Source organism: Berghia stephanieae, chromosome 4 (genome assembly GCF_034508935.2).
Source record: "Berghia stephanieae isolate SIO BIC M18660-M18661 chromosome 4, UCSD_Bste_1.3, whole genome shotgun sequence".
Classification (NCBI taxonomy): Eukaryota; Metazoa; Mollusca; class Gastropoda; order Nudibranchia; family Aeolidiidae; genus Berghia; species Berghia stephanieae.
In genome coordinates, this window is record NC_088363.1 from 76,554,975 (window position 1) to 76,612,474 (window position 57,500).

Here is a 57,500-nt window from a genome sequence, read left to right on the forward strand (position 1 = left end):
TCTTCTTCTTCTTCTTCTTCTCTTCTTCCTTCTTCTCTTCTTCTTCTTCTCTTCTTCTTCTTCTTCCTTCTCTTCTTCTTCTTCTTCTTCTCTTCTTCTTCTTCTTCTTCTTCTTTCTTCTTCTCTTCTCTCTTCCCTTCTTTCTTCTTCTTCTTTTCTTCTTCTTCTCTTCTCTTCTCTCTTCTCTTCTTCTTCTCTTCTCTTCTTTTTCTCTTCTTCTTTCTTTTCTTCTCTTCTTCCTCTCTTCTTCTTCTTCTTCTCTTTCTTCTTCTTCTTCTTCTTCTCTTCTCTTCTTTCTTCTCTTTCTTCTTCTTCCTTTCTTCTTCTCTTCTTCTTCCTTCTTCTTCTCTCTTCTCTCTCTCTCTCTTCTCTTCCTCCTTCTCTCCTCTCCTCCCTCCTCCTCTCCTCCTTCCCTCTCTCTCTTCTTTCTCTTCTCTTCTTCTTCTTCTTCTTCTTCTTCTTCTTCTTCTTCTTCTTCTTCTTCTTCTTCTTCTTTGTGATCAAGACTTGAAAAAAAAATCACACTTTGTATCAATAACACGCGTGCCCATCATTGGAATTCAACACGTGAAGGATATGGGTCTTCAACGAATTTTTGTATTTTTTATTGTTTCCTGGTCAATATCGTTCCATTCTTTGATGCTATTAATTTATTGATTTTTCTTCATTTCAGAGCGTGGGTTGTTCATAATCACTCAAACATATTCTACGTTGATTCTCATGAGCTAACAAATGAGAAAAACAGTAAGTCGTTGGAAGATTTTTTTTTTTAATTTAGAACTCCTCCATTCATTTCCAAAATAATAAGGGGGGGGGGGGGGGAGTGTGATGTCAAAAAAAAAAAAAACTTGGTTCCAATTTCATTGGAAGTATAAAACCACTCTTCCGGAAGAATTTGGATGCATACCTTGTGTAATTTATCATCTGGTTTCAGAGTGATGGCATCTTACTTTCTAAATCTAAATATATGCTGGTCGTCAGTAAAGATCATCCACCTCTGTCTTTTACGTTCCACATTCTTAAGAATCTGCCTGTATACCCTGCTACTAAACTAGTTATGCCACCCTATGATTCAATATGAAACCTATTCATATTAGTTATTAGTCTTCCAAATTACTGGTGACATACGCACTTCCAATGAGTTTGGAAGGGGAAGGGTAGAAGGTGTGACATCACGACTTTTCTGTCCAATGGAGTCAAAATATTAGATTTTGACTGCAGCTTTTAAAACTCATTTCATTTTCGCATGGTTAACACTTACACCAGCATTGTTTATTCCATTTCTGAACCAGTTAAATCCGTACTCTGGAAAGAAATGTATTTAATAATTTGGCCAAAAAAATCGTCCTTCAAATTATCAATCGATTTGAATGACCCTCATATTTGCAAACACTCTCAAACCTGAGACTTTGCGAATCCAAGGTTTGAGAATGTTTGCCAATAGGAGGGTCATTCAAATCGATCGATATTTGAAGGACGAGTTTTCTGGCCAAATTTTTAAATACGGTTTGTTTGGGAGGTTTTTTTTTCAGACTATGGCAGTTAACTGGTTGAAGTAGACAAACATATTTTGGGAAGATGGGAACGTAACTATGTAATACCCAGCGCAAAAATTCAATGTGCGTATTGTATCGTTGCAATTTTTTTTATCCCATTCACCTCTTGCATTTTATGTTTCTTATCTCAATAATTTAATAGTTAAATAGCATCAATCGATAAGTTTAACGCATGTCTCGTAACAAAAAAAAAACCCCGGACTTAATCGAGACAGATTGTTGAAGTCCATTTGTCATAAACAGATTTTAATGGTTTTACCCGACCTGAAGATATTGTCAGGTCTGATCACCCAGATTGTTATGGTCTCATTGTTGTAATGGAAATGCTCATAAACCAACGCAAAATACGTAGTGTGCATTGCAACACTGTTAAAACGGGCCCATTATTGCGTCTTAATATTAGACCTGAGGTTCACTTCGGTTTTAACAGACGTGCACACATTTACCAATTGTTTCCTCATAATGTGATTCGTTTCATGATTAATGGTTAATATTGCATTTATCTTAAACGATTTTATCAGTTCAATTATTTATTTACCAATAATAAATAGATTTATTTTGTACATAGATATAGTTTGTAGCTACATATCAAATAAGTCATTTTACTTTTATTGCGTTTACACGTACATCCAATTTGAATATAAATATAACCTTAATATGATGACATAATATTTGAATGTGAGATTATTATGATTTAAAACATTAACGTGATACTAGCTATATCAACACTGCCAACACTTTGAAATATTTTACAATTATAAGATCGTTTACTTTCGTATTTTACAGGTGATGAAGCCCTGGATCTGATCGCGATGTATCAAGCTCTTTTGCATGACACTCAAGCCAACATGGCACAGTTTGAGAACGCATTCACACAGAGGGGAAACATGGGATACCAGATGGACCTAGACGATCCTTTCTCTCCCTTCAACCACCCACCCACCCTTGAGGACTTACTACCAATGAATAGTGACAATGTCATTGGAGGTGGCGGATTTGGTTCTCCGGTTGTTGATAACGGCGCAATTAATTCTGGAATTTTAGATTTTCGTCAGAATAGTATAGGTGGTGAAGGCAAGCGGGTGGGAGATGGCGGTGCAATGAGCAGCTCTGGGAAACTGAGGTCTGATATTGGTGCTTCAAATGGTGGTAGTGAGGAAGATTCCCAGCTAATAAGTATAGGGGAATGGATGAAGTCTAGAGGAGCGGTGGATAGAAATGGTGCAACACAAGGTGGCAATAGAGTATCGAAAGATGATCACATTCTTGTAAATAATCTACTGCTGGTTGGTATTGGTGGAAATCAACAAAATCTGATCAACACAAACGATAAAACGGATAATTTGAATAGCAATGACGACGGTGCTGGAAAAACAAAAATGAGTGCCAATGTGAATAATAATACATTGCCCGAATTAATTGTAGATAGTCAACCCGAAGTTATGGGTGCTAATGGTGGCAGTGATATTATTACTTCAAAAGCTGTGGGTACAAACGCATCAACGCAAAACGTGATCGACAATGCGCATGGTAATTTAGTTGATTCAGGAGTCAATAGCGGGATTAAAGACAAATTACAAAAATCAACGAAAACGATGGGCAATGAAAACAAAAATGGTGATAACTTAATTGCACCACCAGATGAAGATGCTATTAAAATCAGGAAACCAATTGTAGAAAAGGCTGTAGTTGAGCCTGACACAACAAATCCTGGGGTTGTTGATAAGAAGGAAATGGAATTATTGAAAAGCAATTCAGATGGTTCGATGTCTAAGATGGCTTTTGACGATATTGAATCAAAGCCTCGATACCTTCAAAAAAGATCTCTAGCAGACGAAAATCGATTTCAGATTCAAGCAATGGAATCCTCAACAAACTCTCGAGATGTACTTGATATTTTCGGTTCTTCATCATCTTCATCTTCATCATCATCGTCACGATCATCGAATCAACCACCTGCTTGGGCTATGCCGCCACAGATGTCCCAACCTGCCAATCCCAATCAAATGCGACCTCCAAACAGCGCTGCAGGCAACGCACGAAATCCAATGATGAATTCACGGGGAGTTCCAGGCGCTCCAAACAGTCCATTTATGCAACAGGGAAGTAGGAATGCACCAGGAATGCCACCACGGGGAATTAATGGAATGCCAATGAATCCATCAGCAATGCAGCAACAGAGGCCTCCTTTTGGACAACCATCACAGCAAATGCCCTTTTCAAACCAGGGCAGGCAAATGCAGCAGCCGGGTAGTTCATCGATGCGGTTTCCCATGCCAAACCAAAATGGTCAACCAAATCCAATGATGATGGGTTCTTCTCAGCCTTTTCCTATGGGCCCACAAGCTGGTCAAGGGCCCTTTGGATCAAATGGTCCCATGCGAATGCAATTAGGAGATGACGATGGTGATAGTAATCCTTTTGGAGCTGCACCTATGAATCCTTTTCAGAGAATGAACCCTAGTGTTGGCGGCCAGTTCCCTCAACAGCCACCGGGATTTGGAGGAAATCCACAAATGCCAGGAATGATGGGCCCTTCAATGGGCGGATCTATGGGGCCAATGATGGGCAACCAAAATCCCATGATGAGCCAGATGATGAACGGCATGGGAGGCCAGTCTGGATTTCCTGGTTCTCAAATGGGAATGATGCCAGGCGCAGGTGGAGGTATGAACTCACCATATGCCCAGGCGTCCATGGGAATGAATGGTCCGCCTGGATTTTCCTCAAATCCGTTCAGTTCAATGGCAATGTCTTCTATGATGGGTAGAGGTGGAATGAACGGTCAGAATTCTTCTCCTTTTGGATTTGCAAATGCAGCTTCTATGATGGGTGGGGGGATGGGAAATTTTAGGTCCTCATCGGGGCCTTCAGGTATGATGAATCCGTTTATGAACTCTCCCATGGGGATGCAGGGATCGAGTAGGGGTGGTTTCCCTGGCATGATGCCTCCATCCATGCAAGGGATGGGTGGAATGTCAAGGCTGGCTTCAATGTACGGTCCGTCTGGAATGTCTTCGATGGCAAGAATGTCCAGTTTGATGTCAAGGCGCGGAATGGGCGGTTTTGGGGCGCTGTCAGGGATGGGCGGAATGTTTCAAAGGAGTGGAGGCATGCCTGGAATGATGCCAGGAATGATGCCTGGGATGATGTCAGGGTTCATGGGTTCGCGGGGATCAAGGTCAGGTTAGAAATTGGTGATTTAAAAAAAAGATTATAGAGAGGAAGCGGTGGTGAAAGGGTAAGCAAACAGATGTACCAGTATCTGCCATACAAAATACAGTGTATTTAGGAGACTAAAATTAGGTAATTATTAATACGAAAAGAAGCTGAAAAACGTAGGCCTATATAAAATTGTATTTTTATTCCTGATGACATTTTCCAATAAATTGATTGAAATGATTCAATGATTAAGATTCTTTGAGAATTTATATTTATATTAGGGAGTTACTTCGTTATTGGTTGTGTGTTTGTTTTTTAAATTACCAACATTATTCTCCGTTGTGCAGAAACTTAGTGCATTTTGCTAAATAAAACAGTACTTAGAATGCCTAGTTCGAGAAGAGCCTTCTCCGAGAATTGCGATAGTAATTTTTTGGTACATCTCAATGTAAAATTACACAGTTACTAAGAAACGATTTTTTTTTTGGTTCAAACCACTAAAACAATGTTCTAGATTATAAATGCTCTCATAAATAGACCCACTTAATGCTCGTGAGACGTAAATACGAATCTTGTGAACGAGTGCAACGAGACATTCAAGAGTAAAGGATCTACGTCAATTTCTGCAAGTGGATTATTTTTTCCCTTCATAAACGTAACAATAAAACAAGATAGTCTACTCGAGATTTTAAAAAGAAATGGGGATGCCCGAACCATTTTCGCAAATTAACTGCCGCCGCCTGAAAAAAGATCGCGATGTCCCAGGTTTGAGAGTTTTTTGTCAAGATGAGGGTCATTTAAATCGATCGATGTTTGAAGGACGAGTTTTCTGGCCAAATTTTTAAACACATGTTTTTCCAGAGTACGGTAGTTAACTGGTTAATAATAATAAATACTGAGTTTGCGCGACAGGGCGCCAACGGGTCCCGTTAGAGATAGACGACGATTGGGATTGTTTGGAAGCTTTAACCCTTTGCCCACTAGTCATTATGACATCCGAAATGCTATCGCCTTCTACATCTACGCCAGAATAGAAATAGAGGGTGGAGCCTACCATGATATAACATTTTATGGATCCCTAATTTCATCATATCAGTTCTGTCCACTGACAGGTGGGTGGATATCGCTTTCAAGAACTTATGTCCTTATATGAAATCCTGAGTTTTTGACCAATCAACGGATTGCTCTTTTGATAGCTCGCCTGTCAACATGAGTCAGCTCAGCCCTTGATTTATGTAAAGGCATCACAGGCGGTATATGTTGTGTAACTTCAAAGACCACGGTTGACCGAAAGCAATGAATGGAAGCCCTACTGTGGCGTGGAGAACGAGGTCTTGTATGTATAGTTACGTCATATCTCAACGCTCGTGAATTCTTAGTACGGCTGGACTCACAATCAAAACTCGAAATCTGTGTTTTAAACTCTTGAATCAATCGAATTACATCAGTGCGTTCGTCTCATTGAGAAATGAAAAACGATATATAAATCAAGAACATCGACCGGAAAATAAGGAAATTATCATAAAATTATAAAATTTGAGAAAGCTATTTTCAAAATCAAATATATTACAAAAAAGGTTATTTCTCGACCGATTTTTATGAGACAAAGACACTTTTTCTCCACTTTTCAAGCTGATTCCAACAATGAGGTTTTCAAATTTATCGCGATAAGATTATTTGTCATTATTTTTTTTAATACCCAATTGACTGCTCAGGAAATGAATACGTAATCCTTGGCGGCTAGCGAGTAGGTGTTAAACTTTTTCTTACCCTTTCCCACGCAGACGCACACACACACACACACACACACACACAGACTGAACACACAATGTATGTCTTTCACTTCTGGCCAAAGTTGCCTTATTACAACTTAGACTCGAATGATAACAGCGAGTAGGGTGTCAGATTAAACTTCAGTTTTAAAGGTCTAATTCAATTCACACCGTAATAAATCATAATAATGATCATTCTTGATATATTAGAGCATTAAAATATTTAATTCACATTACTATAAATATATTTTAAATATATGTATTTTGTAATTATTTTAGCGACGATACGAACCCCTTTTAATCGTCGAGCCGAACGATAGGATGCTAGACGACGATAAGTCTGTGTGTGTGTGTGTGTGTGTGTGTGTGTGCGTGTGTGTGTGTGTGTGTGCGTCTATTTGGGAAAGGGTAAGCAAAATTTAACACCTACTCGCTAGCCGCCAAGGATTACGTATTCATTTCCTGAGCAGTCAATTGGGTATTAAAAAAAAATAATGACAAATAATCTTATCGCGATAAATTTGAAAACCTCATTGTTGGAATCAGCTTGGAAAATGGAGAAAAATTGTCTTTGTCTCATAAAAATCGGTCTAGAAATAACCTTTTTTGTAATAGATTTGATTTTGAAAACAGCTTTCTCAAATTTTATAATTTTATGATAATTTCCTTGTTTCCCGGTCGATGTTCTTGATTTATATATCGTTTTCATTTCTCAATGAGACGAACGCACTGATGTAACTCGATTGATTCAAGAGTTTAAAACACATATTTCATGTTTTGATTGTGAGTCCAGCCGTACTAAGAATTCACGAGCGTTGAGATATGACGTAACTATACATACAAGACCTCGTTCTCCACGCCACAGTAGGGCTTCCATTCATCGCTTTCCGTCAACCGTGGTCTTTGAAGTTACACAACATATACCCCCTGTGATGCCTGTACATAAATCAAGGGTTGAGCTGACTCATTTTGACAAGCGAGCTATCAAAAGAGCAATCGTTGATTGGTCAAAAACTCAGAATTTCATATAAGGACACAAGTTCTGGAAAGCGATATCTACCCACCTGTCAGTGGACAGAACTGATATGACGAAATTAGGGCTCCATAAAATGTTATATCATGGTAGGCTCCACCCTCTATTTCTGTTCTGGCGTAGATGTCGAAGGCGATAGCATTTCGGATGTCATAATGACTAGTGGGCAAAGGGTTAAAGCTTCCAAACAATCCCAATCGTCGTCTATCTCTAATCGGCCCCGTTAGAGCCCCGATGCGCAATCTGTCTAATATTACTCTCAAACATCTTTGTCAGTGCCTGTGATTCTACGCTTTATATCGTTTCAATGCACCAGTAGAACTTGGTAGAACTCAGCATTGACATAAGTCGATACAAAACGAACACTGTATAAGTAAAGATATCAAATACTGAAGAATGGAGTCACTAGCCTTGTGATGAAAATCCACTGTTTAATTCGGCAACGTTGTAGGGAATAGGAGGAACGGAATTTACGTCAATCAGCTCTTTGTTATTATATTTAGTTAGCATATTAGCGATAAGTTCTCAGTAAATTATGACACTCAAGACTATAAACGTGCAAGGTTACACACAGTTTTGAGATTGTGTAACTATGTTTAATTTGGCTGGTGGATGTTGTGAGTATTTTACCTAATCACAAAACATCAATACATTTTTCAGATTTGTATACGGAATTGTAATATACATTATTTTGTTTTCCATTATTGCATTTCAGTTTTCTCACATTTCTTCTATTATTATGATGCTACTAGCTACTATTTTCCAACCTATGATAAACAGTCAACAGAGCTATTGCTAAGAGTATTTTTTTAAAATTAAAAAAAAAAAAAAAAAGAAAAGAAAAAAATAACACAAAATGATTTTTTTATCGTTGTCAACATTATATTATCAATACTACTTTTGCTATTATAACTACTGCTGCTGCTGGTGGTGGTTGTGGTGTCGTTGTTGCTACCGCTATAAGTACTACCAATATTGTTTGGAGGGGGGTGTTTGTTTGTTTGTTTGTTTTTGGGGGGGGGGGTTGTTTTTTGTTCAGACATGATAGCAAATTTTAAAAAGTTAATACTTGGTTGTCGTTTCTCAGTATTAGTACTTCTACGACAGAGAACGATAAAAACTTACGATCAGCAGCTTGTACTAATGGGCAAACGACAGGTCCTTAGTTGCAGGTCTGATATGTGGTCTAGTGGTATGACACTCGCTTTCGGATCGGAAGTTCCTGGGTTCGAGCCTCGCTCGGTGCATAGTTATGTCCGGTGTAAAATGAGCACCTGGCCGTTAACATCGTTGTCGCTGTCGGAAAAAAAATTTAAGATCGCCTAACAGGTGTCGTGTTTCGTTGCGTTCTATATGTTACTTGTTGCTGTTGGTCAGGGACCCCTTGTAAAGCGCTTTATAAAATCTCGTAATTAAAGATTTGGCTAGGAAACTCGTCCTTCAAATATTGATCGATTGAAATGACCCTCATCTTGGCTAATACTCTCAAACCTGGGACCTCGCCTATGAGGAGGAGGAGGAGGAGGAGGAGGTGATGGTGGTGGCGCGGACTAGGAGTGGGAGAAGAAGAAAAGAAGAAGATGATGAAACAAACAAAAATGTGAGCTTTCGTATAGGGCAATATCATAGCGACTTACTAAGGGTTCCTAACCTGCAACAACACTTATCTACGCGGAGGACGAGACATTACCCCTGTAACTGTAATGGTGATGTTAAAATTGTTTTTTTCGGTAGAGACAGCGCTGTTATTGGCCAGGTACTCATTTTACACTTGAGTACAGTGATAGTAAGTATGTGAGTAAAGATCATTTTCAACTTTGCGCTGCCTGAAGCGAAACTTGAATCAGGTACCTACCAATCCAATAGTTTGACTTAGTCCTCTTCGCTACTTGTGGAACATATCTACTTTGGCCATCTTTCTTTTTTTTTTTTTTAAACCTCAGGAATGAGAACATCTAATCTTCACTTTGCCAGTTTAGTTTTATATTCTTCTTATACATAGATTACACTAAACCTCGTCATAGGCCATCTTTTTGGTAGCCTCCCCGGTGAGGCCTGTCATTTTCATTTCTTCTGACAGTGAGCGCCTCCATGTCTGTTTTGAGGGTTCCACTCAAGGGATTGGCGGGTGACATTGCTCCCTGGTCTTCTTAGTGTATGACCGACCGACCCATCCCCATTTCCTCCTCCTGCTTTGCGGTCCAATATCACAAAGGAGGAGGAGGAGGAGGGGGGCGTGGAGGATAAGAAGGAGGTGGAGGGGGAGAAGGAGGAGGAGGTGGAGGAGGTTTGTTTGTTTTTAAGGGTTTTACGGCACTTGCGATACATTAAGTTCATTTCAGCGCCAGTAAAAAGGAAGAAAATGGGATATTAAAAAATTCTAGATTACAATTAAAGAAATGTAAGACAAAGGGGAATAGTACAAATAGGGAACGGATTTAGATTCCAAGAGCATACCACCAATTTGCTTAGTTTGAGACCACATAAAAGTCTCATCCAGACAAAAGGACAAGATCCGATTAAGATTACGTGGAGCACGTTCCATTTGAAATGCTTACATTATACATTCAAACCTACAAATATAACAATACGTAACAAAGAGATGATTTACAAGGGAAAAAATATCATCTCCAAAATCTAACACTATGCATTTGACTGTTTCCCTCTCAGCCAAGGACTCTGGCCAGAACCAGGACAATACCAAGTAATCCCTTTCCAAGACAAAGACAGAAAACAACTGGGGAAACAGATATAGGGGATAGAAAATACAGCGTGACCTCCTGCCCACTATGGGAGGCCAAAGACCCCACCCAGGGAGAAGGAAGAGGAAAAGGAGTAGGAGGAGGAGGAGGAAGAACTGAAGAAGAAGAAGAAGAAGAAGAAGAAGAAGAAGAAGAAGAAGAAGAAGAAGAAGAAGAAGAAGAAGAAGGAGAAGAAGAAGAATCTCAAAAAATATTATTTCCCCATGTAAAAGATTGACAAAATTAAATTAAGACCGTACGTATAATATCATAAAGAACAGTCACTCAGACTTTCAACATTGAAGATATGGGGGATAACAATAGAAGACACAGTAAGTGACTCCCTGACTACTATGGGAAACCGCGAGTGAAATTTCAACAAAATTACCAAAATTATCAATTTAAAAACAAACAAAAAATACACATTGATATGAATTAATCAATGTATAACAATTCATTTTTTAATAGTTTTTCAATAAAAATATTATTTTTGATAAGTTGTGTTTAAACACTTTTCTTCACATTAAAAATAAATTCCGGATACATTTTCCCATTTTTCTCAGTATGAATTTCTCATAATTTTCCCCCTTCATAAATACATAAAACTCCGTGATGGCCCAACCTATTTCTGTAAAATTTCACAAGCTAGTAAATATATTGAAAAATACAGGCGTTGGTTGTTTTTTTTTTTTTGTGGGGGGGGGGGGGGGGGGTCTTCTTTTTGGGGATATATGGTATCCATTAAAAGCTTGTATAGATAGTTCGAAGATGACGTCATTCAGGTCTTTGTTATTGTTTTTTGCCATCCGCGTTTATGAGTAATGCTCACTGAACTGTATTAACCCGACTATAAACGTCCATGGATACACACAGTTTTGTGTGTTGGTCTGTTATACTTCCGGATGGCAATGTTATGAGCTTCTTAGCCAAGCCCAAGCGCATACTATCTATAATTATAGGAAAACATAACACTAAATATCATCTTAACTCAAACAAACAAAAACAAAAAAGTAAAATTAATCTTTCTTAATACAAATAAATTTTAAAAAAACAAAATTTAAAAAAAATATATATATATATAGTTTTTTTTTAATTAATAAATTTAAAAAAAAATTTTTTTAAATAATAATAATAATAATAAAAGTGCCTATTCAACTGTATGAAAAAAATAAACTACAAGAAGATCATTTAGAAGTATATAAAGCATTTGACCGCAATGTAAATTGAAGATAAAAATACAATAAAATATTTAGAGAAAACATTTGTTCATTTGACCTTTGACTATGAGTCTATGACATGAAATATAGTTTGAGATTGTTATCCCTACCAAAACCATCAGATCCTTGTTCATATAGTTTCATATATATATACATTGAATAAAAAAATGTTATCATTTCTTAAATTGTCTAGGTCATAAATTTAAAAAAAAAAACAACAACAAACAAAAAAAACTTGAGATTTTATATAGCACAATATCCACTAAACGTGCTCAAAGCGCTTTAAAAGGGGTCCAGAGTAAACAGCAATACTTAACATGTAGGAAGAGACATGACACCTGTTAGGCGATATTGCAATATTTTATCAGACAGATAAAATGCTGTCAATTGCCAGGTACTTATTTTACACCTGTGTACAGTGAGAATGTGAGTAAAGATCCTTTTCCAAGGACTCAAATATGCGCTGCTCAGGACTTGAACCCAGGACCTCCAATCTGAAGGTGAGTGTCATACAACTAGACCACATAGCCGCACAAAAAAATGAATGGTAATGATAATTATGTATACAATGAAGTAAAATAATTTGCATGTCTACCTTTTTTTTTTTCGGAGTCTTCAAAATGAAGTCAAAAACAAAAACACAAGCAAATAAAAAATGGTAAAAATCAAGAGTATCAAAAATTCAGATATGACCAGCATGCACAATTCACTTCTGACTGATTCTTTCACCAAAATAAACCACAACAGAAACGCAAAAATCAATTCAAAATAAATGTATAATAACAGTTGAATCTCATTTACCAAATTAAAAAATCTAAAATGTGAATAATATTTCATAATAATAGATATTATGTTGCTGAGTAAAGCTCAAACCAAAACCGTAATTGCAGGGTAAACTATGTCATAAAAAATTTAACATTATTAATGTGTTCATGAACAATATTTTAAGCACAATTTCACGAGTATTTGACAACTGCAAGAGCAAAATATTGATCCCATTGCAAACCAAGTGACAAGTCACAATATCAAAAGTAAAAATTTAGATGGTGAGTTGATGTTAGGAAAAAATATAAATACAAGAAAAAAATCACATACAGCATGAGCTAAATGGATGAGAATGATGGAATATTTAATCCTATTGATGTTAAGGCATACAGTAACTTCAGACATTTACTTTCATCTATATTAATACGGTTATTTGCCAGAACTCCTTTTCACAAACTTCCCTTGCTTCTTCCAAATCATCAAAGTAGAAACCAAAGAAACCAAAGAGATTCTCTAATGGAGACTGGCAGACATTCAACACATGAAGACTGAGATAAACACTTTTGCTCACTCATTTCTAACCAACTATGACAAAAACACAAGCGTTGAAATATCATGGAGTTGTATAGGAATAGGAATATCATCCATAATAAGGGATAACATCCCAATTGTATCACACAATGTAGACTGCTAAGTTTTTGGGGGGGGGTTTTTAAGTGATGGTTAAAGTTGCATACTTACGGATGTATAATTTTGAACACACTGGAGACTATTATTATTATTATAATTTATGGACAGATTGTTTCTTCATAATAAATAACGGTACCCCATTCATGAAAAAAATAAATGTAATCAGAGCAGCCCAGTAGTAACTGACTATATTACTGCATCAGAGCTGCAAATTCAAATTTCAATTTACAGATGTAGGTTTGGGGGGGGGGGGGGGGGGGGTATTTTGTGCTCTTTTTTTTCTTTTTCTTTATTTGGGGGGGGGGGGGCGGGGGGAATTGAGTTTATTTATGTATATATACACTTACCCAAGAGAGTAGTACCAGTTAGAATTAGTGCCGCGCTGAAGATCGGTCTGGACCGCGGTCCGACGGTCTTTTAGCTGTGAACCGAAGACCGGTCCCAGAGGGGAAGACCGGCGACGGTCCTCACTTCTTATCACCTTTCAACTAGTGCGGGGCGGTCCTTGCAAGGACCACGGTCCTACGGTCTCGCGCCATAGCCTACTACTTCCCCAGCGATTCGTTGCTTCGGTTGCCTATCTTCCACCAATCACCACCCATCCCACTTAATTAATCGCACCCACCCCCCTTTGCCATACACTAAACGACACAGACGACCATACAGGCAGACGACCACCAACCTCCACTCCGCAAACCGCCCTTTCGTGTGTGAGATGGGGGGAACAGGAGGCGCACGCCTTGGACGATTCCATTATACGGGGTAAATTTCAAAATTTACTACACCATAATGATCGCAATGACAATGATCTATGGTGAAGGCATGACCCCTCTTCTCTAATGGGTTATTGTTTGAAATGTATGTGACTACAAAAGATGTGTGTGTTTGTGTGTGGGTGTGTGTGTCGAACCTAGCAAGTAGCAAATCCGATTTTTTGTTTTCTTTTGTCCATCTCTTGTCACCACTCCTTTCTATCGCAGTGTTGTCATTTAAAATAATACAATAATATTAAAATTTCGTTTGGTGTTTTTACTAATCAAATAATATGAGTTTCATTAGTTTCTTCCTTCCAAAAAACCCAGTTATAACGTCTGAATTTTAAAAAAGTCCAATAGAATATTTGGGGACCCCGATAGCTCAGTTGATAGAGCACTCTCTTTATACGCAAAGGGCCAGAGATCGATCCCGGGTGCAGTCGATTTTTTTCTGAATCCCTGTCTACTCAGCAATGAATGGGTAGCTGAGTTTGTTAGATCTGGCGAAAAGTCACCATCGACCCCTCTTATCACCTCATCCACCCCCTCTTATTATAACTTCACGTCTCTCTCTTACTCTTCAATGCTCGCTGCCCTCTAATGTTGTGTGTGTGTGGGGGGGAGGGGGGGGGGGGAGGGGGGGGGTAGGAGTTGCGTGTGTGTATCAACGCCACGAACAACTCGATCAACGCCTTGGGCGATGCCATTATCTCCGTTAATGGGGATAAATTTCAAATTTTATTAAATTATCGAAGTAACAATGAAGTACGGTGAGCAAATAAAGAAGGCATCACCCCTCTTCTCTAATTAGGTTACAATTTGAAATGAGTGTGACTACTCCGTGTGTTTTACTCCTGTAGGCCACGGTTTTCATCGTGTAGCGGTCTTTAACGGTTCAAGAATGAACGATCCCACGCTCTCAAAGGTCAAACCGGTTCGAATTTCCAACAGTCTCTCAGGAATGTTCAATGTCGAAAAGGACCGGTCCTACTAGGACCGGTCCTTGCGGTCTTCATTTCCCAAGGACCGTAGGACCGTGGTCCTTAAGCTTGCCAAGGACCGCCCCGCACTAGTTAGAATGTGGTAAGTGTTATTGCTTTAAGTTTTTAAGGGTTTTATAGTGCTTGCAACACAATTAGGTCATATCAGCGCCAGTAAAAAGAAGAAAATGGAAAAGTCAAAATATTCTAGATTTACAATCAGAGCACCCGATGGGGAATCGGTTCAAATAGGGAATAGATGTAGATACCAAGAGCATACCATCAATGTACTTGGTTTGAGAGCATCTACAAGTCTCATCCAGACACAGGAGCAGGTCCCCACTAAGAAGAATACACTCAAATATTTACAAATCATATATAATATGTAAACAATACATAATAAAATGCATAACAGAGAGATGATATACAAGACAAAAAATATCATCTCCAAAAACTCTAACTATACATTCGACTGTTTCTCTCCCAGCTAGGGCATCCTGCCTGGGCCAGGACAAAACCAAGCAATCTGATCCCAAGACAAAGACAGAAAGCATCTTGGAAAACAGATATAGGGGGATAGAAGACACAGTAAGTGCCTCCCTGCCCACTATGGGAGGTCAGGAACCCCACCCAGTGTCTTTGCTTAACTACCTTCATAATAATAATAATAATAATAATAATAACAATAATAATAATATATAATAATAATAATAATAATAATAATAATAATAATAATAATAATAATAATAATAATAATAACAAAAATAATAATAATAATAATAATAATAATAATAATAATAATAATAATATAATAATAATAATAATAATAATAATAATAATAATTGAGCTTTTATATAGCGCAATATCCACTAAACATGCTCAAAGCACTGTACAAGGGGTCCCTGGACAACAGCAACTCTTAACATACAGGACGGGACATGATGCCTGTTAGGCAATATTACAATTTTTTCAGACAGAGACAACGCTGTTTACGGCCAGGTACTCATTTCACACCTGAGTACAGTGAGAGAATGTGAGTAAAGAGCCTTTTCCAAGGACTCAACTATGCCCTGAGCGAGGCTCGAACCCAGGACCTTCCGATCCGAAAGTGAGTGCCATACCACTAGACCACATAGCCGCACAATAATAATAATAATAATAATAATAATAATAATAATAATAATAATAATAATAATAACAATAACAATTATATTGCTGAAATATTATATAGCACTGTAACTCTGAGACTTTATGTGCTTAAATCATAAATTACATACATGGGCTTAAACACCCACACCACAAACAAGACACCTATCTTGCTTCTCATACCTCCTACTAAAATCAAACAGATAGGTTTTAAGTGAACACTTAAAAATAGACAAGATTCATTTTCATGAATGCTCTGTGGTAAGGCATTCCATGCAGAAGGCCCAAACTGAGAAAAGGATCTCATTCCAGCTTTTGAGCGTAATTGAGGGACAACTAGTTTGATGGAATCAATGGCCGAACAAAAGGGATGGGGTTTTGAATATCTATCAATCAGTTCCGAAAGGAAGGGAGGGGCAGCATCTTCAAGGCCAATATAAACATATATGCAAGCTTTGAATTTAATCCTTTTCTCTTTCTCCCGAAGGATCTCCTTGCTTAATACAGTAAATATCTTTAATGACTATTAAGTGGAATGAATAAGTTATCAACACAACAAATTTAATCACACTTGCAATTAATGCAATATAAAAAGTCAGCATAATAGTAAAATCCGATTTTACAAGAGAGCTGAAAAATTGATCATCATCACTGACAGTATATGTGGGTCACACTAGTCGCTTGTTTTGCTTTGTTTTTGGTGTTTTTTTCCCTGATAAATAGTAATCATTATTGCCTTTGTATTTTCGGTTATTAAAAAATTCTACCATGGTAGTTGATGAGTTCTATGTATGAATGTAGGCATGGTGATAATAAATAAATATACAGGGTCACACTTTAGAAAACACAGTGTTTGGTTTTAAGGTATCATTCTGATGACAAATATTTGAATATCTCAATTTGACCCAATATTAATTATGCTCGGATCTCTCATTGTAAGGCAGACAAATTAAGATCAGGATTTTGAACTGGCAATATTTGGTCTTAACTTGTGATCAGGAGATGAAATATTTCGGAGTCCCCATATGATAACGGTGATCGTCAAAGTTCCCTTCACCTTGAAAAAATCTTCCAAATCTGAGAGGGGAAACAATATAAATAGAATGATCAATTTAATAAAGTCTGTCCAATTAGTAAGAGATTACATTTCCAATTCTAATATCTTCTTCATTCACACTTTATTACAATGGAAATTTAAGACTGCTATTTTTAATCTTCTGACAAGAAATGAAGTGGGTAGGAAAGCGCCAGAAGACAATAGAGAATTAAAATTTTGCAGCGGCAATGTGGGTTCGAACCTGCAACCTTACTGGTACAACAACTCCGCCTGGCTGGGGAGCGCGTGACTCTACCGTATGAGCTATCCACGATCATGAGAAATCATTTGACCACCATGCCCCCCGATTGTGGAACTCCATCAGTATTGAAACTGAAAATCCACTTATTTTTGAAAAGGAAGTGGTTATTCAGTATCTGATACTGAATAGTGCTTTGCCACTATTCAGTATCCACAAGGAACTCTTTTTTATAGAGAGAGTGAAAAGTGCGACAATCTCGGTTGAACTGCTGACCTACTTCCAGATTGAACACGTGCAGTAACTGACAGCCCGATTCAAAGTTGTAAAAATATTTTGATCGTAATTTTTTAATTTCTGCTATGGTGCAATTAACATAGTTCAAAATATCAAAGTAAGAGTGGCATTCAAATACATTTTTAAATATCTAAATAGACATGATTAAATGTCACTAAATGTTCAGTGACACCATGGCTTGGTGGATATAAGCTGTTTGACTCTGAACTTAAGGTTCGAGAGTTCAAATCCCGGCAGGGATAACTTTTTTTTTTTTCCCCAATATTTAAAAAATTCCTTCTGTCTATTGATATTTTTTAAACTTTTGTTTTAATAATTTTATTTGCTTGTAATATGCTTTAATGTTGATATTATACTATTGTTCTTTTATTATTATTATTTTATTATTATTATTATTATTTATTATTTCTATTTACTTACTATTATTATTATTATTATTATTTATTATTATTATTATTATTATTATTATTTTATTATTATTATTATTATTTATTATTGTTGTTGTTGTAATCGTCATCATCATCATTATTATGATTATTATTTTTTTTTAATCAAGTAGTTCGAGTAATTTAATCAGTTATCGATTTATTACGAATATCTTTTATGTGTTATAATCTCGTTGTTGTTTTTCATTGATGTGCTCTTCTATTGTTTATTATTTTTTTAAATCTTGCTTTTTTTTGTTTGTCTCATTTGTTGTTGTTGTTGTTTGTTTGTTTGTTTGTTTGGTCATCTAAGACAAACCGATTCATTATAAATATGTGGCCAGACTTTCTGCCATTATTAATTGAACGATGTACTTCCGTGAATTAATTGCCGTATTATATTAAAATTTACGTGATAATAATAATAATAATAATAATAATAATAATAATATAATAATAATAATAATAATAATATATAATAATAATAATAATAATAATAATAATAATAATAATAATAATAATAATAATAATATAATAATAATATAATAAATAATGATAAAAATAATGATAATAATAATAATAATAATAATAATAATAATAATAATAATAATAATAATAATAATAATAATAATAATTAATAATAATAATAATAATAAACAATAATAATAATAATAATAATTTAAATAGATATACTGAATATTAGACTACAATTGACATCTATTTTATGAATACAGGTGGTATTTTTAGGGGTGTTTCTTTTTTTAAGAAACCTGCCAAAACACGCCAAACCCCGACAAAGTTATGGGAAATAGGTAGCAGTGGGGAGTGAACCTGGGACTCAGGGAAGTGTACACCATTGGGGAGTGAACCTGGGACTGGGTTTCGTAAAAAAAAAGCAATTACTTTTTTATGAAACCCGACAATATCCACAAAGTTATGGAAAGAAAGTAGGCAACAGTGGGGGAGTGAACCCGAGACTCAGGGAAGTGTAGACTATTGGGGAGTAAACCTAAGTCTATGGTTTTTCGGTGGGTTTTGTAAAAAAGTAATTGCTTCATTCTCGTCTGGTACCCAACTCCCATAGTCCGGCTTCATTTCCCACTAGTATCTATCTTCCATAGTCCCAGGTTCATTTCCACTGATATCCTCTTCTCACAGTCCCAGGTTCACTCCCAACTGGTGTGCACTTCCCTGAATCCCGGTTCATTGCCCAATGGTGCCCCCTTCCCATAACTTTTGACAATTTCAGTAGGTTTCGAAATAAAAGTACATTCTGAGCTCACTGTCCACTGGTATCAGCCTCTCGCAGTCCCAGGTTCAATCCTCATCGGTGTCCAAATCCCAGATTCAATCCCCACTGCTGCCTACTTCCCATAACCTTGTCGGGTTGTGGCGGGTTTCGTAAAAAGTAATTCCCCCTCCCCCTTGGTATTGCTTTTTTACAAAATCCAGAGTCCCAGGTTCACTCCCCACAAGTGTACTTCCCTGAATCTCAAGATCACCCCCACTGTTGCCTACTTCAATAACTTTGTCGGATATTGCCAGGTTTCGTTGGATTTCGTAAAAAAGTAATTGCTTTTATATGAAACTCGCTGAAAACCACCAAAATCCATAGTCTCAGGTTCACTCCCCACTGTTGCCTACTTCCCACAACTTTGTCTGATATTGCCGGGTTTCGTAAAAAAGTAATTGCTTTTATATGAAACTACCTGAAACCCGTCGAAAACCATAGTCTCAGGTTCACTCCCCACTGGTGTACACTTCCCTGAGTCTCAGGTTCACTCCCCACTGTTGCCTACTTCCCAAAACTTTGTCGGATATTGCCGGGTTTCTAAAAAAAGTAATTGCTTTTATGTGAAACTCGCTGAAACCCGTCGAAAACCATAGTCTCAGGTTCACTCCCCACTGGTGTACACTTCCCTTAGTCTCAGGTTCACTCCCCATTATTTGCCTACTTTCCATAACTTTGCCCCATTTTGTTGGGATTTGGTGCATTTTGTAAACAAAAAGTAATTGCTTTTTTTTTCAAAACCCGCCGAAACCCAGTCCCAGGTTCACTCCCCACTAGTGTACACTTCCCCGAATCTCAGGTTCACTCCCCAGCACTGTTGCCTACTACCCATAACTTTCTCGGATATTGCCAGGTTTCGTCGGGTTTCGTAAAAAATGAATTGCTTTTATATGAAACTAGCTGAAGCCCGCCGAAAACCATAGTCTCAGGTTCACTCCCCACTGGTGTACACTTCATTGAGTCCCAGGTTCACTCCCCACATTTTGCCTACTTTCCACAACTTTGCCGCATATTGTCGGGTTTCGTTAAAATGTAATCCCCCCCCCCCCCCCATATTGTTATTGCTTTTTTACAAAACCCAGAGTCCCAGGTTCACTCCCCACTGGTGTACACTTCCCATAGGCTAGCACTATTCAGTATCTGACACTGAATAGTGGTTTTGCACTATAATATGGTGTTTTTTTTTTCCGAAACCTGACAAAGTTATGGGAAGAGCTGTGGGAGTGAATATGGGACTCATATTACACTTTCCCGATAGAGACAATGCTGTTAACGGCCATGTAATTATTTTACACATGAGTACGGTGAGAGTATCTATGGGTTACAAGTGTAACTAAATGACAAATTGCCATATTTATGGACAATAAAGATCTATTATTATTATTATTATTATTATTATTATTATTATTCCCTGAATCTCAGGTTCATTCTCTCCTCCCCCCCCCCCCCTTACACACACACACACACACGCGCGCGCGCACTACTGCCTACCTCTCATAACTTTGTCGGATATTGCCAGGTGTCGTCGTGTTTCGTAAAAAAAAAGTAATTGCTTTTTATTTGGAAACCCGCCGAAACCCAGTCCCAGGTTCACTCCCCACTGGTGTACCCTTCTCTGAGTCCCATATTCACTCCCACAGCTGCCCTCTTCCCATAACTTTGTCAGGTTTCAGAAAAAAAACCCACCGTATTATAGTGCAAAACCACTATTCAGTGTCAGATACTGAATAGTACAAAACCACTATTCAGTATCTGATACTGAATAGTGCAAAACCACTATTCAGTATCAGATACTGAATAGTGCAAAACCACTATTCAGTATCAGATACTGAATAGTGCTAGCCTTTTGAAAACGGTTACAAACTGAGTTTTTCTGTAAGGCATATAATTTGGACTCTTAGTGTGTATTTTATTATATATTATTTTATCATCTTATTTATATGGTTTTTAACGTGTCAGTTCTATATTTGTGCCAGTGAGCAATTTTAATTGGAACTAGGCGCTACATAAATTCATTATATTATTATTATATTATTATTATTATTATTATTTATTTATTAATTATTATTATTATTATTATTATTATTATTATTATTATCATTATTACTATTATTTATTGTTATTATCATTATTATAATTTCAGGTCAATTCTCTACCATTTCTAAAATTTATCTTCCTCTTAAATTTGTTTTTTTATTATGTGTGCAAGAGAGAGAGAGAGAGAGAGAGAGAGAGAGAGAGAGAGAGAGAGAGAGAGAGAGAGAGAGAGAGAGAGAGAGAGAGAGAGAGAGAGTGTGTGTGTGTGTGTGTGTATTGGACTCGTGAAATGATTTGTTTTTGTTTCTTTTTTCATCTTTTGGGGATTCACATAGATGGACTCATAGTTCAATTGTCTTGTACATTTTTTACTGATAACTCACTTTCTACTGAATACATGGGCTGGATCAACTTTGGCATGTTTGGAATTGATAGTTGAGATCTTGTTATCCTTAAAGTTGCTTTTGGGATCATCTGGAATTTTAAACTTGGCTAATTGGACCTCTGTGTCACTGAGGCCTCCATGAGAAAGACGGGCGTAGCCAAGTCTATAAAAATGATGACATTTTTAATACAAGATTAGCAAATTAACTCTCATGATGACTAGCTATTCAGCTCTCTCATGATCATATAAAAGGGCAATCATACAAACATATTTAATTTCTATTCGTGTTGAACATGAAAAACAAAGGAGAAAAAAAAAAGAACAGGTGGGAGACATCTAAAAAAAAAAACACATTTCATCTCACCAAAATGAATTGTGGAACAGTTGTGAAATACTAAAGCATGAAAATCTGTCAGCCTCAATGGGTTATGTTTGTCCTGACGTTCTTTTGTCAAGAGAACAGAGAGAACCATACTAAATAATACGTTTAATTCATTGCATAAGGGTGTGATAAAGCTAGAAATATTTTAAGAATGTTTCTCAAAACGTTTCAGATCTTATTAAAATGAAGTAAGGAATTAAACTTCATTCATGCCATTCAAAAATACATCACAACGGCCCTCACTAGCAAGAAAGCAGGGACCATAAATTATTCATCTGTTTTAGATCTTTTCCCTTTAAGTGAGTTACTCAATCAGTTTATTTTTAAAAAATAGAAGAGACATAAACTGTCACCAAACAACTCAATAAAGCACAAAGCACAAGATAACTTTTTAATTCACAGATGCGGGGAAAGGAATACATTCATATTTTAAAAATATATTAGCTTTACATTTCTATAGCATCTTACCCATTATCTTAACAAGCTCAAAACGCTTAACAGTAATGTAAAATCAGTCTCTCAAACATACAATATAAAACTAAACAATATAATTATACCTTACAATTACATATTAAAAATGAAATGTTTTAAGATGTTTTTAAATGATTTCTGCAGAATCGGTGCCTCTGACATGAATTGGAGGGGAGTTCAAGAATATGAAGCCAAATATTCATCAATTTTATAATTTTTAGCCTAGTTTATAATGACATGTCCTTTTTTCCAATGCTCCTATTGATTAGAAAGGACAAACATTGCTTTTAAAGTCCACTTGCAGACCCACTAAATAAGAGAAAGACAAAATCCGTATTTCTTGAAGACAGATCACAAGGTAGAAGAAAAATATCTTACTAATTTTCCACTCACAGACTAGTGCAAACATTAGAATTGGGTGGAAATATCAGAATATGACCAAATCTGGTTTAAACAAACCTGTAAATTCCAACTTTATCTACAAAATTTGCAGTAATTTGAGCCTTTATAAGTCTTAATAAATAGAATCTTTAAAGCTACAAGAAAGATTAAAATTTTTCCACCAAGATCTCAACTGATGAAAGTGACACAACTACCTCTGTTCCTTGAAAAAGGAAAGAATTTATAAAATCTCATGATAAAACTTCTATGAAAATCATAGAAAAAAAAATTTCACAAGTTGTAAAGCTACACATCCTTTACATCATACCTGATGAGTTTCTTGTAAAATATATACTGGCAGAATCGGAAATCGTCCTCTGGGTCAATATCCCTAACACCACCAGCTTTCCTCATGTACCAGTAGTTTTTACTGCCAGGGAAGGTGGTCATGTAACCCAAGAAGACCGCTGGATTTGACCTATGTATAATGAGTAACAGAGAACGAATTCACCAATAACATACAAGGTACTAGTATTAAACATATTATCCTTATTTTCTTCTTCAAAAATCTGAAATTGTCATTGGAAAAAAACTTGAAAGATGCAGGGAATTATAAAATCATATCAATTTTCAAAGCAATGGTTTGGATGCAATATAACTTACAGATGATAAACCAACTCCATCAAGCACACGCTCATTTACATAAACAGACTCTCATCACCTACAAAATACCCAAATGCACTATACATGTGTCCCAACAGCTCAGTTCGTAGAGCACTCGCAGCACAAGCAAGGGGACCGGGATATAGTCAAGAGATTTATTTCTAACCCCCTGTCCACCCAGCAGTGATAGTGTAGCTGGGTCTGTTAGATCTGGCAGAAGGAAATTTCAATAGACTAGCATCCTATGGTTCTAATTTTACTGTAAACACATATACACAGTTACATGCACACACACACACACACACACACATATACACATACACATACACACAGGCATTTTGCACACTTTTTCCTTAGTACAATTGGCAGTGATTGGGTAACTGGGTCTATTAGATCTGCATATAATAATTTGGATAAACTAACATGTATTCAAAGGGTCGCAATCAAGTGTTACTGTCCACTTAATGCCACATAAACCAAAATTAACTGGTTCCATGGGTCTTATGATCCTGAATAACTAATCTTCCTGAAGTATAATAGTATAATTCAATAAGATTAATTATTCCGTCAGCATAATAACATCCGATAAACGAAAAAAAAAAAGTCCAAATCTGACCCAATGAGATTTTATCTCTCGATTCAATTAAAATCTAAATGAATAAAAAATGTGAGGATTGCTATACGGCAGCTTTCAAAAACTTGAGCATTCATAAGAGCAATATCCACTAAATGTGCTCAAAGTGATTTTCAAGGGGTCCCAAGCCAACAGCAACACTTAATGAGCCATGATGCTTGTTTTAAGACAACACTGTTAACGGCCATATACTCATTTTACATCTACATACGGCAAGATAATGTGAGTAAAGAGCATTTTCCAAGGACACAACTATGTGCCACTCAGAGTGGGATTTGAACCCAGTACCCTCCGATCCAAAGATCACATAGTTGCAGAGCCAAAAAGAAAAATACAAGGCCATTCAAAACTATAAAAAGCCTGCAAAGTTTGCCAAGATAAAAAGCCCAATTATCTTGAAATTACCGCAATTAACCCATCACATGGATTGTTTGATTCTACTCTGATAGCAATGTGACGCAGGTTTAATCAAAACCAGCTCTCATTGCTGCTAATGGTACCTTAGTCTAAATTATTAGGTCTGCAGTTGTATCAAGATAAACAAAAGCAGAAAAAACAATTCAAAAGAAATTTATTCTCAACATCAAAACATTTAGGTCAATGTAAACACTTTGATGTTATTTTTATTATCTTTGTTAATGATTGCCCTATATGAAGCAGGTGAAAAAATGTCACATTATATTGTATACCAACTGGATTGTTCCAAAAGGGGTATTATTGTATAACTTATGAAACAAGAATATATCATAATGTGCGTTTCAAGTAAAATAAGATGTTACATACATTAGGAGATTTCCAGTCATTCCAAGTATCATGTATGAGGAGGTGACTTAAAAAACCTAATAAGTCACATTTCCATCATTCAGAGAAATCTGAATTTTTTGCTATTTAATTTAGTGGCATGAAGAGGAAACTACTTAAGTCTTGTTTGCCTCATAGAATAATAACCTGAATGTTTTGAAACTTCACAATGTCTCTGGTGAATATAAGGAGTCCAATAGATTGCTTGGGAGTGTTAACTCATTTTCTATATTGGATGTAACTTGGCAGATTTTGAAAGTCATATCTTCATATACATGGGTGTGAGAATGGAATAAAATTTCACTAAATAATTAAGATTAGATCTTTACGTGTTTTTGAGCTCTGCTGCCAAGAATTCTGTCTGCATGGCACGATCAATTTCATCCCTGTCATTACCCATATGAGTCACTACAAAATCCACCACAACACCTTGAATGTCAATACTTGCTGTTATAGCAGGCGCCAACTCTCCTGTAAAATGAAAAGGTTGGTGGAAAGATGAACATTTTTCTCATAATCCTATTCCTAAAACAAAACACAATAGTTATAACTCATACGCGAGGAAGAAGATCTATAATTGAAAATGGAACAAGAATAATTCCTATTGTTTGTTTCACTATTTCCTCAACAACAATTTGCCTCCCCAACTTTATCACTGACAGCCATTTTAATTATCGACCTTAGTCTTCCTATTGTTCCAATAAAATTGGATCCTACAGAGTTAGAAATAACTACTTATATATATGAAAGAGTTTTCGACTTATAACCAAGAGAATAAATTTTTATTTTGGGTTGAGTTTTGGTTTTTGGTTTGTTTTTTCCCTTCGGCCATCTCTTCACCCAGCTTTAATTGAGTACCTAAATCTATTGAATATTGCATAAATTACTTTGCCTCCTATTTAAATGATAGGAAACAATTATCATTTTTACCGTCAAATGTGACAGACACTGGGATTAACTCCAACTCCATGGACTTTATGGCTCTGAAAGACTCATCCTGATAATTAGCTGCCTCGACCTGATGTAATGATGAGTGCTATATGAACATGTGAAAAAAATTGTAATCATTGTAATCATACAATGAATGAATGTTGTGTTGGCTAAAAAATGTTTTAGCCCAAAATATCCCTTTTCACAAATAATTTTGCAATTAACTGAAATATTTGTAGCTGTTAATTCGTTTGACCCTAATGCATCAATGATATAACCAATCGAGATATAAAAATATAATAATCACTTACCTTCAGGTGACGGTAACAAGTGGTGAGTGGACTTCACAATAGGATATTTTGACAAGATAAGACTCCTAGACAAGAAAAATCATATATATACTTTTATTTTTTAGAGTAAATGAATATCACACACACATCAAAGTTAAAATCAGGATGCTTTTTATTTTTCTCAAACTTATAATATATTATTTGAAAACAGTGAAAAACTTTATATATGTTTTGAACATCAAATGTATTCTCTTTTCCTAACACTGGTTGTTGTCATCCAAAACATTCTCCCAGAGGCTATTGAACTGCTTCAAAGTTTATGTTTCTTTGTTATCCCCTGATAAAGATATCAAAGTAATAGTGTGTACTATCTTGACTTAAAAGCAACATGTTTCCGTGATTTCGTTTTTATGAGATTTTCTTAGGGGATTTTTGTTCCTGTTATCTTTTTTCGGGATTCAAAGAAGTTAGTTTTTGTCAACAATGATTTTATAGTTCTTAAAATTCAAGTGCTGAGCATTGACATTCATTTTTTCTGCTAGATTTAGCTTTTTTTTTTTTTTTGAGTAATTCCTTTCAATTAAGTTACTGTAGTTAGTGGCGTATGTTTTTCTTTATTTTTCTAAGCTGCCCCTCTTCACACAGCTGCAAAAGTTTGCATGAACCTCTGAATCAATTTGTCTTAATTAAAAAATATTTTTTCATGAATTTTAGAACGAAAGGAAAGGATTTCACTTATTACAGATATATTAAAGTCGATAACTGGTTAAGATTGGAAATCATAGATAATTTACAGTATCAAAATTATTATTTTTTCGCTTATCTACTTTGAAGGAATTCGTAAAATGGAATGTTCGGTTAATTGAAATTTAAACAATATACACACAGTATCTGAACATGAAAGAACGAATGGCAATCCTTAACTATCAGACATCTGTATTTTATAACTATCAATACACAATACTGATGGATACAAATGAAAATGAACATTACGCGCTTCCAACATTATTTTGATTGGAAAATTTTGAGAGGATGATATAAATCTAATGTAGACCGGTCAACAGTAGAAAGTTATCAAATTATGATACAATGTTTCCACAAATATGGGTTCAACAATAACAACTACAACAACACGACCAACAACACCAAAAACATACTGGACACATCAATCATCACATTCTTATGATGAGGATGATGAAAAGGAGAAAGGGAATGACTACGGAAAGATTTCGTGGCATCACTATATCCATTGAAATGCAATTATCCTTCAGTTTACGAAGGTTAGAGCATGCCTTTTTCCAGTCTTCCCTTGTTATATCATTTATTGCCTCATCGGTGAGAGTAAATTTGGTGTTCCTCCTCTCACACTTTCCCTTTATTTGGGTCCAAATGAGCTTGATTGGATTGCATTCACAATGAAATGGGGGAAGTCAATCAACTTAGTGTCAAAACTCCTTGATTAGACAGACTGCTTTGTTTCTTTTCACTAAGGAGTATAGTTAGGTCTTTGATAAATAGTCAGAATATGTAGTGCTGTCTGATTGAAGCCACGAAATCATATCAGCTTTTATAGTTGCGAAGTTGGAGCCTTGAAGTGATCATGGGCCACAATACAGCTGGGTGCTTTGAGGAAAGCAGCAAACGGTTCTTTAGCCAGTCTTCAAACACTTCTGCATAACGCCAGAATGATAGTCTCTACCTTCCAGATGATGCAGAGAAGAAAAAATGGCATGGCATCCTTCTAAATATCCAGGATTTTCACCACCTGCAAGAATAATAATAAATTGCGCTTATATAGTGCATATTCCCATTTTGAGAGTTCTATGGGCTTTACAATGATCCTCTGTCCAGAACCCAATGGGCCTTTTTCTACCAGAATTATCAGACTCTATTCCCTTGTCGGATGTATGTTTAGGTTCACCCAATTCCACACATCTTGGATGATATCCATGTCAAAGTTGCCTAAGATCTTTTTCCTACTACGCGTTCCACACTGATGATCTGTCTGTCATATTTTGATAACTGTCTTCTCGAGGTTGATTGTGAAATTCCAATTTCATAGCCGTCCTCTTTAATGGTTTATTGATAGATACAATAAGACTTCTTTCGCAGCTTTACGAGAGTGGAACCAATAAAGATTTAGTAACGTAACGAATCGTTCAAGAGCTTATATTATGTTTTAAAAGCCTTAAAATGCTCTGTGAATAGATACAATTTTTCAAAGTTTTATAAACAGCATGCAGTGTAAATTTGACAATATTGAGTATATAATCAGTATTTCAAATGATTTAAAGCTAAAGACGTCATATCAGTCTTCGGTAATTGCGACATTTTAATTTAATGAAAATTAATAAGTTGTAAGTTTATAACAGTTAAAGCGAATTGTTTTTATTTGGAAACAAGTATGACGTGAACTCATAATCACATGTCAGCACGAGATTTTTTGGAAAAACGATGAATTCATCTCTTACTTTGTGGTGCGTAACTTGTTTACACATTTAACAGTGCAAAGTCTCTAATTTTATGACAGCGAGTTTTAGAGTAGTTTTTTATAGATTTTAAAGAAGAAAACTTTTTTGATAACCTCAACGCGGTGCAAAATCTATATTCAGTTAAGACAAATTGATTCAGAGGTTTACACAAATTTTTACAACTTTTGATCGAGGGGCAGCTGAGAAAAACCAGTATAAGACATGTCATTAATAAAAAATCTGACTATAGTAATAGTTACAGATATAACATGATAAAATATGACAATTTATAAGTTCTTATAGCTTCAAAACGGATCAAGTAAAAAAACGTTTTGCATGCCCCTTTCTTAATTTTAGTATTTTTATAGGTCCATAACAATTGTTAGAGTTTGCCACTTTATTCTGAACTGTGCCTTGTTGCATTCATTTTGAAAACTTAAGTATATTTCAAACAAATCAACTGTAAAAAGATTTGACTTATCATATCTATTCCCATATCTTTGTTAGAACCACCCACCCATATGTGTGATCCTTGGTGGACGGTCCAAAGTCTACGTACATCTGGAGTGTCTCAGCTATCCAAGTGGCCAAGTCATTATTACCCAGAAACAGTTTGGAAGCATCGCTCTCCAATAAAGTCATCACATCAACCTCTTGAATCATCAGAAACAAAATAAATAAATAAATTAATTAATTTATTAATTAATTAAAATCTTTTTTTTCTCTAAACTCAAAAGACAACTAAGCTTGATCAGTGAACAGATGAATGTAAAATCTAAATGTTCTACCCGACACTTCACAAAGGTTATCCCAATAATCATTAGACCTCTGGGAGTAAATGTGACCCTTAATAATAATAACTCATAGTAAACCAGGTGCTGAAAAAAATATGTTTAAATTAAAATTATAATATTTGCTTAAATAAAATGAATGTAGTTTCTTAAATGAAAAAAAAAAGAAAAGAAAAGAAAGAAAGAAAGAAAGGAATAAATAAATAAATTGATTAATTAATAATAATAATAATAATAATAATAATAATAATAATAATAATAATAATAATAATAATAATAATAATAATAATAATAATAATAATAATAATAATAATAATTACCAGAATCATTGATTAACTTGGCAGTTCTTTCTAGGCTAGGCCAGCCTTTATTATCATAGCCAAAATGGTACGTCCACACTCCAGCACTGAATACCTTGGAGTTTGTCTTTTATGAGAAATATAAAGAAAAACACAATATCTATTATCCATTACGAACTCAGCATAATTGATTAGGAGGGCAACTCATGCTCCTTGCTTGTTGAACCTTAATCATTTCATTTGGATAAATGGAGTGTTACTATTTTTTTTTAAGGAGTAGGAAAAAAAAAAACATCAAACAAATAATAATAAAATAAAGCAAACACATAGAAAAAAAGAGACGTCATTGTTTAAAAATTAAGAAAAAGCTTGGCGACACACATACAACATGATTAACTTAGTAGCAGAAAATAAGTGAATCACTTTGTCACAACCAGTTGCTTTATAATTTACAAATAAATCGATTTGTGTTTGCAAGTACTATATATCTGCACAAGTAGACTGTCTGCAAACTATACTTGGGCAATTTATAATCACAAGAAAAATATAAATATATAGGCATGCTTTGCTTTAAAATATCTGTTTACCTGAGCTGTGATGCCAGGGTTATATTTCTGGTACCGCCATGATATGCCTGCTAGTCCGGTCAACATCATTATAGTGATTGCTGATATAAACAAACAAAAAAAGAGAATATTTAAGTAATTTCCTCTAATAAAATTAAAACAACAAGACAATCATACTTGTTGTTTTTTTTTTTGTTTGTTTGTTGCTTTAGGTCTCTTCCAACACAATTGAGGTTAAATGAGAGACCGCTGAAACAAAAAAACAAGCAATCTAACAAAAATAGTACAAATGTAAATCAAAATCATAACCTAAAGATATCATAAGCTAAATTACAAATAACCAAGAACAAACAGGCACAAGATTTACAGGAAAAAAAATATCCCGTCAAAAATACAATCACAAACCAAAGAAGCAGGATAGGCTAGTAAAGAGAAGAAGAAACGACATCACTATCGGATCGTACACCCATGCGAACATCATAGGTATATGATTCAAGGGTGATGCTCCCATCCAACCACCCGCTCATACTTGTTGAAATATTAAAGATAAACTAATAAAATTTTAGAAATCAAGACAGCAAACATTACTGAAATTTGTATTTTTCATCTTTTCGTCCCAAAATCAATTTATTATATATAATCATGACCAACTCTCACATCAAATGAAAGCCACAGATTTCAGAAATCTCATTGCACCACATATCCCTACAGATTCAGTTGACTATGAGGTTAACCAAGATAATATTATTTAAGCTTGTCTTTTTCATTTTCTATATTAATATTCATTCATTTAGCCATGACATCCACAAAGGTTATAATATTGGCCTTCAGTACTTGTTCTTCGGGCTGTATCCTATAACAGCCACTTTTGATATTTGATCCATGGTCACTTACTTACTAACTTAGGCCGCCCCTTGGGGCGCCCAACATGAGCCACAAGTCTTCGCCATTCTGTCCTGTCCTCCATAAATATGCACAGCTCTCGGGTGTTGTCCATTCCTGTGTCATCTAGCAGACAGTCAATGTATGTTTTATTCTGCCTGCCTCTGTTTCTGGTTCTCTCCGGTGGTTCCCATAGCACAAGACTGCTTGCAATCTCCTCCTTGTGTCCCCAGCAGTGCCCCGCAAGTCTCAGTCTTCTCTGTTGTATCTTCGAAGTCACTGGGGGAGGTCACCGTAGAGCTCTTCATTTGATAATGTGTGCTCTTTCCAGCTTACGTTGAAGACCATCCACAGCATACAAGTGTAGCAGCCGTCCAGTTGCTTCTCAAAGGCTTTTGTTAGAGTCCATGTCGCTGCTCCATAGAGAAGCACTGACTCTACCGTTGCCAGGAACAGTCTCTTCTTTATTTCCCTCTGTAGGTTTGAACTCCAGATTTTCCTGAGTTTGTGACAGGCACTCCAAGAGAATGCTTTCCCGACAGAGATATCAGAGGATCTGCTTTGGGTCCAACCTCCTAGGTACTTGAAGTTGTCAACTTCCTTCAGCCATTCTCCATTCTTTTGCCTGTATGCTAATTGGCCTTTCTTGGTTGTAGGTTTGGTAAACTGTCTTCTTAGCATTACAGCACAGTCCTACTCATTCAGCCTCAGTTTCAAGTCTATTGAGGACTTCTTGTGCTTGGTCCATCTCCTCGTTCAGTAGAGCCAGATCATCTGCGAAATCTAGATCCATGACAATCATAGCTGGACTGCGCCTACTTCTTTATCTCGTGAAGCCTAGCTCGTTCTCCATGCCAACGTAGGTCTTTCTCATCACATAGTCCAGGACAATTGCAAAGAGATAGGGGGCTAATGTATCACCTTGAAGTACACCTGCTTTGATCTCAAACAGCTCAGTTTCACCATCTGCTGAGATAAACTTTGCCCGTGTGTTCTCATAAATTCATATAATAGCATATGCTTTTAAGATTTTCATCATGGTAGGGCGACATCATATCATATTTCTTGGTTATACAAGAGTTTTTCTTGACTTTTCCAGTTTATTCCATACTATTTGCATACACAATTTCCTCTGGCAAACCGATCCTTAGTTGTACTACTCTTAATTATTTTTTCTTGTCTAATTTTGCCCTTTGTTGACAAGTTTCCTGTTATTCCCTCTTCTTGTCTGGACAGATTGACACACCGCTTTTGATAAAATTTCAAGACTATTCTTCATAAATAAAAGTCACTACTACTTTACCCCTTATTCTTTTGTAACTCTGCAATGGCACTTTCGGGTTCTGAAATCCCGTTTCATATGACAAATGCCTTATATTCAGAAACTGTTTTTGTCCCTCCTTCACACCTCCTCTACCATTTTAATGTACTTGATTTTGAACTGTGACCAAGCAAAGCTTAGTCCATAATTCCATATTTAGGTAAAAGAGCTTTCAATATTATATTGCTCACTTAAAGTAAATTGATTCTCCATGCCTCTGCTGACCAACAAAATACATGGAAGAAGTACAGAAATGTTTTGGCATTGAACACAGCTTGGTATTTTACATATGAATTTCAGAAGCCAAGATAATCAAGAAGTAAATGAACAGGTCATAGACTGTAGCAAGCCTAGCATTTCAACGTCTGGTTTGAACTCTCTGGTTTTTCATTGTTTTTATAATTGATTTTCTAAAGTTATTTTCTGTCCGAATATGTACGTTGGAATATGTGTGCTCTTATCATTACTATGCAATTATGGTGATAGGCAAAAAAAGAGTGTCACTTGCTACTAATCTTCAGACTAAGATCCAGATGAAGAGCTCATTAATCTCTAACTCCTCAAAGTAAGCAATGCAGTTGCTTCTTCCTTGGATATGGAATGGGATATTATTTCATAAGAGGGTAAAATTTAGCCTTCCAACAGTAAAAAGTTATTTTTTTACATATCAAGAATTAAAATATAACGATAGAATAATGTCCCTTCACTTACCATAGTTGTAATACTTTTTTGATACAAAGTTCTTGTTATCTTCAGGCAATGACGTATACTTTTTTGTTGATCGGCCTATTGAAAAAGAGAAAATTTGTAATTAAAATAATATAAAAAATAATAAAAATAATATTACAAGAACAACAACAACAACAATAATAATAATAATAATGATGATAATAATAATAATAATAATAATAATAATAATAACAACAACAATAATAACAACAATAATAGTAGTAATAATAGTATTATCATTATTATTATTAATAATAATAATAATGATAATAATAATATAATAATAATAATAATAATAATAATAATAATAATAATAATAATAATAAATGATGATGATGATGATGATGATGATGATGATGATGATGATGATGATGATGATGATGATGATGATAATGATGATAGTAATATTAGTAATAATATTTTTTTTAATTACAATAATAATAAATGAATAATCAAACTCACAAGTAACAAAGCATATGATGATGAAAATACCAAGGCAGGCTAGGAGCCAGTCTGTGTGTTCTCTTGTGTATTCACCATAAGGCACGAAATTGAAAGCAATAGTCCACACCCAAAACAATACCTAAATTTATTTTTTTAAACATCAGAAAAAAATATATAAAGACTGGGTTTTTTTTCAGTTATCTTTCTATTAAATAATTCATTAGCTACAGTATTGATAGGATGGCATTATTTTCTCTATGATTTTTTAAACTCCGTGAAGCTAGAGTTTCTGTAGCAATAATAGGATAGTGACAATTGCTTGCTACCACTGGGCAGGACATTATTAGTTGATATAAATACTTGCTTCTATACCTCGTATACTGAACTTTTCAATCACCGCTAGGTCAACCAAGTGGTCAGAGAAAAACCTAGATCGACATCATTCCGATTGCATGTGTGATGATTACAAAACTTTTCGAACTATAACGAGCCATTGGGCTATAGGAACCCCATTTCTTTTCAATAGCATTACAATAAATAATCAGTTATATCATGTTTATTTGTTTATAAGGGTTTTCCTTTTACCTCGCTTATACCTATATCACAATTAGGTCATTTCAGCACCAGTAAAAATGAAGAAAATGTGATATCAAAAAAAATAAAAAATCAAGATATACAAGTTAAAGCATACGAGAAAATGTAAGACAAATGGGAATGTTTCAAATAGGAACAGAAGTAGATTCCAAGAGCACACTATCTATGTGCTTAGTTAGAGGTATCACCTAAAAATCTCATCCAGACGCAATGATTCTCACCTTTCGGTTTCAACAAAACATTTCCTGAGTACTTTGCTTTTCAAATAAGTTTTTTAAAAAGCAAATTAATAATCAAACATATCATTTACTATTACTACACCAACGATCAAAGAGAAAAATAAAATGAGCAGTTAGCCTGTGGCAAGTGATAGTTTTATAGAGATTTACTAATTCTACAACTTCCATGTAAAAATTCACAATATGAGACAAAAACGAAGCTGACCCTGTTGTGTCTTGAAAATACTTTTTTTTTTCCTGATAATATGTGACTCATCATCTCAAACCAGTCTTATGTGTGTGTCGAAGTGAACTGGATGAAAACAAGTGAATCTAAAGTTAAAGCCATCTTGATTTCCCTAATTAAGAATTAATATTCTTAAGCCTTAATAAAACAAATAATTTTAACACAAGGTCTAATATTTCTGGCTTTAATTTCAATTTTTAGCATTTTAATCACCCTGACATAATTCTGTTTTGAGGTGATAGGTTACATATTAGCAATCATGACATCTTCAGCAATCCATGTTTATATTTGTTTTCTAGGAGTTTACCAATGCATATGACACTTTCAGGTCATTGCAACAGTGACTCATACTCAAAGCTATGTCAAAGAGAAATAAAAACCTAAAAAAAGTGGAATTTCAGACAGTTACAGCAATTCCTGCTTATATATTTTTTTTCTAAGAGTTTATCAGTGCTTGTGACACTTACAGGTCATTACTAAAAGCTATTTCAAAGAGGAATAAAAACCTACAAAAAGAGGAATTTTAGACAAAAAAGCTGAATCAACTTACTGATTTAATATTTAGTGGTGACATAATTCGTTTGCATGTAATGCAAGAAGGCAAATTCAAAATTGTTCAATGTCACCACAGGGTTTAATTGAAAGAACAGCAGTCTGAAACGGCTGATCACTCATGAGTGCTTTCTTCTATGGAACGTGCAGCAAGCAATCGATTTGCAAATTTTTGTTGTTGTTGAGGGAAATGTTTTTTTACTCTCTTTCTCAATATTCAAATTTATTTTCTAATCTTTGTTGGCTAACGCTGAATACCAGCCTGTGGAACAGTTTTGGGTTTTATAGATTCCGCAAATGTGGAATGGAAGGAGTCTCTGTTACTGTGTCTTGATCAAGTTTGTATCAAACAGATATCAATAAAATAAAATCAATTATCATGAGAATCCGGTTGGCAGTGACTTCATTTGCCCAGTGGATACTTAAATTAGGTTTGAAGTAAAAAGAGCATGAATTACCTGAAGAACATATACAGCTGCAGCTAATGTGAGACAGCCAATAGGATGAGACTGTGTCGCTTTATCAATAACAGCAGGCCACAATGCCATAATTAGATATACAGCACACAACCCTCCTGGAACAAAGAGGAGGAGGAGGAGGATCAGGAGGAGGAGAAGGAGGAGGAGAAGGAGGAGGAGGATCAGGAGGAGGAGAAGGAGGAGGAGGAGGAGGAAGATCAGGAGGAGGAGGAGGAAGATCAGGAGGAGGAGGAGGAGGATCAGGAGGAGGAGAAGGAGGAGGAGGATCAGGAGGAGGAGGAGGAGGATCAGGAGGAGGAGGAGGAAGATCAGGAGGAGGAGGAGGATCAGGAGGAGGAGGAGGATCAGGAGGAGGAGGATCAGAAGGAGGAGGAGGAGGAACATGAGGAGGAGGAGGAGGAGGAGGAGGATCAGGAGGAGGAGGAGGAGGATCAGGAGGAGGAGGAGGATCAGGAGGAGGATCAGGAGGAGGAGGAGAAGAAGAAGAAGAAGAAGAAGAAGAAGAAGAAGAAGAAGAAGAAGAAGAAGAAGAAGAAGAAGAAGAAGAAGAAGAAGAAGAAGAAGAAGAAGAAGAAGAAGAAGAAGAAGAAGAAAGAAGAAGAAGAAGAAGAAGAAGAAGAAGAAGAAGAAGAAGAAGAAGAAGAAGAAGAAAAGAAGAAGAAGAAGAAGAAGAAGAAGAAGAAAGAAGAAGAAGAAGAAGAAGAAGAAGAAGAAGAAAAAGAAGAAGAAGAAGAAAGAAGAAGAAGAAGAAAGAAGAAGAAGAAGAAGAAGAAGAAGAAGAAGAAGAAGAAGAAGAAGAAGAAGAAGAAAAGAAGAAGAAGAAGAAGAAGAAGAAGAAGAAGAAGAAGAAGAAGAAGAAGAAGAAAGAGAGAAGAAGAAGAAGAAGAAGAAGAAGAAGAGAAGAAGAAAAGAAGAAGAAGAAAAGGAAAATAATAATCATAGTAATAATAACCTGATAATAAATAACAATGAGCTAAGGTCACATGAATGCAAACAAAATACATTTAAAGGATATTGTACAAGCGATGGAAAAATTCTAACAATTTTTGAAATATTTAAAGACACTTAAAGAGGTGTGATTTATTAGCATATAGATTATTATAATAGGAGGAGGAGGAAGATCAGGAGGAGGAGGAGGAGGAGGATCAGGAGGAGGAGGATCAGAAGGAGGAGGATCAGAAGGAGGAGGAGGAGGAACATGAGGAGGAGGAGGAGGAGGATCAGGAGGAGGAGGAGGATCAGGAGGAGGAGGAGGATCAGGAGGAGGATCAGGAGGAGGAGGAGGAGAGAAGAAGAAGAAGAAGAAGAAGAAGAAGAGAGAAGAAGAAGAAGAAGAAGAAGAAGAAGAAGAAGAAGAAGAAGAAGAAGAAGAAGAAGAAAAAAGAAGAAGAAGAAGAAGAAGAAGAAGAAGAAGAAGAAGAAGAAGAAGAAGAAGAAGAGAAGAGAGAAGGAGAGAAGAGGAGAGGAGGAGGAGGAGGAGGAGAGGAGGAGGAGGAGGAGGAGGAGGAGGAGGAGGAGGAGGAGGAGGAGGAGGAGGAGGAGGAGGAGGAGGAGGAAGAAGAAGAAGAAGAAGAAGAAGAAGAAGAAGAAGAAGAAGAAGAAGAAGAAGAAGAAGAAGAAGAAGAAGAAGAAAAGGAAAATAATAATCATAGTAATAATAACTCTGATAATAATAACAATGGAGCTAAGGTCACATGAATGCAAAACAAAATACATTTAAAGGATATTGTACAAGCGATGGAAAAATTCTAACAATTTTTGAAATATTTAAAGACACTTAAAGAGGTGTGATTTATTAGCATATAGATTATTATAATAATTATGATAATTATGATCATTATTATTATCATCATTATCCTCATCACGATCATCATTATTATTATCAACAGTATCAGCATCATCATCGTCGTCGTCATAGTCATCATCATCATCATTATCAATATTAGTTTCCACTAAGACCTTGGTTACTGAGTGTACAATGTGGAGAGGATTAGCCATCATTTATTTTCTTACCCATAAAAGCAATGTAGGGATTTTCGATGAAGAGGAGAATAAAAGTGGAACATGACAAGACTACTGTAGTAAATAAATCACAGTAGTTTGAACTTTTCACTCCAACAACAGACCCAGCGGCAGCTGTTAATAAAACAAATGCTCTGCAACAGACAATAAAAATAAGATAATAATAAAATAATTGTGAGATGATGATGATGGTGATGATGGTGATGATGATGATAATGATAATGAAGATGGTGAAGACAAGAAGGAAAAGGGAGATAAAACCAACTCTGGCATACTTGTAAGAGTGTGATGAAAAGTAAGCATGGAAAAAAAAATTAGCCAATTCATTTTCAATTTACTCAAAATAAGTAAATAACTATTCTATATGTATATACGAACCCTGATGGAAGAGGCAAGGGGCCAGTATCTGGGTAGCCCTTAACAGTCCATCGTGTCACAACAGAAACCTCTCCACATAGTAAATGGGTCAAGAAGAATAAACTGCCTAACCCCATGCCACAAGGAATCCAGTGATAAATCCACTTCTGAGGTTTGAATGCTGGTTCTAGCTCACTGTTGACTGAAATGATGTATATAACAATGAATCTAATAATTATCATATTTATGCACTATTGCACGGCACAATTTATTTTTTTTTCTCTGAGCAAAGGAACTGGATGCATGATACAATGAAATAGCATTAATACATCCAATTCAAATTTTTTTAAAAACTGAATCTTGGTATGGTGATGTCCACTAAATGTACACAAAGCGCTTTTCATGAAGTCTCAAGCATATTGCAACATCTAACTTGTAAGACTTTTTTTCCACAGAGACAAAATTGATAGCAGCTAGGTACTCAATTTACACCCGAATATGGTATGAGAATATGAGTAAAAAGCCTTCTTTAAGGTATCAACTTTACAATGCCCACAGTGAGACTCAAACCATAGGCCTACTGATCAGAAGCTAAGTGTCTTACCACAAGACAACAAAGCTGCATCAATGTATATATCAAAAGTAATTAGAAATGTCAAAGTTCTTTTAAGATCATCCGAATAGTCAGAATACCACAAGGCAGATGTTCCACAACAGTAGGACTAAATATGAAAAAACATGCTAACCAGCCAAAAGTTTATTTAAAATTTCACCTTCTGCAATAATAATAATAACAATAATAATAATAATAATAATAATAATAATAATAATAATAATAATAATAATAATAATTGAACTTCATGTCCAAAGAAATGGAAATTCATTCTGATTCACATTATGCTTATATAAAAATACAATTACAGTATAGTGGACATATACACACCCCACACTCACGTAGGCTATATACACATGCACACAAAACCACACACAAAATAAACAGTAGACTCTTGAATGTAACTCATCAATCAAGTAGAAACAGACATTACTTCATAGCAGAGAAGAAAACATGAAGAGAAAATAACCAAACAAATAATCATAAGATGACGACAGCGGTGATGATGATCATGACTACTACTGGACAATGATGATTATGATGACAATGATGCTGATGGTGATGATGATGAAGTTGACGATGACTATCATCTTCATCATTAAAAAAATAGCATATCCTATGTAGGCAAACTAGTTACACACTTATTTGAATTTTTTCGTTGCTACAAACTATTTAATACAAACTATTTAACACTTAAATTATTTATGAGTAAAACAATTTGGCCAAAACATATTGACAACAATTCTCATCTACTGAGTCAGTAAAGCTAAATGAAAAAGAAGAGATTCAACGATGATTATCAGTAAGAAATTCCAGACATCGTAAATCTCATACATCCTAGAATTAAAGAATGTTCCCTTGATCAGTATTTTAAAATCTTTAGAATAAAAATGTGACAATTCAAATGTTTCTCAAATCATGTTAACATTGTTCTTTTGTTAATTGACAGTTGTTGAAACCATGTATTTATACAGTTTGAGCCATAAGTGTTTAAAGCAAGATTATTTTGTACTACAGGGCCAGAAAATAATTGAGAAAAACTTATTATTAAGATTATAACATTATTTCCTTTCATTATTTATTTGTATATTTTAATATTGTACCTACTTCTAATGCTGTTCTTTCTAATGACTAATTATCTTATAATCAACTCATTCTACAGGTCAAACATACTGGCTTAGCATTTTGTTCAAAATTTCATCTACAGAGACCCATTCTAGATCTTCGAAAAAAGGGGAAAAATGACTGAAAAGCAGGAAATAGTGCACAACAAGTAGAATTTCATATAAATTGGCCTTCACTGATATTGCACCTTGCTCAAGTCTGGTCTTCTTGGCAGCTTTGTAGTCTGCTCCTCAAATTTCCTCTTAGTGAGAAGTTCAAATGTCTTCAATGAAGTTAATCCCAGCTTCATACTTCTAGTCTGCTCTCCCGCCTGCTTCTCCTTAAGTGACTTCTCATAGTAAGAAAGGACAGACTTCGTGTTCTGAATTAGAAAGGGATCAACTCTGTCATGGAAATGGTCAGCTTTATGGAAGTATTGAAGAGAAGACTGTCCAGATGCCTTCAATCTATATTTAATAGCCTGCATTGCACTGTACGCTGAGATATCCATGTTGAAAGATTTTCTGTGGATAATGTCCCCCCATGGCACTGAAAGAACTTTCAACTTGAGGGCCATGAAAGCATGCATGTTAGACCTGCTGGTGCCTTTTCAGGGTAACAGGATATTTAGCCTTCAGTCCCCACCAATACCCATCAATCCTGCAACTATCAAACACAGGCACAGAACTGTCCAGCTGAAGTCAACAAATTTCCATATCATAAGCATCCCTCTCAGCAGTTGTGAGCACATTGGTGACTAAATCTGGCATATGTAGGAGATTCTTCAAACAGCGAGCTTTGCCTATTTTCCTTGGATCTAAAAATAGAGAGTTGTTGAGAGGCATCTTTGCCTGAAACACTTTTGACATGCAAAATATGCAGACCTGCCACGAAGTACCAAAATAAATCAGGGCCAAATAAGAGAAAAATCAGGATCTGAGAGAAAAAAACAAGAACAAGGAAATTGTCAATAACCTTACCAATGCAATGCTGAGGAGGCAGTTGAGAGTCAATCAAACACACATGCATGCCAACATACAAAACAAACACACAAATACACTCTGCCAAAATTAATTAGATGGGACAATAGTCGGCAATACACAATAATACTACCAATTGGGGGTCTTTGACCCCACATATCGAAGGCAACATATAAAAACACCTCAGTCATTGACCGTACTTGGTTAAATAATATAATATGCTTCCTAAGGCTAAGGGGTTTTCCACTGAGGACCTAGTGGTGCTGTGCTGGCCAACGAAACGATGATAGCGGATGATTTTGCCAGCTTTCGAGAGGATATCGGAATTCCACTATGTACGGAAGAATGGGGTCTCTGATCTATTGTAATAAGAACAGTATATATCAAATTCACATCTTCTCTAAATAATTTTTTTTAAATGTAATCAATAATAAAAACGAACAACCAAATAACAAAAAGGAAAAAAGAAAATATGAACATTATTTTTAAATTGAGTAATATTTAAAACTACCCTAATCAATCATTTCAAACTTTTCCCCTGTATCATTAAAAAATATCATGACATACCATCGAAAACATCAGCCCCAATAGAGATGACAACAAATGCAATAACCATGCTGTTAGTAGAATTATTTACCCACAAGGGATTGATAGTGGTGAACCAGATACGGCTTGCCAACACTCCATGGAGGCCAATCACCAAACCTCTGAATGTTCTATATCTGTAATATAAGCATGAAGTAAAAGAATAGAATTAACAATTTAAATCAACAGGGCAAATAGGACCATTAAAATTTAGACCTCAATTGAATTCCAAGCATTCTTGTGATTCATAAAATTCTTAATCTTTGCTTTTTTTTTAAAATGAAGAAAATGTTTGCCCAAACTCTGTTTTTTGTTCCTTTTTTTTTTTTCAATTTCAATCAGTTTCTTTGTTTATCTTTCAGCTATTTCCATCGTATTGTTTTGATAATTTTCAAAGTCATGATATGTTTTTTCATTATATTCTTTTTCTCCAAAAGCAAATATTGATAAATATAAATGAAAGGTAAATGTTTCTTAAGTCCAAATCTCTGAGAGGCATTAGAAAAACAAACAAACCAAAAACATAAATAAAATGTAAGTTGCTCACATTAAAAGCATTGACGGGCTACTTATAAAGGGGATGTGAAAATGAATTAGGAAAAAATGCAGATGATAATTAATTTTCATCAATAACACCTTATCCATCGATCAGAACTCCAAAGTGTGACAGTCAAAATCAGCATTGAAACACTTGCCCCAATGGACAAGATAATGAGTCGCAGCAATGTAGAAGATGCTTGGAAGGAGGCAAGAGTTCCAATTGTCAACAAACGCAGACATACCAAAACCTGAATTAAAAAATAGCAACAGCAACACATGACTTCTACGTCTTCCTGCGAATTAACTTATAATCATTAGAACGATACACACACACACACACACTCTCTCTCTCTCTCTCTCTCCCTCCCTCCCTCTCTCTCTCTCTCTCTCTCTCTCTCTCTCTCTCTCTCTCTCTCTCTCTCTCTCTCTCTCTCTCTCTCTCTCTCTCTCTCTCCTGATGAAGATGAAAAAAAGTTAATATTAAATGGGTTGTTTTGTTTTGTTTAATTATGTAAGAGCCATTTCCCATTTTTTGTGTCCAAATATACAGTCAAGTGATCTGTTGAGAATAATGGAGTACTTATATCAATTTGATGCTTGTGCACTGACATTATCCAGTAGAGAAGAGGCAAGCCTTGCACTCTTATCTGAGCTGACACATTTTCTTCCCAACTAAGCATCTTTTAACCTCCAAGTAAATTTAAATTTGAAGGAAATATCGGTTTCCTATATCCAAATAATAACAGCCATTTTAAAAAAAACATTTCCAGTATAATATTTTTGTATTCCACAGCTCTTCGGCTTGATCATCTATCTAAAACTATCGCTTTTTAATGGTTCTGAATGACCACTATGCCATTATGATCAAATTCACCTGTATTTTCACTTCCATTTTCTTATTGTAAGAGGATATTAGATTTTGCAACTTACTTTTTTATTTTGCATGAGATTCAACAGCCCTGGAATGAGCAACAGTAATGGAGAAAGCCATGCTACAGCAAATGCTTCATATCCAGAAATTTCCAATTCATTCAGAGGATAAAACCATATCATGGGAGCAAGAGCTTGGAAAATACTCCAGAATATGAAACCTGAAATAAAAGTATAATGAAGAGAGAATGTGATACACTATGTGATAGATGAGAAAGTGAATAGATATTATATATATAAATATATGCATTTGTCAAATTCGGTGATGAAAATCCTTCCTGCAAGTTGAAGTGCTTTATTATGTCATTTTCTCCGTCATCATCACAGCCATTTAGAAATCAGAAGAGGCCAGTAGTGTCATGCTTCCAATCAATTGATCTGATGTCGCACAACATGCATGTAGTCTTCTATCCTTATGAATGGAATAAAGGACATACCACAAACATTGTTGCTTGATGGTACACCTTCTTGACATTCAAAAAAGGCGAGAGGTCGTATATCGATAAATGTCACCGGAAATAAGTCATCGTTATGGACACTGAAGTTTAATAAAAAATGAAAGCAGACTTGAAGCTCCTGTTTTTCGCCATTTTTCGTCAATTTCAAAACCACTACCACTTCCTACATCCGGATCAGCCATTTATTAAAGAATTAAACATCATCTGTTATTTGTACCAATTAAATCAGTTGAGATTTGACTTTTTTGTGAATTTTTTTTCTTACAGTAGGTACCACAAGAGACAATTTTTGAATATTTAAAATTGATTTTTCTTACTATATTCATAAAGCATTCTGATAGTCATGGAAAACACTTTTTAAATTTTAAAAATCCATACATAAATACGAAAATGAGAGCATAATACATTTTTGAAGAACTTAGAAAGGGAAATAATCTGTCCAAAACAAGCACCATACCGTTTTCAAAGAGCAATGTTGCAAAGTCTTAAGACATGGTGATAGGTTTGGGTTGTCAACTGACTTTTCCTCAGCAAGAAATATTATCCATGATCTAGTGGTGTTAAATATGTGATATATTTTTCCTCCTACCGACCACATTCTTTTCCATCGATCCCCTACCGCCCAAAGCCGAACCCCTACCGACCACCCGATCTTACCACCAACGGAACATTATTATGATGCACTACAATTTGATATACGTACATCTCAAATGAATGACCAGAAAAGCTGTACTGTAAATATCATTGTAAGTATACAGTAATTAAGAATATCATTTATTTATTTTTAAGAATAAGCTTCAAATTCTCGCTCAAGGCTCTTTACAATGTCTACCTGCCAAGGAAACATTAATTTAGTAACAATGATGAGGACAAGATATGACATGCAGATTTATTTTTTTAAACAAACATTAAATTGAAACAAATATCATCGAGCCCTTCCTCGTCACGCTGGCTGCCCGAGCATTGTTTTTTTTAAAAATGTAACCAGCGCTTGCACCAGCCGCAACTAATTCATATATAATATGTAAACAAAACAATACAGTGCATTATACCTATAACAGAGAGAAGATTTACAGGAAAAAAATATCATCTCCCAAAACTCTAACTAAACATTTGACTGTTTCCCTCCCAGCTAGGATATCCGGCTAGGGCCTGAACAAAATCAAGTAATCTCATTCCAAGACAAAGATAGAAAGCATGTTGGAAAACAGATAGAGGGGGATAGAAGTAGAAGACACAGTAAGTGAAAGTGCCTCCCTACCCACTATGATGGGAGTATGAGTATGAGTGTAGTCTGACAGTGTAGTCCTAGTATGGGCAAAAACAGAATTTCTTCTGAACTCTTCTTCTATTTCGGTTACATCCTCTGTCCACTGCCCCCTCCACGCCCCCCCCCCCACCCCCTTCCTACCGTGTTTGCGCACGCATATTGGAATTTGAGTCCGAATAGCCACGGGCCACGGGAGATTATTTAGACTCGAGTCCGAATTGCCACTTCATCTTCTTAATTATGAATGGATTTTCAAAATTTAAAGTGTTTTCCATGACTATCAGAGTGCTTTATGAAAATATGAAGAAAAATCAATTTTAAACATTTTCTAGTCTCTTGTGGTACCTATAGCATTTGAAAGTTGAGTCCGCTCAATCACAATCCAATTTGACTTTGAATTTGAATTTTTTTTCGAACCGATACTGATACGTTTTAGAGTTTTGTTTACTGACCATAAACTGCATCTTTATATATCAAACCCAGACTGTCTTTCAGACCAATCTCAGACCCCATTATTTCATGGATATAAATATAGAGGCTGACATTCCTTTATCAGTCCATGAGCTTGTTGATTGTAGCGGTCATTTTTGAGGTCCACGGTTGTAACCAACATTGTATTGGTTTCGTTTTCTGACTTTTGCCAGATCTTTTAGCCTTAATCAGCCATTAATAGTTCCCGAGGCACCGACTACCTATGTGTATTACAAATTTTTTTTCACGAATGGGGTGATAAGATCAGAAAACATTACTTGATGATAAAATATATCATGCTTTTTAGATTTGAAATAACAAGGAATATTTGCATTACTGGATGTTGGGGAAGGAAATTATGTAGCCGCAGTTTTGTGATTTATATTAACATATCTATTAAACATTGATATTCTAGCTGTCAATTCTATCTGGCTAAAAGGTTGACAGTTGACAGTCTTCTGTTGAAAATTACAAGATATGAAGTGAATAGAAAAGTGCCAGAAGACAATAGAGAATAAAAATTTTTTCGCGGCGGTGGTGGGGTTTGAACCTGCGACCTTATTGGTACGACAACTCCGCCTGGCAAATTTTTATTCTCTATTGTCTTCTGGCACTTTTCTATTCACTTCATATCTTGTTGTTACCAACATAAGTGCCTGCTCCACTCACTTTTCTGAATTAAAATTCACCCCATACACCGGAGCATACTCAATGTCTCAATCGTTTCTATGTTATATGTTTGTGTTGAGAATATTGGCTATTAAGCTTAACTGCTGGTCAAAATTATTCGCGATGGTGGTGTACGAACGAATCGGCGGTCTCAAGAAGTGGGTGAGAGAGGGATCTAGTAATGACTTTGAGTTTGAAACGAATATTTTTGTGTTCGTGGATAGCTCACACGGTAGAGCCACGCTCTCACCTCCTGCCAGGCGCGAAGTTGTCGTACCAATAAGGTCGCAGGTTCAAACCCCACCACCGCCGCGAAAAATTTTTATTCTCTATTGTCTTCTGGCACTTTTCTATTCACTTCATATCTTGTTGTTACCAACATAAGTGCCTGCTCCACTCACTTTTCTGTGTTGAAAATTAGAAACTCGTAAAAATTTAATTAATTAATTAATTAATCAATTAATTAATAATGATGATGATTGTGGTTTAATCTACGCGAAACAATCAAAATATGTCCTCTCTGTCGGCTTTTCCTATTGACAATCCATTTTTCTTATTTTGTTCAATTATCGTTTTCACATCGTTTGGTACCGAGTCCCACAAGCCATAAATTTACAAATCGTCCATTTCGGAGCCAAACTGCACGTTCCTGTCCCAACCCGTAGGCCTTATCCTTATCAATCGGCCAACTTTTTCCAATTTCATCTTCTGGCTCTGCTCTACGTGGATTCACTTCTAGGTCAGCCGAAATCTGTGCTGTCCTCAACGCCATCTTCCTCCAATCTCTGAATTTCACATTCTCTTTCTTCACCGTCACTTTCCTCCAATCTTTGAATGTCAAACGCCCATTATGGTCTGGTGATGTTCTCCACATTGTCTTCGCTTTCTCCTTCAACGACACTCCGTATATCCAACACGTGTTGTGGTATCAACATCAACATTGTGTAATCGAATTCACTGCAGTCACAGGACCCTTTTCCCACTTTGACTTTGACGTACATCTGGCATGAGGCGATTTAACCCAAACTCTCTCACTAACCTTGAATCTTCCACTCACCCTTTCACTGTCATTACTTGGAGCTTCATTCTCGACGGTCTGATGATCTTTCCACTCGTACTTATATATCGCCCAAAACGGCACAGTCTCCCCATCTATGCCATGCCAATACCAATAAACAGCCTCCACGGGTGAACTGTTTGCCCCTTCTGCCGATTAATTGTTCGAGGATGTCTCTCTACAATCCCATTGCCACTTGGTCGGTTGGCAGCCCTGAATGTTGCCTTCACTCTCCACCTTTCGAGTAACCGGCGCATGCAATCTGACCGAAATACAGTCCCATTGTCCATTAGAATTTCTTTCACAGTCCCCCCCCCCCCCCCCCTCTCTCTCTCTCTCTCTCTCTCTCTCTCTCTCTCTCTCCTCTCTCTCTCTCTCTCTCTCTCTCTCTCTCTCTCTCTCTCTCTCTCTCTCTCTCTCTCAAGAAACAGCTGACTTAATGTTGCAGTAACAAATTCCGCCGTCTCACATGTCCGTTTCTACCATATGGGAAATCTTCCCAGGCCACAACGATGGACAAGTACGGAATTTGGTGGTAATGAGTCACATCAATCGCCAACCTTTCCCAATCACCACAACCGCTGAGGTTTCCTCTCTCGTGAACGACAGGGGTAGGATCAATCGATTGGCATCATTCATATGTTCTTATTACTTTACAAACATCAGCCCTTCGTACTTGTGGAAAGACCTTTCTAGTAAGGAACAACGTTCGGTCAACACCTATGTGATGAACCTCATGCAGGGCCTTCAGGACTGGAGCAACAGAGGCAACTACACATTTTCCTTCTCCGTCTCCCTTCTTTCCTAAGTCGATCCATTCTTTCTTCACTTTCGTTAATTCAAACACCTTATTCCTTATCGACGGCACAAGCTGTATACACACATGAAGGTCAAATCCATCTATTAAACTCTTCAAAATAACCTAAACGTCTTTTGACGAGTAACTCAGCCGCTCCCTTCGTCTTCACCCTTTTCTCACCCGTCAACACAGTCTGCATCCATCCTTTCACTATTGCTGAGTCTGTCATTATTGTGATGCTTGTCACTCCCCACTTCAGTGCCAGATTGACCCCTTTCATTAGGGTACTGCCTCGAATTCAGCTACGTTGATGTGTTGGAAACTAGGACTTCATATACTATAGGCTAGATGTCGCTGGTTGGAAATCGTCTGTTTTTCACAACCACGCTGCGGGCTCTACCGCTTTATCTCCAATTTCTAATAAACCACCCAAGGCAATATTACTTGCACCACACCATACAATTCCAGTCTCTGACCTCAAAACTCGCCATATATCTCTCACGGGATCATCATCTTCATTCTTCGCAACACATCCTGTAGCATCTCAATTGCTCTTTTGTTGATTCCCTCATTGTCAATATGTGGAAAGCTAATCGGCCATTATCCGATTGTGGGGTGGCTTCGTGCGGCAGGCATCTATATAAAGGGATTAGCTGTGGGAATGAAATGGAACGATCGAGTCAACAAAAGAGCAATCGAGATGCTACAGGAAGTGTTGCGAAGAGTGAAGGATGATGATCCCGTGAGAAAAACATGGCGAGTTTTGAGGTCAGAGACTGGAATTGTATACTGTGATGCAAGTAATATTGTCTCACTCATAAATTCCCATCGTCAACTTTTTCCTCTTCTCTGGCAACACACTCGCTGGCTTTCACAACCCTGTCTCCGCATTCAGCAATTTTATTGTTATTTGATACATTTTCACTCATGGCCTTTTTGCTCACAAGAACTGCACTGCAGCTGCGACCGAATTCAATCTTTCCACTTCTGATTCTCACCCCCCCCCCCCTTTTATAACGTCCATTCAAATGATAACCTTCACATCACCAAGAGTCTGCTACAGTTGCATTCACCAACATCTCTGTCCCTTCTACTTCCAATCGCATATCTTGCTCAGCATAACTCGCCACCCGCGACCCGTCAAACGCAAATATATAGTCTCTTCCTTTACATTGTCCAGCTCCAGCCAACTCCGAACTAACCACCGTCGTCATACACCCTGTATCTATCAAATCCTTTACTCCTTTCCATTTGTCTGCATGAATTATAATTACTGGGAGAGGGTGTGGCCCTGTGTAACTGAGGTAACTGTTGGCGCACCAGTGATCCCCACTTCGTTTCCCTACACCCATCGTGGGCTCGGACTTGCGCAACGATTCTCTAGATGACCTTTTTTGTTGCACCTATAGATAGAACGTAGATGACGTCATTCAGGCCTTTGTTATTGTTTTTTGCCATCCGCGTTTGTGAGTAATGCTCACTGAAATGTATTAACCCGACTATAAACGTTCATGGACACACACAGTTTTGTGTGTTGGTCCGTTATACTTCCGTTATGAGCTTCTTAGCCAAGCGCATATTATCTATAGCACCGTACTTCTGTCACATTTTGGTCACGGCCCTTTTTCATGTGTGGCCCACCGCATGCGCAACGGAAACAACCACTAAACGTTTTTGTCTGCTCACCTAAGCTTCTTGTGAGGGTAGTGGTTCTCACTGCCGCTGCAACACACCTTTTGTTGGCAGTTAAAATTTGCGCCTTATTAAGCAAGTCCGCCATTTTCTACTTGCTGAAGCTCACACGATATTGCATCAGGAAACCCGTTAACAATAACAAAACACCGGAGGCCTTCCGAAAACTCCTACATCCACATTTTATAATGTTCTTGGGGGTTTGGGAGGAGGGGATATTTTTTTATAATGCCCCCCCCCCCCCCACACACACACACTAGAACATTATAATTAAAAAAAAAAAATACTGGGGTTGTAGGAGCTTTCGGAAGGCCTCCCCCGTGCAAAACACATCAACATGTTCACCCATCCATCTCTTTTCCACCATCTTTTTATGCGGTACAAACGGCCCGTCGATAAACGCCTTGATCAAATGCTGTTCAATAAGTACAACGCCAATGCATCTCTTTCCAGATACAACGGCAAGAAATGTTCCAACCTGCGCTATCTTAGCTACCAGTCTCACCTTCGTTATCCTGGCAATGATGTTATCCCATTAACATCTCTTATAGATGATAATGAATCACTTCATTAACATGTACTGCTGCCATAATCATATAATTTAATAAAAATGAAGTTCTGCCGAAACAGCTTGTGGTTTAATCTACGCGAAATAACCATCAAAATCAATCCTTTCTGCCGGCTTTTCCTCTTGCAAACCCATTTCCCCCCTTTCTTTTTGTTCAATGATCGTTTTCACACCCTCTAGCACCGAGTCCCACAATTGCGTGCACTTCAATTAACAAATTACAATGAGTGATGATGATGATGATGATGATGATGATGATAAGGAGGAGGAGGAGGAGGAGGAGGAGGAGAAGAAGGAGGAGGAGGAGAGGGGGAGGATGATAATAGTAAAAATGATTTTATATATATACATACATACGTACATACATCCATCCATCCATCCACCTATCCATCCATCCATACATACATACATACATACATACATACATACATACATACATACATACATACATACATACATACATACATACATACATACTGCTTCTGGCTGTGGTTTTTTATCTCCCATAGTGGGCAGGGAGTGGTAGTAGATAGTGAAGCCAAGGGAATGGAAGTGAATATCACCAAAACAGAATGCATGGTAATACAGAAAAACCCCGAAAACAACAACACCTGCAATATAACGATTCACGGCGAGCAACTTACCAACGTAGAAAGTTTTAAATACCTAGGTTCAATAGTGACAACAGATGGAAGATGTAACCGAGACATACGAGCAAGAATAACTCAAGCCAAACAGGCCTTCATGGACCTGGGAAACATTTTGAAAAACAAACAGATGTCGTTCGGGATTAGATTCCGAGTCTTGAAGTGCTACGTGTGGCCAATCTTGTTCTACGGATGCGAAAGCTGGACTACAAATGCAGAAACACAAAAGAACATTGAAGCTTTTGAAATGTGGTGCTTGAGAAGGATGCAGAGAATATCGTATACCGCACACAAAACGAACGAAGAAGTGCTAAAACAAACATACCAACAAAGGAAACTAATGCCCTTAATAATGGATCGACAAGTATCCTTTTTCGGACACATAGTAAGGAAAGATAAGAATGAATACCTGGCAAGTTGTGGAAAAATACCTGGTAAACGCGCCCGGGGGAGACAAAGAAAAACACTCATAGACCAACTGAAGGGCTTCACCAACCTAACAATCCAAGAGCTGTTTGAAAAAGCAAGAGACAGGGAGGAATGGAGAGAGATAATTCATGCAGTATCCGAAGCCTGGACCAGGCATGGAACCTAGAAGAAGAAGAAGAAGTGGGCAGGGAGGCACTTACTGTGTCTTGCATCCCCCTATATCTGTTTTCCAACATGCTTTCTGTCTTTGTCTTGGAATGAGATTACTTGGTTTTGTCCAGGTATCCCTAGCTGGGAGGAAAACAGTCAAATATTATATAGTTAGAGTTTTGAGAGATGATATATTTTTCCTTGTAAATCCTCTCTCTGTTATGCACTGTATTGTTTTGTTTACATATTGGATATGATTTGTTAACATTTGAGTGTATCCCTCTTAGTTGGGACATGTGCTTGTGTCTGGATGAAACTTTTAGGTGATCTCAAACTAAGTACCTTGATAGTGTGCTCTTGGAATCTACATCGGTTTCCTATTTCAACCAATTCCCCTTTGTCTTACCATTTCTTGTGTGCTTTAATTGCAATTCTAGAACTTTTTACTGTCCCATGTTCTTCCTTTTTACTGACGCTGATATGACCTTAATGTGTTGCAAGCGCCGTAAAACCTTTAAAAACATAAAACAAAAACAATTTAATGGTTGTCCTGCAATTGTAATTATAATTATTATTACAGCTATATTAGGGTAGTCGTTAAGAGGGCAAGATCATAAAAAAAATAACGAAAAGTGATATAAAACTTTAAAGGTATTCAACTTTTTATTTTAAATGATTTGCATTCTACTTAATCAAAAGCTTTGGAGAAATCAAGACGTAATTAATTAATTTAGTCTTTGGCATTTCAATAATTGCTGAAATCAATAACGATTGTTATCGCTGTGATGCACAACTTATTTTCTGTCTAAACCATGTTGGGTGATACATTATTTCAAGACATCAGTTTTCAACTTCTGAAAAAAATGATTGATTTTTTTTCAAAATAGTTATTTATTTTGCAATTTTCACCATGCGCTATTGTTCAGATTGATATCTTGCACTTAACTTTCATTTTTCTTTAAACCTCTCATTATTTTTATCTTTCAAACTAACTATTGTTTACTTAGCAATTATATTTATGCAAAATAAAACATTACTTTATTCAATAGATATATGTATATATATATAATTTCATAAATATTTGTATCTCGTCTTAACTTGACTAATCATTACCAATCTTTATTCCCTGGGTGGGGTTTCTGACCTCCCATAGTGGGCAGGGAGGTACATACTGTGTCTTCTATCCCATTATACAGCGGCGTGGCGTATTGACGGCGTATGGTGGTGCCATGATTATAAGAAGAAAAAAATTTTTAAAACAGTGAACACGATTAAGAGGAGAGAGCACATGTTAAAAACTCTCTTTTTTTTGGAAGGGTGGGGGGAGGGTCGATGGTTTCTGCGACTGGACAAAACTCACAAAACAAATAATTCATGAAAACAACAAGCCACAACACTGAGATACAAGTCCCATGTGAAAAGGTCTTTGTAATTATTCTTTGTTTAAAGGATTGGATTTGGTAGATAATGCAACCAATATGTGATGGATGTAAATCAAAAGAGAAAAGAAACCTATGACAGAAATTACTTACTTTTAGTACTTGTAAAGAAAATCTGCAAATCTTTTTATAATTTGTTTATTGAAATCTGGAATGGCATCTATTTCAGCTTTGTGACTTGACAGAATCATTAACGAATTTAACCGCTCCTGCTTCATTAAATTTCGCAAGAAATTTTTCACTCTTTTAAGGGTGCTAAAACAACGTTCAGGAGGTCAAGAAATACGATGGAAGTGGTTAAGGTCACTATAGCCTATAAATGTCCATGATTTGTCAGTGTTTTTTGTATCTGTAAAAAAGTAGAGAATAAAAACAAAAGAAACGTTTTTCTAAACTAACCGTGAGCCATTCATGTCTGTCATACCATGTCACTGAAAAAGAGCGTTTTCGAGATTTCCACACCTGTGTAATTCAAAATCAGTTGGTTGGTGAGGAACTAGTCTTTTTATTTCTAATTTGACATCTAGTGTCAATCTCCCAAAAGGTCGGTGAAGCAAAGAGTCAACTTGATTCATTGCAATTCATTGTTTAACAAAACAAAACTTCAAAGTATATCTCAAATAATGGAAATCAGTGGAATACGATTAATGATTGCACAAATAAAAGGTAGATTCAGATCTTAAAGCATCACAAAGAAAAAATCACTCCACTTAAGTACTTAAGAAATTAAAAAACACACCAAAGTATAACTGTTGACAATCTTCGCTTTCTTTCTCTGACTGACACAAATACACACGCACAAACACACACAGACACAAACACACACACACCCACACACACACACACACACACACACACACACACACAAATAAACACTCATACACATGTAACCATCAACTCGGCACTACAAGCAATAAAAATGTGGGTAAATTCGTCCATAATGTTTCGTTGCAAAGAATTACTTTATTCAATAATCGTAAAAAAGAGGTGGGGGGGGGGGGGGGGTTTAATATGTCATATTTTTAAGTTTTATGTTGTTTTTCTTTTTCTACTTACAAATAAACTTGACAATGATCAGTGTTTTTGACAGTTAATGTAATATTTTGGATGGCCGAAGTTACCCTAATTATGACGTGCGCATCACTCCAGTCCAACGGTGGAGCTCTCAGATCCTGGCACAAGTCGAGGGGTTTTCCGCTATTTGAAGATAGTATAATTCGACCCAGTTTCTCGCTCAATCAGCTGTAGCGATACTAATGGATAGAGCATTAACTGGAGCTTGGATTTCTTTGCACCACGGGTGTTGATTCAGTCACTAATTCGCGCAGTGATGTCACCAACACACGAGTCGGTGCAGTGCGTGATTCGGAATCTTGAATAGAGTGGAGACTAAAAAGGCAGTATGTTGTTGGCGAGTTGGCGAAAGACAGTGGAGTTAAAATTTCTGTTTTATTTTTAATTAAATTATGCTGTTAATGATTTTTTTAAAAGATTGGTGTCGTGCCTGGCATCATTCGATCCAATGGCCCCACGCCACTGCCATTATATCTGTTTTCCAACATGCTTTCTGTCTTTGTCTTGGAATGAGATTACTTGGTTTTGTCCTGGCCCTGGCCGGAGTCCTGGCTGGGAGGGAAACAGTCAAATGCATAGTTATTGTTTTGGGAGATGATATTTTTTTCCTTGTAAATCATCTCTCTGTTATATATCATTATATTTGTTATTTTTAATGTATAATGAAATGTAAGAATTTGAGTGTATTCCTCTTTGTTGGATCTTGTGCTTGTGTCTGGGTGAGACTTAAAGGCTTAAAGGTGATCCCTGACTAAGTACATTTGATGGTATGCTCTTGGAATCTACATCTGATCCCTATTTGTTCCCAGTTCCCCTTTGTCTTCCTTTCTCTTGTGTGCTTTAATTGTAATTCTAGAACTTTCTACCCTTCCCATTTTCTTCCTTTTTACTGGCGCTCATATAACCTAAATGTGTTGCAAGCGCCGTAAAACCCTTAAAAACATACAAACAAACAATCTGTATTCCCCTTGTTTGTTTGTTTTTTGGGGTTTTTTTTTGGTAATAAAAATTATCATCTATATGATTTATAAAGCGCCTTACCTTACCCTACTTGCAGATATTTGCAGGTATAATAACTGAACAGCATTGTTTTCATATTTTTATAATGGACAATATTTTACTTTAATTTGAGAATACATATATTACAACAATAACAACATGGATATTCTAGATGCCTCATTGTACGATTTCACATGACTGCCGATAACACAAATGCAGTTGGTCACTTTGTGGAATGGAGCACGACTCACTGGTCGTGCACTTTGTGCGATTATAGGTACATAGTGGTCAGCTGCTTTGGCACGATCAGCTGTTGGGCAAATTCTTATTATTATGCAGTGAGTCTGTCCTGCTGTGATTATTGTAATGGAAATACTTTCAAACTTTGACAAAATATTGTCCATTAAAGCAGTGTTAAAACAACCAGTGTAACAGAATCTGATAGAGATTTCTTTTGATTTCTTTTGATGTTGTATGTGAAAACTGACTTTGTTAAGAAAATTTTACTATAATATTATATTAGGGTTAGAGTTATAAGAGAAAGCATTGAAAAAATATTTTTTTACTCACTATTCAGTGGCTCTTCTCTCTCTCTTTCCCTCTCTCCTTCCCCTATATTTATTATAAACATTTTAAAAATTATTTTATTTAGACAAACATATTGCTATTTATATACTATGTAATGTTTAATTCTAAGATAACATTTTTTTAAACCCAAGAGCACCCACTGAGTATCTTAATTTTTATTTTTATTTTTATTGCAAAAGTCCCCATTTTAATTTCATTTCACATCATTTCTGTCAATTGAATAGAGTTGCTTGCGTTTAGACGATCAACCCAAAATCTCAACTTTCTCTGAGAAAATGCTATCATCAACTGTTTTGAGCTCTCACTAGATTGACTATTTTTGAGTGTGGCTTTTGTGTTATCGTTTCGAGCATAAGAGAAGTGAATAGGGTCTTTTGATCTCCCATGTGAAGTCCCAAGTTTGACACTGTTTTGCCATGATGAGGTTTTTTTTAATTTGATCGATATTTGAAGGACGAGTTTTCTGGCAAAATTTTTAAATACCTGTCTTTGTAGAGTGCGGAGGTTAACTGGTTAAACGCGTTAGAATACTATAATTTCCAAAATGAAGGCCATAATTTAACCCTCAACATGCTAGGTTTGATTTTACTCGAACTTAACATATATGGTTGATAGAGCCTTTGCTTCACACACAAAGGGACAGTGATCGACCCAGGTGCACTCGAGATTTGTTCTGACCCCCCTGCTTACCCAGCAGTGATTGGGTAGCTGGGTTTGTCAGATCTGATGGCAAGTACTTTTTGATAGACTAGTATCCTATGCAAAGGATAGCAAGCAATTGCTATTGTCTGTTTCTCGCCATCGAAACCAGGATAAACTCCGGCTCCATGGGCCTATTGGCTCTGAAGGACTACTACTAGATTTTAACATGATATTTTACCCAGGGGCGGTTGGTCACATTGTATTTAAGGCGGCACAAATCCGAAATACAGAATCAAATTTTATTGGTCTAGTTAATTTAACTAAATTTGACCTACTTTGTATGTGTGTGTGTGTGTGTGTGTGTGTGTGTGTGTGTGGAGAGGGGGGTATTGCAATTGTTTGTCTTTATGTGTGCATATGTTTGCATATGTGCGTATATTTGTGTGTGCATGTATGTGTGTGTGTGTGTGTGTGTGTGTGTGTGTGTGTTAGAATATTAATGAGACATACTCACAAAAGAGCATCAATTATCTTGTACAAAACGGGTCTGTTAACTTTCACCTGTTCATTATAACGACTCACAGACGCAGCATGTCCTGTTTCCAACTGATTTCTTATATCTACAACGTTGAAAAGTTTATATTTAACAGCATCTGTGACATGGCTATTTGATTCAGAATGTTTCTTCAGTGCCTGAGAGATGTGCGCAATATCACTGAATCCTCCTGTTGTCCGTTTTAGCTTACATCACCAAAAATCAAGCAATAAAAACAATGAAGCGTTTTACGGCTTTCACTTACACTGGCAGTAAGCCATTCAACAGTTTAAAAATAATCATTAAATCGGCGCTGACTCCCCGGAGTGTTAGAAACTAAGTTAAAATTCACTGGTTTGTGTGGACCTAAATCTTTCACCACGATTTTCTCTTGAGGGGATAAGTGTCGAAATTGATTTTCAATTTAAAAATCAACATGATTCATGATTGATTACAAATTACAGAAATAACTTTTTAAAATAAAATGATTCAAGAAATCTTTCCAAAGATAAAAACAGGTAGGTTTCATAAACAATGACAACAGCGATAAGACATTTTCTCTGAATACTAACGGTATGACACACAACTTTAGAATAATTGAATTTAAAAATCCACATTAAATTCCAAACGCAAAGCACTTGTTAACTTCATACACAATCAGCGACATCTTTATAATTATACTATTATTAGACAATGCACACAATACAAGTTGAGTAGGGATCGTTGGGAGTGTGCGGGGATGAAGGACTCCGTGGGGTCAGGGATTTTTATTTATAGTACCATGGGGCTCTTCTCGGTGCATACTTTGTTTAATGTTCTTTTTGATATTTAATATATATTTAAGCAAAACCAACAATGATAAAATATATATTTATTGCCATTCTCTTCATCCGTATATCTTAGTGAAGCAAAGCCTCTTCTTTCAGTGATAAAACTGATAGGGTTTTAATTTATCCCAAGTAGGACCTCAGGGCGTGCATCGCTAGATTGGCCGTCTTGGCCTAATTATTTAAGCAGTGAAAGACAATAGTTAGTTGGGGAGGGAGGGTGGAGGGAGATTGGGGAGTGGTAACACTAACTTTCTTCAAGGTACAACAGAGTATAGGATAAGGACAGGACGGCCAAACGAAGACTGGCTCATATCAACAACAAAAAACGTCCCCACCATACCACACCCTCCGCTCATTGTC

General features: G+C 36.3%; 2 protein-coding genes and 1 pseudogene across 2 annotated transcripts in view; 1 reads left to right on the forward strand and 2 right to left on the reverse strand.

Annotated features, from left to right (window-relative positions):
* LOC144971275 (uncharacterized) overlaps positions 1 to 4,966 on the forward strand; it is a 22,192-nt gene extending 17,226 nt beyond the window's left edge. Inside the window, exons 4-5 of the mRNA XM_078911885.1 lie at positions 674 to 744; positions 2,343 to 4,966. Of these exons, the coding sequence (XP_078768011.1) occupies positions 674 to 744; positions 2,343 to 4,747 (2,476 nt within the window). The 3' untranslated portion in view covers positions 4,748 to 4,966. The remainder of the gene's footprint in view (positions 1 to 673; positions 745 to 2,342) is intronic.
* Positions 4,967 to 16,183: 11,217 nt separating this feature from the next.
* On the reverse strand, positions 16,184 to 45,170 carry LOC144971276 (PGAP2-interacting protein-like). Its single transcript, XM_078911886.1, has 17 exons — positions 45,004 to 45,170; positions 42,824 to 42,984; positions 41,990 to 42,141; positions 41,336 to 41,490; positions 38,093 to 38,273; positions 37,706 to 37,848; positions 35,672 to 35,787; positions 33,621 to 33,741; positions 33,141 to 33,215; positions 30,248 to 30,327; positions 29,682 to 29,787; positions 29,088 to 29,223; positions 26,121 to 26,185; positions 25,209 to 25,350; positions 23,110 to 23,259; positions 21,546 to 21,710; positions 16,184 to 16,894 (listed from the first exon to the last, which is right to left on the reverse strand). Exons 1-17 carry the CDS (start codon positions 45,062 to 45,064, stop codon positions 16,813 to 16,815), a joined length of 2,091 nt encoding a protein of 696 aa, XP_078768012.1. The 5' UTR covers positions 45,065 to 45,170; the 3' UTR covers positions 16,184 to 16,812.
* Positions 45,171 to 46,539: 1,369 nt separating this feature from the next.
* On the reverse strand, positions 46,540 to 48,899 carry LOC144971849 (uncharacterized; annotated as a pseudogene).
* Between the last annotated feature and the right edge of the window lie 8,601 nt (positions 48,900 to 57,500).

Excerpts from the sequence above, each read along its gene's own strand:
- LOC144971276 (XM_078911886.1), bottom strand. The coding sequence starts at position 45,064 with ATGGGGTCTGAGATTGGTCTGAAAGACAGTCTGGGTTTGATATATAAA. Across the intron at positions 42,985-45,003 it reads ATATAAAGATGCAGTTTATG|GTTTCATATTCTGGAGTATT; the intron begins GTCAGTAAACAA and ends CTTTTATTTCAG. Across the intron at positions 30,328-33,140 it reads AAAAAAGTATTACAACTATG|CAATCACTATAATGATGTTG; the intron begins GTAAGTGAAGGG and ends TGTTTATATCAG.